This window comes from Rhipicephalus sanguineus, chromosome 2 (genome assembly GCF_013339695.2).
Source record: "Rhipicephalus sanguineus isolate Rsan-2018 chromosome 2, BIME_Rsan_1.4, whole genome shotgun sequence".
Taxonomy (NCBI): Eukaryota; Metazoa; Arthropoda; class Arachnida; order Ixodida; family Ixodidae; genus Rhipicephalus; species Rhipicephalus sanguineus.
Window position 1 is genome coordinate 203,399,794 of NC_051177.1, and position 54,364 is coordinate 203,454,157.

General features: G+C 46.6%; 1 protein-coding gene across 1 annotated transcript; it reads left to right on the top strand.

Annotated features, from left to right (window-relative positions):
• The first annotated feature begins 15,308 nt into the window (after positions 1 to 15,308).
• On the top strand, positions 15,309 to 39,367 carry LOC119384007 (cell death-inducing p53-target protein 1). Its single transcript, XM_049412734.1, has 4 exons — positions 15,309 to 15,439; positions 25,564 to 25,654; positions 30,198 to 30,477; positions 37,802 to 39,367. Exons 2-4 carry the CDS (start codon positions 25,567 to 25,569, stop codon positions 37,908 to 37,910), a joined length of 477 nt encoding a protein of 158 aa, XP_049268691.1. The 5' UTR covers positions 15,309 to 15,439; positions 25,564 to 25,566; the 3' UTR covers positions 37,911 to 39,367.
• Positions 39,368 to 54,364: the final 14,997 nt, after the last annotated feature.

A 54,364-nucleotide genomic window follows, 5' to 3' on the forward strand; every position in this document is an offset into this window, starting at 1 on the left:
TATACAAACTGGCCATTTTTCAGAACAGTGTGCCCCCGTCTTTAAACAGATCTGCTGTTACCTGGCGTGTTTATCGCGAGCAATGCTATTACTTTTTTTCATGCTTGTTCCTCGCCATACCGTCTGGCACTGCTGAAAAATTCCTGGGCTGCATTTTTGACCAGTGGCAGATGGCTGATGGTGGCAAGGGCACAAGAAGACTAATAGCATCACTGTACAGCAACCCCCTGATCATAACCGGCTGCTTTCCCTCTAAGGCTTCTTTCCTTCATGTTAAGCTGCTTTAGACACACAAAAAAAGAGACGCACACCACGAGAGAAGATGACTGGACAGGGTGCCACTCACAGCTGCTTTAATTCCCAGAACCACACACACACATGTGCCATCAATTCGCACCTGCGCAACAAACACCATTTGAACATTAGGGGTAACTACACACCACCTCAATAAACTGTTTCTCATCTTATATAAAACTACTATGTATCATAACACACAAACTTCTTGCTTTTCTATGTAAAAGCTTCCATTAATTATCTTGCTTTTGTGTCTTTGCTTCTGGCAGAATCTTCTCTAGGGTGTTTTTTGTTGCATGCGCGGTTTTAAGATGAACAGATACCAATTCTTCTACAAGAAGTTTTCGTTCCTTCACCTCCATTCTGGTGAGATCCGTCTGGACTACTACTACTACTATTATTCTACCATTGTTGCCTGGCTGATCTCTGTAGAAATCATAGTTGCTTTGACAACCTTATACATATTGGTAGTGAAACTGCCTTGCCTTTTCTCTTATGCATACACCTGTTTTTTGCCTGTGCCCATTTTCTCTTCACTGCTTTTTAGGCTTCTTCTGTTCTTAGAAAAGCATGTTCAATTGTCTCCATATTGCACCTTCTTATGTTGGCTACCTTACTCTTGTTTACTGTTTATCGGTTGGAGGCTTCATGCTTCGTGTTTCTTCAAGTGGCAGTAAACAACCTTGCGGTCCAAAATTTCTGAGGAGAGATAATGCGCACTTGTACGATGTGAACATGTTGCTGCAAGAATTTTGCGAATAAGTGCTGTAATAAGGAAGGCTCTCTACGTGAAAGTGCCCGTTAAACTTTGGACATTGCTATTGCAGATCGCATATATCGATGCAACGAGAATCCCAATATCTTCCTTGTTGTACATCGCTAAAATATCTTTGAACATAGCCATTTCCATCTTGAAGTGGTACATCCTTTGGTCATCTTGCTGTGTTGCTTCTGAAATGCCAATAAAATTACAATGTGGAAAGCTCGCTTTTGTTGTTTACTTGAAGACATCATTTAAAGTGCATATCCTGACTCACTTAAATTTGTATTGACCTAGCACATGTACTGAAACAAGTGCACAAGGTGCCCAAGAAGAATAAGGACCCACAAGATTAGCAACATTTCAGTCTGTAATCAGAACAAGCATTCCAAGACATTCCCCAGGGCTGTGGAATAAAACCATGTTTAGAATAAGAGAGCTGAGCTAGTTGGTAAGTATTCATTCTAAACAGGGCGTGCAAAGACAGGGCCCACTATCGCGGAATGTTAAAGAAGTCCGTTATGCTAGGCCCGAGCATGGTGCAGAAAGCAATGAGAAAAAAACATGTCGTAGTATTCCTTACATTCATTGCATGTCTCACAGGCTAAAGAAAGTGGGAAGTAGATACAGCGTTATGCTGTCTTTACGGCTGCCAAATATCTAGGTAAGATTTGTGCACTGTGCAGAGAAAGAATGAGCGAGTAATAGTAGACAGATGCGGAATAACATTTGTTTCATAAACATGCCAAAAATTCACTGATTGCTGTACAGGTGTGGTTTATAAGGTTCCCTTTAGCTACGGCTGCTTCTACATAGGGCAGACGAGCCGCTGTGTTAACCAGAGATTATTGGAACATAAAATACTGTGAAGCGGAGGCTCACCTTCTAATCTATCTTTACATTGTCGAGAGTGTAAGTCCACGCCAAAATTCGATAAATACGCAGTTTTTTACAGGCATATGAATGAACAAACTCATCTAATAATCGAGCCATGGCATATCGATAATAGTGCGCATGAGCTAACCGTCTATTAACTTGCATAAAGAATAAATCAACTGCCTTAATAGTTATCTTTCACGTATACCCCCACACGTGCTGGATTGATAAGTTCGTCTATTGCATCAGCATGCGCAGATAAGTTTTCATGTCTTCTTTTTTTCCCGCCATTGTGTGCCTTTGCAGTTGATAGTTGGCATTTGTGGTGTCTTGACTTCTTTCTTGTGTCAAAACCATGTTGTGCATCAACCTTGGTAACAGCAGCATGCTAGAACACACAGTGTATGTTAAAGTGTTCCTGAAACACTTTTCCAAGTAATCATATAATAGCTTATCAGTTTATTGCCTCATGAATCTATTGCCGCAAGATTTTTTCAAACCAGTAAAGAATGGGAATGAACGGAGTTACAGATGGCACGGTACTAAAAAGAAGTTAGCCACCTCGAGGTGCAACGACAATAATGACATCTGTGCAGGCTAGATGAGTCTTTCAATGATGTACCAGTATAGGGCACAGGCTGTGATACAACCTAAGTGTCACTGCTGCAGGTAGTGGTACCACTGTGATTGCTTGTTCAGGATAAGTTGTATACTGCTGTAAAGTGGCCAGCTTGTTTTACTGCTTTCATGTTAGCAAGCCTGAAAACATCACTGCAGATCATTGTGTACACCCAAGCACCGCCCAAGCAGTAAAGATTGCATAGGACTGCCAGACACTCCACTCTGATTACTGGAGTAAATTATTTCTGCTGGCAACAATCACCAAGAGGTAACCTAAGTTTGAAGACCTTTATCATATTAGTACATTTTCTAGCAACAGGTCGGTTTCGCCAAAAAAAAAAGCTACTGTAAGGTGCATGAATACTGCAAAGTTTCGATACTGATAAAAGCGACAAGCAAGAAAATCTTAGTCGAAGATCTATAGGATATAAAGCATGACCGCTCAAGATTGCCCGGTATACAAAGATTGTGATAACCACCAGCCACATGTGCCCAAATGCACAGCCATCCAATAAAGTATTGCAACACTTATTTAAATATGCAGATGCCTCAGCTTAATGTGAAAATATAGCCATTTCCTGGTAAGATACAGCTGTATATTTATGCATGTTATAGTGCAGCCACACCATGTACATTTAGAATTCTGCAATGTAGAGTGTGTATACAACCATACAATGTATTGAATTGTACTGTAGCCCCCCTCACCCTAAGCCTCTTACGGGGCCTGTGAGGTATTCTCAAATAAATAAATAAATAATCAGATGCCTTCTAAAGTTGGAAATCGCACATAGAAAAATAAAGTAGTGGAAAGACAGATGTAGAATTTCAATAAATGTAATTTTTCACCTGTTTTGTGTTTACTAAATGTGGGCTGATTCTATGATTTTTTTTTAATGTTGCATGAAGCTTTAAGGATACTCTGCTCATGAAAAAGTTGGTTATAAGAGGTCATGAAACCACCCGTCAGGCTTGGTGAAAAAATGTAGTCTTGGTGAGAAACATAGTCAACGAGAGTTGGAAAGTTGGTAGATCATTAGAAACAACTGGTTGCAGTGTGAACTTGACACAAAAACAAAAGGTACGAACAAGCACCGCGTCTTCTTTTGTCCTTGTGTTGAGTTCGCGCTGCAAGCAGTTGTTTCTTTGCTCAGAAACCACATTCCTGTGGAAAGCAGACACCACTATGAAAAGCTCAGCCAAGCCTTGCAGTCATGCGCAACAAGGAGAGATTAGAAGTGGAGCGTGAAGTTGGCATTTCACAAGCACCCTCTTTCATACAGGGGGCTGTGCTCACTCTCTTCGCAGCTGTCGGCACCTGCTGTTTGACATTGAACAACACATAGCAGGCCAATATCCCACATAAATAAAGAGCGGCATTTGGATAAGATGCATTTCTTGCCGCCAAGGTGCTGCCACACGCTGGCCCTGTGCTCTATAGTAGCCACCACTCATGCACAGGAACAATGAGAACAGAGAGCAATCGTGTTTCATCATGCAGCTCAAGCTCATGACGTGAATGTCTTTCCTTTATGCCATCCCTCCGTGTCAGGGGCGTAGCCAAGGGGCGGGGGGTCAACCCCCCCCCCCCCCGAAATTTTTAGTTTTGCTTGCGTATATATACACGCACACATACAAACGCACGCACGAACATACACAAAGTATGGTGAACCCCCCCGAAAAAAATTTCTGGCTACGCCCCTGCTCCGTGTACCTCCAAGCAAGCTGAGAGAAGAGGGGAAGCACTGAAAGCGTGTGACAAATCCCTGTAACTCTATTCGTTCTTGACGAATTCAGAAATTTTTGCGGCAATCGATGCGTGAGGCCCGATACTGAGGTCATTCGATGATTACTTGGAAATGTGGTTCAGGAGCCCCTCCAAAGAATGAAGTAGTGGAACACTGCAAATTGTAATCGTAACTGCCCGCTTTCTTACAACTGCGCAAGGCTGCTTTACAATCAGAATGATATGTGCTTTGAGCAAGTTTCTAAAGGAAGTGATATCAACCGTTGCAGTCAGTGTTCTTTGAAATCTGTTGCATCTAAAGGTAACCATAGCGATTAAAGTGTGTATGTGTGCATGTATTCACAGTTTTTAATCACAGTTGTACGTGGGCTGTTTGAATCAGGTGGCGTCTTTGTTAGGACAAAACCAAGGGAAACGACAGCTGTAATAATAGTGCAGCTGGTCTACCAGAAATACAGCAACTGGGTGCTTGTGCCAGTCAAAATTTTGCAGGTAGTCAGATTCTAACGCAACAATATCTGGCAATGCAGAATTTACAGCACCACTCCACAGAGCTTGTAATGCAGAGAAGTGGCCATTTCCAGCTTAATTTTCTGCTTTGCCTTGGCTGATGCAGCAAATTATTTTAGCATTCTACGCAAACCAGACAAATGGGACATTTGTCAGCAGCGCCCAAGGTCACAGGGAATACCTAAACTTTGCACAAAGTTCCAATGTGCACTGTCCTATGTGTTGTCTTGCCTATACAAATTGATGGTAGGACTGCATTACACCAAACGTGCTGCAATTGTTATGCCTGTGCCCCGTGCTGCGAAGAAGCACAGGGCTGTGAAGAAGCACACTTGCAGCGAAGTGAGGTACGTAATAAAAATGGTACAATTAGCGCTAGACAGTTGCACTGAGAACCATGTAATGTATTGGACAGATGGTAGCGTCGACCATCTACACGTGAAGTGTATCATGACATATCAAATGGCAGAGGACGACACGGACATGTAGTACAAAACAGTAACTCTATTACATTAAAGCCTCCCTCCAGCAAAATAGCTGCACCGATCAGAAGCTGCAGTAACAGTAACATAATTGCACCAAATCAAGCTTCGGGACTGAGGCTGTAGCGTCACGTAAATAATGAATTGTTGAATGCAGTTCCACCTCGACTACAACCGAGCTCGAGCTAAGCCAGGCCCGTAGCCAGGGGGAGGGCCGGGGGGCCCGGTCCCCCCTCGAAATTTTTGTGATACATGGTGTTTTCCCGAAAATAAATAAGAGAAATAGGCTTTTTTCTCAAATAGTCAAGGCTTTCAGCAAGTGCCCCCCCCCCCCCCCCCCCCCCCGAAAAAAATTCCTGGCTACGGGCCTGAGCTAGGCCGATGCTCACACAGGGTGCAAATTCACAAAGGTAGAGTTCGAAGGCGAACGGCACACAAACACAGCACACCAGGCAGAAGGCCTGGCCCGTTTAACTCATTTGCTCCGTCGCGAGGTAGAAAACACCGCAGGACAGCGAATGCAAAAACTTACTTTGGCGTGGGTTGACACCGGCGTGAAGCGCGCATGGCCTATGGCTGCTGATCAAGCTAGGGACAAGTGGAGCTAGGGGCGTTCTTCTCCTCAGTACCTAGGCCAGTGGCCGTCTTCAGGGAGAAAAAGTGCCTAAAACGAGCGTTTCAGGCTCCACCGAATGGCGGCGCTGCGGTCGCTCCCTGTAGCGGCCACGAAAACAAATGTCGCGTAGTGCAGGAATGGACCTCCATTTTCTCGCCGCCCTCCATCTGCCGCAGAGCGACGTGGCCAATCAGCGACGGAGGAGCGGTTGCCATGACTACGGCGCGCCGCGTCGTCTGCTTTCGGCTTTCCGCGTCGTGTGCGTCTGCCGCAGGACGCTTCGAGCTGCTTGCTTTCTGCTCCGCGTTTTTCACGCTAGAAGTTCGGATGTCGTCCGTGTCGAGGCGAGGCATGGTCCCAGCAGTCAGTAGAGCGTTTTAATCTGTCCGGCATTAAAGAAAGCGTCGCGTAAAACCAAATAAAATGCCCCCAAGCAGGCGCCAGGTCATGTGGCGCCAGCTATGGAGGATTAGAAACAACAAACAGACGCCGAATCTATGTCCTCCGAGCATTCGGAAGCGCCCATCTCGACTCGCTAAGCCTACAGCATTGATTATTTGAGCACGGCTCTCAAAAACGGGGCCGAATCGGCACAAATACTTCGCTGTCGAAGCTTAAGGACATGAATCTAAAGCAAATGGAAACATCAGTTCGGAGCTTACACGTTACAGAGCGCACGGCGGCCACTTGATAGATTCGAAGTGGACGGCAACCGCTTTTGGCAGTGCGGCCATGTTTTCCGGAGGCTCGCCGGTGAAGCTTGCCGTGCAAGCGGGACAGCTCTCGCGCGTGCGGCGACAGCGGACGTTCTGCGGCGCCGTGCCGTTGCGGCGGGCTTGCCGCTATAGCGTGAGTGGGCCCTAAGTGATCGGTCGCGCAATGACCACTTATGTACGACTGCGTAAAAAACTTTTTTTTCAATGCGGCATATTGTTGAACATTGGTTCTTCGCTATTGGTCAAAAATGTTCGGTGTGCCATAAAATCGCCGCCTTGTTACGCGACGTCACAAGTCTGCGAAAACTCGCGGCGTTAAAATGAAGTGTGCACAATGAGCAGCGCATTACTATGCTGAACAATAACAACTTTTCAACACGAAAGTGTTTTATGCCGGGGTCCACCACGGCTTCACAATCACTGACGTATTTCAGTCACGGATATGACGTTGCAAAATATAAAGACTAACAGATGGCAAAAAAAAACTAGAAAAAGTTCCGTCGCCGAACCTACGGCCCCTCGCTCCGCAGCGCGCGGCCCGAAACGATTAGGCCACAGACGGCACGTTGTTCGCCATGCTAACGGCGAGTTATTTATATACACCATTTGCCGGTGGCGGTACTCGGAGATTGGTGGTACATCAGCGTGTTTTCGTTATCACTAGCAAGATAGCGCGAAGGCTCGCCGCGATGAGTACGCGCCTCTACAGGGCGTGGTCGCTCGTGCGTGCTTATCTCTTGATAAGCAGCATGAAGGTCGCTTCAATCACTGCAGCGGCCGCATTTGATTTCTGATTTGATTTCTGCGCATGTGTGTATTCTTCATATATTTGCTGGCGAAGCCGCAAATAAAGTTAGATGAAAGTAGCGCCCGTCCTGTCTATCTCGTCTTGTGAATTGTCTGGTTTTTGCGCACAAAGTTTCCCATGAGCTTGACAATCCACCCCTACTTCAGCTTCGGGTCCTTAGGGCAGTTGTGAAAGCTAACGCCTTTTTCACGAGCGGACGAAGTACACTGAGGCACAGAGCAGTACTTCACCATTGCGCAGCGCTCGCCGCGGAGACAAGCGGCCGCAGTTCTACGAAAAAAAGAGCTGTAGTTCTAAATGAACGTTAAAAGCAGTCCCACGGTTGTTCGAACAGCGTCAATAGCCACCATACGCAAGATAACCAATTGAACTGCTTTTTTGTTGAGATACCACAACGGTGGTTTCAACACGGCGCTGGGCCTACGTAGCAGACGAAAGCGCGGGAATCCCCGCTCTGACGTCATACAGGCGCCGTTCGCAGAGCCGCTATCGGTCGCCCACCAGGCCAATAGCATTCATTCCTTCGCCCTTGGGGCGAAAGAATGCCCAACAAGCGCACAACTACGTCTGCGAAGACACGTTTCACTTTCGTGATATACCGATTCCTATGACAGAGGGATCAGCCATGACTTTTTTTTTTGGAATAGCCGGACAGTGTGCCACAACCTCCTTGGTGTGTCATTTGAAAGGTAATTCAAAAAGGCTGCCCTCAAATCACATTGGCAGCGGCTACCTATAGCAGGGGACGAGATGGATGCATATGCGTATAATAGATACTTTCAGTTGTAGTAAAGAGATGTTGAGCTGTTTGTGCGCGTATAGTGTATACTCTCTGTGAACTCATCCTTGCTAATAATATTAATAATATCTGGGATTTAACGTCCCAAAAAACGATATGATTATGAGAAACGCGGTATGTTGGAGGACTCCGGAAATTTCGACCACCCGGGGTTCTTTAAAGGGACCTACAACTGATTTTTCTCGACCCAGTTTTTTATGCCGCGACAGGAAGATCACCCTTCGTACCGCTTGTAGCTGCAGTGGTTTATCCGAAAAGCACGTAGTTATTTTATAAGCAGTATTTTTCGATCTGAAGGCCTCCAAACATGCATGGAGGCTTGCTCCAGCAACGCTGAGAATTGATAGCGATGCCGCTGGCCCTTGTGAAAACTGTCGTTGTTCTTCTTTCGCAGGAGTTACTGTAACTATGCTTAACCACCTTTAATTTGAGCTTCTCAACCATTTTTCAAAATAGCAAGCTGTTACAATGAGATGTGTGGCTTTATGCACCTTCCCGGTATTTGTACAGCGTTGTGTGCGCCTGCCCCCAAGGTTGCCTGCGCCTGTGTCATGGATGGCTTGTCCCGGCGTCGTTACTCTCTCGATACACAAGCCAAGCCAAATAGTCTAAAACGTAACTGCATATGCACGGCCGCACCGAGTAGCAGCGTGCGTCATTTCTGAGACGAAGTGTAGGTAGCAAAACTTTGTCGCTTCAAAATCTTAGCGACCTGGAAACTGCGTGCACGGTTGCATGAGCACGCTGAAAAGTTTCTCAAGACGCGCTGACGAGCATGGGATCATTACGTCACGCGAAGGCAGCGCCACTTTAATGCATACTACTAACGCAGGCCTATATGTACATTATTAGGGAGTAGTACCTTTTAATATAAAGAAACGAACAATATTTCAATACTAACAAAAAAATCGTCGACCGCGTACAGCAATCAACGGTCACGTGGCCGTCTTCATCGGATCATTCATGTTTTCGCCGCCAGAGGCGCCACAGGTCATTTTTCGCGACTTTCAATTAAGAAATAAAAATATAAATCCATCTCTCACGAAAAAAAAAAAAACAGGGTTGGTTTGAGTCAGTGCAACGGACAATCTTTACATCAGTGGCGTCAACTCATTTCATATTCTGGGCAGTTGTCGGTCCCTTTAACGTGCACCTAAATCTAACTACACGGGCCTCAAACATTTTCGCCTCCATTGAAAATGCAGCCGCCGCGATTCGATCCCGCGACCTTCGGGTCAGTAGTCGAGCGCCATAGCCACTAGACCACAGTGGCGGGGCAACTCATCCTTGCTGAGAGAAAGGGAAAGAGAGAAATTAGCATTTTTAGGAACAGACTCAAGCCTTTGCAGGTGGGCAGTCTTCTTAGTCCAGAAAACCATGGACGCTGATTATGTCCCTGGTCAGGTAGATCAAGTTACGGGGCCAACTTGAAAGCCGGGCTTCCGAATGTGCTCGAGTCAACTACCTTATTTATCGCCTTGTTAAGGCGCGTTTACACTAGAACGACACGACACTGATTTCGGTCTGCCGACTGTCGCCGGGAGTGTCTGTTGTCGTGCCGTCGTTCTATTTACACTGAAACGACGCCAACAATCGGGCGATCGTCTCTTGTCACACAGAAGGCGCGCACAGCGACACCGACTAAACTTGCGCGCTAAAGTTGAAAACGGGGCAACACCTGCAGCTCATTTCGGCCGTCCTCCCTCCTCTACCATTGTCCCTCTCGGGGTAGCGGCGCGGCCCCCGCCACCCCTTCCGGCGTCGGGGACGGGGGTGCGGACAGACAAAGGGAAGCAAAGAAAAGACGTCGGAGGGGTGCGCGAGATGCCCATTGTCAAATGCCCGAGTATGTCGAGGGGGATCTCCCCCAAGATCTACCCCTTCGACGTTCGTAGCAACCACATGGGAAAATTTTCGCTCGGCCACCGATCTCCCGAGGACCTTCCGACGACACGTCGGCCGATACGTTCTGCTGGTGTTTTTGGTTTGCCATCATGTTACACTACCACGACATGCTGTCGTTGTCGGCCTAGTGTGACCAGACGGTTCGGTGACATCGTCGGCGGGCGACTCGTCGGACGACCGTCTGCGTCGGTGTCGTGTCGCTCTAGTGTAAACGCGCCTTTTACAAGCCGCCGCGATCGCTTTAGGCTGCCATATGATAAGCAATATGAAGCAGTTTAATCGGATACTAAAGCGGGAACCTTTTTTAGATCTATTGGCTCGGCACAACTAAAACACTCGACACTTCTGAACACTCATCAACTCACCAGCTTGGATGTGGAGCGGCGGCGATACTACAGTAAAACCTCGGTGATACGAATCTCGTGGGGTTACCAAAAATATTCGTATCATCCGAAATTCGTATCAACAGAAAACATGGCAAATCAGTATGCGACAAAAGGAAGTTGGCATACGCTTTGATTTATGGTACATTCGACTGGTCGTTTTCGAGCGCTCCGCGGGCGCTGAAAAAAGTGTGTAAAATAGCAACTAACCATTGCTACTAACATTATCGGGTCAAAACATGATCAGGAAGGAGAAAGATGACTTGCATACCTGCTTGTTCTAGTTGAAAAGTTTTAAAGCTGTTTAATTCAACAGTTTCAAACACAGTCAGAGCGCTCTCAAACGACCAGTCGAACGTACCATTAGTGATTTTCAGGGCCGCAGCGACGTCATGAACAGCCCTGAATGATTGCCAGTAAAGTTTTTACACGTCAGCGATCATACTTGCACTCGTAAATATACGGTGCATGCGCGCCTGTGTAATTAATGAACCAGATGTGTTGTGCCCCATGACCGCTAGTAGCCCCTTCCTAATCTTACTACGCTTTTCCGCATGACACCAAAGTACTGCGGCGAAAAGAAGCGCTTTGCTAACGATAGATAGAGGCCAAGCTCTTTCGCCAAGACCCTCCGCTTCGTCTCTTGGGGTCTTCGTCCACCTTTAATGGGACTTCATCACGAACCTGCAGCCCAGGTTTCAATCCTGTTTTATTGAACGTCTGATTGCGGGGACATGACATGGCTTGCATCGACGTGGCAGGCACGTGTTAACACAGTACAAAGACGCTGCTGCCTCGAGCACAGGAGCACGAGTCAACGCGTCGGAAAAAAAAAAAAAAAAGCGCGACGTCAACGTCATCTGTAACCTAAACGCGAAGGCGCCTAAAGGCCTCCAAGATTCCCGCGCACTATCTCGGAGGCAACGATGCACCGTTCATGGTCGCGCAGCGCGCATGCCCGCGCCCGCGCGTGACTGCTGGGTCTTCCGCGACAGCGCGGGCAGCACCTGTTCGTACCTGTGCGCCAGGGGCGCAGCCAAGGGGGGGGGTTGGGGGGGTTCAAACCCCCCCCGAAATTTTTCAGTTTTGCTTGCGTATATATACACGCACACATACAAACGCACGCACGAACATACATAAAGTATGGTTGAACCCCCCCCCCCCCCGAAAAAAATTTCTGGCTACGCCCCTGCTGTGCGCTAGCGTACGTTCGTATCAAACGTCGCAGGGTGCAAATCGGTTCGCAACAACCGTACTCCAATACATTGCAGGATAATGGGCCTTGGCCGGGACCACAGAAAAATTGGTATCACCCCGAAATGCGAACGAGCCGTGATCGTATCACCGAGGTTTTACTGTATTCGTTTTCAAAGAAAGAAACTAAATTCCCTGAAACAAGAAGAGCGTTTGATCGGTCCATAAAACATTTGCTGGTTCCTGCCCGTATTTGCGTCGCCGATTACATAAATCTCAGGCCAGGTAGGAAAAAGAAAATCATGACAGATTGATCTAATGTTATAGAGTCCCTGCTGAGCGGTAGCTTCCTCTGTAATGCTGGAGTGCAAAGCGCGAAAGCGTCGCATGGCAGCCCGCACCTCAGAGAGTCATATAGTGCGTGGTCGTGAGACAGGGATGACAATCTTCACAGCAGAATCGTAGGACAAGTTTTATTATATAATTACGTGATTGCTGCGTTCAAGTAAAACTTTGCCTCACTTGTTAGTTTCCCGGCCTACAGCTGACAATGACCACTGTCAAAAGTGGGAGGGGAGGGGGAGGCTCTGCCCCCCCCCCAACTTTTCCCAGAGGGAGGGGCTGGCGCCCCCCTTGACCCCCCGGTAGATACGCCGATGCACACATGCGCACGTTCAGTTTGCTTGCTAGAACTTGTTGCTGTGCTTGCTGCGTGAATCTGTGTCTACAGTGACCAACCTCGCCGAAGCCCCCTCGCTGAAGCGCCAGTCGAACACGATCATCACCTACTACCCAAAAAAGATTTCGTGTTCATATTCAAGCGACGCAGCAACAACACCGTAATGCCCGATTACGGCCATAGAGGAACCGGTGACTCAGCAGATATCGTCGTCTCATGCGTCTATTGACCAGTCGATTTGTACTAAGGATGGTTCAGTCGCCTAACCTATATGCGCCCGAGTGACCTAGCTGGGTATCGAGTCCACGCTGGAAAGTCATTAAGTGTGACTATATAATGCAGTTTATCCGTGAGCTGAGAATTTTGCTGTACGTGTGCTGCATTGAACTGTACGTACTGTTTATAATCAATATATTATGTAGTATATAAGCAGTATTTACGGTGCGCTTTAAAATTTATAGTTTGGCGAGACTCCAAGGAAGCATAGAAAATTATCAGCTGCAGAGTTTTTTAAGAGCTAAAGTTGTCATGCATGCGGTCTTGTTCGTACGGAATTTTCTTATTACAGTGATAGTGCAAATACACGGGACACAAGAAACGCACACGAAAACACACACACGACGCTGGGTGTCTTCGTGTGCCTTTCTTGCGTCCCGTTTGTATGCGCTACCATAGTAAGAAAAATCTTAACATCATTGCGCGACCGCCAGCCAGCCGACATCGCAGAACCCTTGCCACCACGTGAAACTGCGAAATTACCAAAAATAAGCACCTGCCAGACAACTTCATTGGTAACTATGTTACGCGTTGGTTTATTCAATTTGGAGTTTATTTTTCTACGTGTACTGCTCCACTGAACGGATTTTTGGCCTTGTCAAGTTCTTTCAAGACCTTTCTGTAAAACGATGAATAATAATCATCATCATAATTATTATTATTATTAATATTATTATTATTATTTGGTATTTTATTTTTGTCGCATTACTCCAGCTGAAGCAAGGAAATGGCATATTATGCGATTTGCTTGCCCCCCCCCCCCCCCCGCACACACATACACTCATAGGCGTGCGCACCGGGGGGGCAGGGGGGGCGCAAAATCTGCCCCATACAATGACTTGGTAGGGTGGGGGGGGGGGGCGCTGCGATGAACCTTTGCCCCCCCATAATGGGGAACCCTGCGCACGCCTATGCACACACTCCTGCAGTCTTGTCAGAATTTCAACCCCCCCCCCCCCGAGAGAAATCCTGGGTGCGCTAATGGTGATGTGTGCTTCGTCATTGTTTTCACAGTGAGGTGGTTGCACTCTGCTTTTATTGTAATAGCAGCTGCTCACGTGCGCAGCGCACGAGTTAGGCGATGTTGAAGGGTTTGTGCATATTTTTGTTTTCTTTTCTTGAAATAAGCCTTCTTTGTTATACTTCTCCATCTTCGGGATTTCGTGCTAAAAAATGAATGTCCTTTTATCCGTAACCTGCTCCAAATTTCAATTTTTGTGCTCCAAAAACAGCATTTTGCTGCTCCGAAAATTGCTCCAAATCATGTTTCGGCTGTTGCACCCCTACCTGAGCCGAAAAGAAAATAGTGACTTTAAATTGGGGAGCATTGACGCAGTTAAATATCGATGATAATGTAATGCAGAGAGGATGGTGCAGGGATTGGCTGTGGTAGCCCATTTGTGTGCGCCTGTGGTAGTCGCCTGCTGAGTGAACGGTCGCGGGTGCGATTCCGCATTGATCGCCGCCCTCTGGATCCGCCACCGACACGGAGTTCTCTCGAGAACATAGGATCATGGCCATGCCATCAGTGCCGCAAACAATCGGCCACCGAGAAGCGCCGCGCGGTTTTCTCGTGAAAGTAGAAAATTCATTCTCGCCCAAAGTTACAAAAATTGCACATGAAATCGGAGATTACATTAAATTAAAATCGAGATTATTGCGGCGTGTTCAAAATTTCGCGCGCTGCCGACAATAAATATTGTGCTCTTTGGAGACTGAGCACTGGCAAATATTTTTCAATGGATGAATGCATATTAACTGCCCCATTTTAAAAATACATGAACTTTGAGAAAGCCTGCAGCCACGGAGGAAGAAACATTTAGGAGGTGCAGCTCCGCTACTTGAGGCAACGTCACATTCACATTACCTACAACTACACATTCACATTACCGGAGAGCACATTCCTCCGTGCCGGAGAGCCACTTTATGCTGGCGGCGTCTAGCGGCACGCAAGGGAAATGCCGCTGTTTCGGTTTCCAAGAAATCCGTCCAAGCGCGTTGCTCAGCGCGTTCAGCGGCGTTTGTTTCTTGCTCAACCTTTTCCCTGCAAGACTTGCGGCCGCTTTTGCAGGTTTCAACAAAATACCTGCGTCCTATATTAGGCTAGTAAATGCCGAAGAAGAGCAGCAGCGTTATTAAAACCACGGCCGCTACATAAAAGAAAGGTTACTGAGAAGGCAATCCACAAAGAAAATTTGAATGCCTGCTGAAGCTAACACCGCTGTCGTCTGCTCACGAACACTGCTAAAGAGAACGCGCGCGCCTGGCCAGTAGCGCTTATTTTTCTTTTTTTTTTGGCGGTTGCGGCTTCGCGCCTCAAGGCGCCGCCAATTGAAGTGCCTCCGTCAACGCATTTTCGTATTTTTTGTGACGTTATCTGGACGCCCGCCGACGCCCGTTCTAATAAGAGTTTCGCCAGCCAGTTTGGGAGTATAACGCAGCAGCAGCAAGCACAGGACCGGGTTGATAATATATATATATATATATATATATATATATATATATATATATATATATATATATATATATATATATATATATGTCTTCCTCCGTGCCTGCAGCGCATCGAAGCGTTGCTAGCGTTGCGTTATGGCGCTCTGACTAGCGCTGTCCTCTGGCGGACAGTGGCGGTTGCCAACGTGCAGCTGTGCAGTCCTTGCTCGGGTGTTGGGCAATGAATGGCAACGATAGGTGCGCGTGCAAGAGTTAGCGAGTGCTTGGTATTCGTGCGTGAACCTTTCGGGAAGCAGCCTGAAAGCTCCACTACAATATCCCGGTAAGATTTGCATTGACCGTGCCTTACTTCGCTTTATCTCGAGGTTTTTTGCACGCTAATTGGGCCGCTCGAAAGCCTCCCTGTTGCAACGTAGAGTTGCGCTCCGTCATTCCGAAACCTGAGTCGAAGGTTCCGGGACGGTTGAAATACTTCCTCGACGGGCCTATGACGAGTGAAACAGGATTTGACGCCTGGCGCGTATTACACGGAGTCTTCGGCTGGCGTAAAAGCCGTGCAGATTTTCGAGAAAAACGGCGGTTGTGTGACGGACAGTCGCGTGTGTTCTGAGTTGACCACTTTTCGTTGTTGTTTTGTTGCGGTGACACCGGTAGTTCGCTCGCTTTCAGCCGAATCGCGCGACTTACAGTGTGCGTCAACACGTGGCCCACTTTTGCCTTTCCGTTTCGATGAACAGGCTACTGACCTGCTGGCTGTCAGATTTTCGTGTCGCTCGCAGTGCACCGCCACGATGACTCATAGTCTGTTTGACCTGACGTGTGTTTACGTCTCCGCGCCGCTCATCGGCCCAAACAGGTTTCGCCGCTCAGCTTAACCGCGATAGATCGACCTTCGAGGAGTGGGGCGCTAGTACGCGAGTGGATATAGACGGAGGTCTCGCGTAGAACCCATTATCAGAGCTTCGCGGCTCCGAAGAAACGCGGCTATGGCGCTAGGGAGTGGCGTCTGCTGCGATTGCTTAGCGGAAGTCCAATCTCCGAGCTGACGTAGGCGTCCGGGAAGCCGATAAAATACGGCCTGTGAGCCACGTTGCCTACGTTGCACCTATCTCGAACGCAGCAGCCGGTTAACCAACTGCACAGGGCTCAGCCAAACCGACTCGTTCTTCCACTAGCGCTTTTGTTTATAGAGCGGTACAGCAGTATGCGTGTTAAGCGTCCGTGTGCTTCAGGAAGCGCAAGCGCACTTTACGCCCCAACGTCTACCGCAATTTTGCACCTCCTGCTGTTTTGCGCGCCCCTCGGCGCGTTATGTGTGGGCGACGTTTAACAATGATGCAAGGGCGAACAGCCCGCACTGATCAGCCGCCCAGACGTTCTTAACGCCAGCTGTTGCGGCGACATTATTCGCCGTGCCTTACCCTCTGCACACCTGTGACTCTTGGCTTGTGCTTCTTTGTTTCGATTCTTCTGCAACCCTTTTCATTGATGACAGCGTGAGGAAGGGTACTGAAATAGTAAAAGGCAAACCACTGTCACCTGCTACACATGTTAGCACAGCACACAATGTTTGCCACAAACTAAGGAGCAAGGAGTCATGTCCTTTTACCTTGGTGTATCCATGAGTCATCTTAAATGCCACGCTGAATCGGGATTCACCACATTGGGGATCACCATGGCACAGCAGAGAAGGGTCTGATGGAATTGAGAAAGGAAGCGTTTTTTTAAAACATGGCAAACAGCAGATAATGGCGATTAATCAGTCTAGTTCATGATCTGGCCGAGCACTTGTGGTGGTGTTTTATGTGCTACCATCGTGAGAAGGATTCGTTCGCTAGCACCCTGAATAACTTGCTTGGTTGCCATCGAAAAATAGGCCAAATGTCAGTATTGCCTCACTTCTATGATATACATATAAAGCATGTTAAGCGTACTGCCAGGGTAGAAATATGTCTACCATTCAAACAGGAGATATGTTCCTCCTTCGATGCTTCAACACTGTGTGTCTGGCAAAAAATGGCATTATGTAGCTGCCATACGTGTCGATTCAGTAGAAATCATTCAGTTAATTTTAAGGAACATGCGAGATCGCATGCAACTGAACATTGACTGTGATATGTGACAGTTAAAAGTTGCACTGCATTTATACCTTTGCTCCTGATGAAATGTTGCACAAGTCTTGTCAAAAATGATTCACCGTATGGCAGCATAATCATCTCAATTTTTATTCATGTTTATTCACTTTCTTAACATGCATGTGAACATGACTAGTGATGTTAATTGCGTGTGGCGCTCCCACAACTTATGAAACTCCCAAGGGGACCTCCTGGTATATTATGTGCAAATTACAGTGTGAAACAAGAAGAATTCGTTCATAAACGATATTACAGAATAGCTAGGAAAAGCAACAACACAAAAACAAAGGTGAAACAAGGGCGTTTATGGAAGAATGTTAATGAATAAAGAGAAACAGCAATGATATAAAAAGACAAAAACACCAGAATTGTAAAGTAGTGCTGCTGTTTCCATAGCTTATATTGATTTGTAAACACATGGGCATTGTCCTTGCCTGGGCCATACAAATAAGGTGACCGTTAAGTTCTAAATGTGGTAATTTTGACTGATATCAGGAACAATAACAGCAGCACTACGCACAACAAAAACAGTTTCAGCCGAGCTAATGAGTGTTCTGTTCTGCTAATTTAATGTCATTGTGGTCATGCTCAAACCTCGCTTTTTATGGAGACATGGCATGCTTATGGAAACGCATTCCTTCCGTGGCAGCGCAAAGCGTAAACTGTTCTAGCGTTGACCCGCTTACTCTGCACAAGAGCTTTGCACTGATGCTCGCACAGGCAGATATTATCCTGTTCTTCGTATCATTGACGTCAGTGGGCGGTGTTGCGTGAACTCATATGTTAACATAGGCCACAAAAAAAAGTAACTGGGGGAAAGGTCAGGGTATCTTGGCAGCCAAAGTATCGCTCCTGCATGGCCAACCTGCTGTTGTGAAAATTGACTGTTAACCAGCTCTTCACAGGGTTGGAGAAACGTGCTCCATCATGCTGGAACCATACCTGGTGCTGCTCATTCAGGGAAAGATTGGAGAGAAAGTGATCGAAAACAGCACTTTTACCATTTCCTGCATGTACCTCTTTCTGTTGTTGTCCAAAAAATAGGGGGGGGGGGGAGAGGAAGGGGGGTGTCCAGTGGCCCTGTCCTCAACCATTCCACACCATATTTATACTATGGCAAACTTTGTCTATGGTGGATATTCTCGTGAACAGCAGTGGACGTTGTGAACATTCGCAGTGCCATTTTAGTAAAACTGAGCCTCATATGTCCAATTTACTCTTTGTGGGAAGTCCTTTTCTTCATCGATGTTGAGCGGGTTTCAATGGCAAAGTTCATAGCATTCTTTCATAGCACGTTTGCAACTGTTCCAAAGCTTCGTCTGCACTCACTGGCAATCTTTCAGATTCTGAGATCTCGCATTGGCATTACTTGCATGGAAAATTTGAAGTCTTCATTGATGATTGTCTTCCTGGACTGTCTCTGACGATAGACTGAAGCCGTTGCATGAAAGTGCCAAAACATGTTTATCAAGGCTGGCTTAGTTGGAAGTGGACGGTGTAGGTAGCAAGCTGCATGCAGTCGCATCGCTAATGATGCGTTGCCATTCGTTTCAGCCATCGCAAGTTGTTTTTTCGGGGAGGGGGAGCGGGGATGGTAGAACACCTTGTCCCTGTAGCAGCAGTACCTGTGTCAGCACAACGGGTCTTAATGTGTTTTATTTTATTATCCTTGCTTCCAGAGGTTCCACTGTGGCACAAGCAGATGGCAGTGAAGCTAAAGCATTGATGAGATAATGTCCTAGTGCGATCTCAAAGCGTACAAAAGCCCGGCGATAAATTTTTGGTGATCACCTTTAACAGGATGGTGCATGCTCCGTCCGCCACCCCGCGCTGTACCACTTGGATTTTGCCAGCTGAGCGTGAAAGAGGAACAGTTATCATGTTTGCCTTTTGACACCAACTCATTTTCAAGCTAAACACTGCACACAACAGCCGCATCCCATCAGGGAGGAGCTTTGCACTGATCCTTGCTTTCTTATACACGTGATCGTGTGAAGGACACTTAAAATGTGCAGTTGGATATCTCAGAGTACGGGCATGCTAGAATTCTGCCAAGTGGAATTGTTTAAAGACAATACTGGCTCAAGCTTTCAGCGGGCAGTAAAACTTCATTATTCCATTTTAGTCAATTGGACGGCTGACAGCAATAATTGTCATCTAACTTTGTGTCCCCCTGGCAACATAACTTATTTGCAGAGGGGGCCTTCATGTACCTCTCAGCACCTAATTTAATACAACCATAAAACTTCACTTTGACTACCCTGTATATTGCTTCAACCTATGAAGCCCCATATGGCCACAGGTAAGTCGAGAATAAGAATCCGAATGTCCTGACCCCCCCCCCCCTCTCGCATAATTTTTTTTGTATCTTGTATCTGCCCTTGCATGTGGGCCAAGTAAGTTGTGTTGTGGCTATTTATGCCAGCATGCCACAAAAATGTACCATATTGTTTTGTTAAATATGTTATTGACACCTTAAAAAGGCATTGCCTCAGGATCAGCTGAAGCTGATACAGCTTATGGCGCAGAACAGCAGATGCTTGCATTCCTGTGCACATTTCTTCTTTTTGTTTGTTTTTCTTTAGCTACTGTTGTATCCCGAGAACAAAGGAAGCATAGAATTTACAAAACAGGAAATTGTGATAGCTCAATTTTTTTTTCATATTGTTCAGTGTTGAGTGAAACTGGGTACACATTACAGGAAGTTATACAATAGACATAAACTTATCGCCAGAGATGGGCAAAACTTACTCCTAAAAATTATTAAATGATGTTACTAATTGCCTTGCTCATTTTTAAAAGTTACATTACAAATTGAAGCTGGCCAATAGCAATGACATTAAATTACAATTACTTTTGAAAAGTAATGAAATTACTCTAACCGAAGATTGTCATTTATGCACTAACTCATTGACACTTCATTCACAGCACATATAGACTGAAATCTCAGAAATCTTTGTTGAACTTCCCATGCTTGGGGTTTACCTCTCAGATTAACTTGTACGTATTTGTTAGTTTACTTTCTTGGTCAGCTTTTGCGCCATAAAGAGAAGCAGACATTTCATATTTTGTGAAAAGTAATTAGGAACGAGTAATTGTATTGAAGTCACACGCTTGAAGTAATTCATTACATTGCTGAATTACCAGCCTGCAAAAGCAGGAATGGAACACCTGCACCATTTGAGCTGTACTGTGCCACAGCACCCGAATTTAGCCGCATGGTGCGACAGCCATCAAGCCCTATGCCCCAAAACGTGGCTGAAATATCGTGTTTTTGGTTTCATCGAAACTGTTATAGTTTCGGTTTCATCAAGGCTGTGATCGGCTGTGGAGGTTGGCTCAACAAGTACTACGTGCCATGGCATAAAAGAAAAAAAGGATGGAGGTTTCACATGTGTTGGGACCAAGCGGTGTCTTTTTTTTTTCGTGTGTGCACCAAAGTGTCTTTTGTATGAAAAAAATATAGACTTTACTGCGCGGAATGGTCTTTTGTGTCCACTATTGCAGAGTACCACAATAACAAAATGCCAGAATTGTTTTGCAGTTCTGGAGCAGTTTAACCTAGAAGAAAGCTTCCAGGATATGAGCATCTTTTTCCAGGCATTGTACTACCTAGCACAACTGTGGCCATTGCAAGACTAACTATATAAAACGGAATGAAAAGGACAACACGAACGTGTGTACAGCCGCCCATCTTTTAACCTGAATGTGCGAGCATTGACCACCGAGCCGATAAGTGCCGTATGACGGAGTGCAGCGGGGAAATGAACGAGAATATGTGCATGCACACAGTGAACAGTCTGGTGCAGCTTTCATCTGCCAGGCTGTTATGTGAAACGGACTTAACCCCACCGGGTTTTTTTGTCCTCGCTTTCTTGTCCTGTTTTTTGTTTGTACTGACAGATATCTTTCTTTGCCTTGGGAAAGTGCTGTGTGAACCACAGGAAAAAGAAAAAAAAATGCTGATACGCACGCAGTATAATCATGGGATGGGATGCATGACCAGGATTTGGGGACATACGCACGTACCGCCATCTCTCGTCGGGGACTGCGGTGGCCTGCGGTAACTGAATGGGAAATAAGCGAAGAAAATCATATCTGACGAAAAAAGTTCGCTATCGTAAACAACTCCCGGTTCTGTACAGTAGAGACTTATTTAAACATTCTGTTAAAATTAGTGTCACCCTATAAACCGCGTGGCTTCCCAGAGTGTTTGAAATTTTACAATGGGCCCCCAATGTGTTTCTAATGGGCAGTGTTCAATTGTCTTGGGAAGCCACATGCTTTGTAGTGCGATACTGCAATTTTACCAAAACGTTCCAGCAGATCTCTACTCCATAGAACCCCAAGTCGTTTTTGATAGCTTGCGTTTTTCAAGAGATGATTTTTTTTCGTCCATTTCCAATTCAGTTATGGCAGGACGCCGTTGCTACCGCCGATAGATGGCGCCACGCACAAATGTCCCCAAATCCTGGGAATGGGTACCATCCATCTCACGCGCGACCACATGGCCTTTTTCTTTATAACTTGATGGCAGCGTTCAGAAAAGAAAAAAGGATGACACTAATGGTGGTTAAAAAAAAGCAGGGATGGTGTCCGGTTCCGAGAACAGCCTAGCAAAGACAGGTGCAAAAAAATGGGCGGCTGTACATAGCTAAATAAGGCTATTGCACAGTTTAACTTATTGTTTGCCAAATGCAGCATTGGACAAATGTTGCTTCACAAGCGCTGTGAAAAGGGTCTATATCTGCTCTGAACATTCTCTGTGACTGCTCCGAACTTGCTCCAAAAGGCCTTTCTGGCTGCTACAAGCTTGCTCCAAAATTGTCTTTCTGGATGCTCCAATCCTGCTACAAAAGGCACTTTTGCCTGCTCCCAAACCCATGTACCCTGTTCCACCCCTGCAAAAGTGATCCATTGCACTACTCATTGCAGCAGAAATTACTAGTTTAATTACTGTAATTTCATTACTGCCAAGTCAGCAGAGAGCCCTCCATCCTTCTCTACAGTCTTCCTTTGTGTCATATGCGTATTTGTATCCATGTTTAGTACTTAGTGTTACACAAGATGAGAGGAGGGATGCCTGGTTCGATCCTGGTCACGGTGGTCGCATTTCGATGGAGGCAAGATGCTAGAGGCCCGTGTACTTAGCTTTAGGTGCATGTTAAAAAGCCCATAGTGGTCGGAATTTTCGAAGCCCTCTACTACGGCGTGCCTCATAATCCTCTCGTAGTTTTGGCAGGTAAAACCCCAGAAATTATTATTATTATTAGTAAGGATGCCTAGATTTGAGAACTACAGCATCTACTGGATGGCTACAAAGTAGCTATATAGCCACTGCTCCAAAGGTCACCTAGCTTCTTGCAGTGTTGATTTCAAAACCATAAAACAAATCTTGGAAAGTAGGAAGTGCCACCAGATTCAGTGTTATGAAACGGTGCGCCACAGGATCAGACGAGAGCACTGAATGACACACAAACACAACTGCTGACTCTCAGCAAAAGTTTATTCAGATGTGCAAGACATATGCGTACCTGCACATGGTTGCACAAAACTAAAACAAAAGAAAAAACATTTACCTGTTAAAATACAAAAATTGTTTGTGCTGCAGTGTGACAGATGAAAAGCTGATGCATGGATCTTTTTTATGGTGTATACACCGTGCCTCAACTCTCTCCCGAGTTGTCTGGTCATGTTGTTTGGCAGTGATGCTAGTTTGGCTGAACTGAGGTGCACGTCCACACTTCTTGCATTGCGTTACCAATGCAGTAGAACATTGCCACGTCTACATGCCTCATGCTTTCTTGACCGTACACCCGTGCCCCTTCTGGTCTGGCCTATACAGACAGATCCTCATGATAACAGAAGAATGACGTACCGACTCGCCCAGTTGTCAGTCCTACCACCACATTCACAGTTTAAAGGGGCATTGCAGTAAATTTAGTTGGCAACATGTGAGCCAAATTTTACTGCACTACACGCGGCAGGTAATTCACAGTTTTGTGTTAAAGACAGCCGAAAATTTCTCGCTCCCTCCTTGGCAAACTACGTAGCAGGTGGGAGCACGTGGGCACTATGGGTACCTACCGGCTAAATCTGTGTACGGTGAACCAGTTTACAATCTCAAAGGCCATGTCATGTAGGTACAGCCACCCATTTTTTAAAACCTGAACGCACGAGCGTTGACCGCTGAGATGATAAGTGCCGTCTAGCAGAGCGCAGCGGCGAAATGAACGAGAATACACCTGTGCGCACAGTGAGCAGTCCTGTGCAGCTTTCTTCTGCTAGGCTGTTCTGGGAACCGGACACCGACCCCACTTCTTTCAAGCACCGTTGTCGTCACCCTTTTTTTCTTTCTGAATGCTGCTGTCAAGTGATAAAGAAAAGGTCAAGTAATTACGCTGAGATGGATGGGGTGTGATGTACATCTGCTGATTATGCTATGTGCTTATCAGCTTTTTTTTTTCTTTTTCCTGCGTTTCACGCAGCACTTCCCCGAGGCAAAAAAGATATCTGCCACTACAAGCCAAAGACGGGACAAAATAAAGCAAGGACAGAAAAGCAGGGGGGGCCGGGTCTGTTTCACATAACAGCTTGACAGACGAAAGCTGCACCGGACTGTTCACTATGTGCATGCTTGTATTCTCACTTATTTCACCGCTGTGCTCCATCATAAGGCACTTATCGACTCGGTGGTCGATGCTCGTGCGTTCAGGTTAAAAAAAAATGGGCGGCTGTACATCTCAAATGACATGCAGGTACTGTGGGCCCCTTGGGGTGCTGCTATGTGCCTGCACTCTGAGCATCTGAACAACACGTAGTGGCCAATGTGGTCAAAAGAAAAAAAGAAGAAAGACTGCTCAAAGTCTTATTGCAATTTTTGAGACTCGCATTGTCCCTCTTGCCATCTCCTTTTCCTTTGTAGCCTCCAGTGCACTTGTAGCGACGAAAGGAGATAACACGCATTTTGTACAATAAATCCGCTTACTCTTGATGGGTTTGAAAAATCTTTGTCGAAGATTTTTCACTCAATAGATGATTTTCTGTGCTGACTGTCCTATTGCTAATGCAATAAAAGACAAGCTATAAATGTTAGTAATAACACTTGGGATTTTATGTGCCAAAACCTTGCTATGGATTATAAGGTAGGCCATAGTGGAGGGCTCTAGAAATTTTGACCGTCTGGGGTTTCTTTAATGTGCACCTAAACCTAACTACACGGGCCTAGCATTCTCGCCTCGATCGAAAATGCAACGAAGCTGTGAATGTTGTTGATGATCTAAACCTAAAGCTTCCTCTTAATGCCATTAAGACTGTTATGTTTATGTCACAATATATGTCTGGCAATAACCGTTAACTAAATCATTGAGGGGGCCCTGCAACACTTTTTAGCATAGTCAGAAAACACTGCCAATCAGTGGTCAAGGCTCCTGTGGACTCCATGCAACTGGGAATTTACAATTGCTTTCTTCAAAAGGCAGCTAGAAATTGCTCGCTCTTCTCTTGGCAAATTATATCACTGACATGCCTGACTACATCAACGGAGGGAAGGACACAGCCCTTGGCTGATTTGAGTATTCCTGTGGCTGCTATGGGGTGCCGCCACACTTGCTAGAATCCGCCTATTTTCATTTTCCTGTGCTGCCTTCTGCCGTTTTGGTAGGGTTTCGGTAGAGGCCGGCACAACTGGTGTTGCCAGAACGAAATCCTCCCAGATCAAGAGGCGTTACGCGATTTTTCCACTAGGCTGCATGCACTGTGGCATCGTGAAAAAATCTGATTGCGTAGTAGCAAGGCTAGCGTGCGTGAGCACCCCAAGAGTGAGTTGACGCATTCAGAGAGACAAAAAAAAAAGATAACATGCTCATAGTCATGATGCACGCTGACATAGCTTCTGGCCCCTTTGTCATCACACCCTGTCCAGCTTTCAGCGTGCTCATAGGGAGGGACTAAAGCAGAGAAAATCTCTAACTCTGCTCGCACTAGATGGATTTGGAAAATTATTGTGGCAATGGATTTGTGAGGCAGTAAAGTCCAAAAGGGCGGTTATTCAGTTATTGCTTAGAAAAGTGTTGCAGGGCCCTAAGCAGTATCATATACACATGGAGCTGCATGCTGGGCGTGCTCCAGGCAAACTCTCAAGTACTTGCTAAGCAACCTCCCTCCCTTTAAGCAGTATGCTAGTCTAATTTCGCATGCTCCTGAGTCCTGACTTTTATTTGACGAAAGTTGCCTTACATGACTGGCCAGCGGTGTTTTCCGTAGCAGCGTCTTGACGTCTCATGGCTTTGTTGTGTGCCGTGCAATGCAGGCAATGGCAGGAGAGCCAATGAAAGTGCCACCCCCTGGCTATGCTGAGCCGCCACCATCTTACCAGGCCTCCATGCAAGGCTTCCAACCCAGTGAGTAATCACTGCACACTGCTGGTGCCTCCTTTGCCATTCATCTTTACTCGCGTGTGTACAGGAGCACAGACTTTCCTGGGCTAGTCTTGAAGCAATTATTGAGACCTCAGCACTGAAGTGATGCAGACAAGAGATGACTAGGACAGGCGCTCATCTTTGACATTGTTCTTGTCTGCATTATTTCAGCACTAGTTTCAATAACTTGTCATGTTTGTCTACGTATCTTCATTTGATTTTTAATTTCTCACAAACAAAGTGCACATGCACAAATGAAGTGAAATGTGAAAATTACAATGTCAAACACTTGAAACAAGTACTGACTTAAGACTTAAAGACCAAACATGTGGATTCATTATTAAAACCTGAAGTGCGACAGAAACACGAAAGATAAAAACTAAGTGAACACACTGCACTAATCATTCAGGGGGCAATCTCGCACTGCTACTTATTTCAATGCCTATGATTCCCTCTTCCCTCCCTTGTTGAGAAGTTGAAAAGGGGAGGGGAATGGGTCTCCTTTTTAACACGAAAGTGTTTTATGCCGGGGTCCACCACTGCTCCACTGACGTATTTCCGTCACGGATATGACGTACAATATGCACTAACAGATAGCAAAGAAAAAAATCTAGAAGAAAAAGTTCCGTTCCCGGGAGTTGAACCTACGACCCCTCGCTCCGCAGCGCGCGGCACCAAACCACTTGGCCACAGAACATACGCTCTTCACGTTACTAACGGCGAGCTATTTATATACACCATTTACCGTTGGTGGTACTCTGAGCTCAGTGGCTTCTGTGTCTTCTTGTTATCACGAGCGAGATGGCGTGAAGAGCACAGGGCGTGCTTTAAAGTCGTCGCCCCTCACGTTGTGATGCAAGCATGCCTCTACACAGGGTGTCTCTCGTGCGTGTGCGCTTATCTCGCGATGGGGGCAGTTAGTGCGTCTTATGCTTTTATTGCAAATTTCCGTTGGCGTTACAGAGAGCACGAAGGTCACTTCGCTCACTGCAGCGGCTGCGTTTCCGAAAGGAGCGCGCTGCTCACACACAAAGTGACGGTTGTGATTAGCTCGCGCTCGACCTGTGTATGTCATTTTCCTGCGTTTTTTCTGCTTTAAAGCGCACTGCAAGTTTTGAGCTGCTTGCCGTTCTTCGCGTAACATTACAATTTGTTGCTATAGCATTCGTTCCTTCGCGCTTGTGGCGAAACAATGCACCATAAATGCTCAACTACCCCTGGGAACACGTTTCACTTTCGTGTTGTACCATTTCCTATGAAGGGGGAACCAGCCATGTTTTTTCTATAACTGGGGCATCTAGATTTACATATAAACATAGGGAAATATTGAAACTAGATGTGGTCAAACATATTGCGAAAGAAAAGTGATGTACTGATCTTAAACCGTACAAAGCTCTTTAGGCAATATTTGTAGCTCTTTTTTTTTTAATGAAACTGATGTTCTTTAGTGTAGCCAGTACAGCTTGGTGACTATAGACAAGTTTATTCAACTATGAGAGACAAAAGAATATTTGTGTTTAGAGATGAAGGCCTTCATTTGCAAGTTTTTGATTAAAAACAAGCTCTCACATTGTTTCAACCTTTGCGCTTTCACACGGCCAGTTCTGAAGTCGGGATATCCACCTTCAATAAAGTCATAAAATGAATGGGAGACAATGTGCTGAAACTTGATGAGGACCACACGAAGTCAACAGACAGTTAGGCATAAATCATTCTACATTAAATGTAAAATTATGCATGAGGCTAAGTTTTCTAATACTCTTCTTGACATAGGAAGAGGAAAGTTGAAGTGAGAGAAGAGGCAATTACTTTCCAAAGTGAGCCAAGCCTACAATTTATTTGTTACCTATGTGGCATTATATCAATGAAGCTATGGCGGCACATGACATCTTATCCACTTTTTGTGTTGAAGCTGTTTAGTGGAGTTCCACAACCATTTTTTGTGCAACAGTGCAGACTGGCATGTGATGGCAATTTCACTTGCGAATGCACCGTAATGTGTGTCATGTGTCAGTCCTAAATTTAGCTTGGCAGCTATGCACAGGCATCAGTTACGGAAGAGGCGAACATTCCCTTGTCCCTCCTGAAATCGCCCTTTCTCGGCTGCATACCTCGGCAGCCCTATTCAGCAGCTTCATTTTGTTCTAGACATGTATTATACAGCTGGAATGAACCTTGCATAAACCTTGCATTTTGTTTCTAACACTGACATTTTTTTTGTGTGTGTGTGTAATGGACAGTTAGCCCGGGACAGATGTGGTCAAATGGGCAAGCTGTGCAATGAACTGGAATGTCTGCTGTCTTACTTGTGCAAAGTGATCTGTAATAATAATAACAAAAAAGAGCCATTTAGAAAGGTGATGTTTCAAATGCAGCGTAGTAACATAAGAGGTCTGAAATTCTGAATCATTCCATTTCTTTTTTTTTTTTAGTTCGGATGGGGCTCACATATCTTATTTAGACATTGAGCGTTCACATAAGAATAGCTGGATGGCAAAATCCTGACTCTCGCAAAGGATTGTGGGCTGCGGCGGCAGTCTGCAGCAACTTCCGGTTCAAGAGTCCGCGCCGCTGTACGGGCACTGTTACATATGCCATCACTTTCTCCGTGTTCCTCGAAAATTACTGCATAACATCTTGAAAAGCCACGCAGCTTAGTTGAATGAAAAATGCAATCACTACTGGACAAAATAAAAGGTGGGAATGGTCCTTCCTTCATTCAAGTGGTGTGGAACTCGCACATGCTTGTTGTTCGGCAGCAGAGTGTGTTTTCGCGCATGTTTTGGGCTATATAAAGGTTCGCTCAGGGGTGAGACAGCTGCACATATTGTGCATTTTCGATAAGGTTCCGTTTTTCTGCGCCAAGCTGCTCCGAAATGCGTAAAAATGGCAAAAATTGCACTGAACTGCTCCAAAACAGCCTCAAAAGCAAGAATTTTGATGCCCACATTAACTTCAGTGAGGGAAAAAGGCTGCGTTGATATTATGATTTTCCAAGCAGTGCTAGGAATACAAAGAAAATAAGACATTTGCAGAACACATAGACACACCCAAACATGTTTTTTCTGTGCACCTTTGTAATGAAGGCTACCATGGTGCCGCCATAATCTCCTCTGCACCATTGTAAATATGCATGACCCGCAAAAATGTGCTGCCATGCCTGAGCGTGCTGCTTCTACTAGCTAGGCCGTGTGTTCTGGTGCTCCTGTCGCTTAGAAAAAACTACCGAGTGGCATGCGTAGCGGGGTTGACCCTCAGGTTCTTTGTTGTGCGTAGCGTGTTCTTCCAGTCGCTGCGGTTTTCGTGTCGACGCTGCTGCGTGTGGTCACCCATGCGCGTTTACCGTGGGCGAGTGCCAGCATTGCACTTCCTGATGTCATGAGATATCAGTCCAGTGTAAGACTTGTACTTCTTTTTTCATGGATCGAACTGGTAAAGTATTTATTTACTTCAATTGTGTCACAAAGATACTACTTCTGGTCTGATATGGTGAATGAAGATAGTAAAATACATTTTACTTCAAAAGTGATTAACTCTAGCAGCTTTCTGTTTTTTATTTTAAGACTGAATCTTTCTTTGCCTGCAAGTTCGTTCTCTTGTCCCCTCGTACGCCCTGTTTGAAGGCATGTGAAATTCTGCACACTCCACATACATTTTTCTTTCAAGTTCAACTCTTAAGGTTTCGTCACATCACGTTTGTAAGTCTCTGAACAGACGCCATATCTATTACGTCACTCGTCATTTTAAAAGCGACGTCGATGGTTTTATGTCCTAGTCGATGCCAATAACTGAGGGGCCATTTTGTTTCATTGGCCGGCCTTTTCCGTGCTGAGTATATTCCAAAAATTTGACATAAAGTAGGCAATGACAATGCAGTACATGCAATGCAAGTGCACTAAATCGGCGCATTTGATGGCAGAGCACCTGTACTGATGTCAGAATCTCTTAAACTATTTTGGAACGTATGTTGATTTGGCCCCATATGCGCTCATATGTGTGTGATTCTGAGGTAGCCGTCATTTGTGCTCGAAAATACATAATCAAGCATATTCGGTAAAATATTACTGCATGTTTTAAAGCATAACCGTATATGTATGATGGCTGCTGCGCTCAAGACCCCCCTCTCACGGGTCCCCGTGTTTCATTCGCATAGACCGTCTATTTCTACTTCCCGCTTCATTCAGTGAAATGCGAAATATCTCCTATCGATTCACAAATGAAAGCAAGAACACGATCGCCGCGCAACCGGTAACAAGCGCGTTGCAGAAGTGCAGAAGTATAATTCATTCTTACTGATAAAGAATTATGTAGGCCCTCGCAGGTGTTGTCAAAATCTATGATGTCACAATGAGATCGTTTGAAAGTTTCAAGGTCGTGGCACCACCCATCTTTTTTGCTTGCTTGTGTTCTTGTTGCAAGAATAGTGCTCTTGGTAGCGTGAAAGGGTAAATTGCTAATATGGAAGCAGCAACTTTTCTCTCGCGTGTAAATTGTGAGATTTCACACTGTGCTGACGAATGCGCAGCCCCCGGCTTTCCTCCACCGGGCACGCAGCCCCCGCCGCCGCCAGGATTCGCAGCGTCAGCTCCTCCCCCGGGCGGTGCTCCTCCTGGCGGCCCAGCGCCCTATGCAGCGTGGCTCCCACAGGGCACGGCTGTGCCCACCGTGGTGGTCAACGTGGCCGAATGGGGGCCTTACCCAGTGCAGCTGACGTGCCCCAACTGCGGCGCACAGGTGCTGACAGCCACATCGACGCGTCCAGGCCTTCTCACCTGGCTGCTGTCAGGCGCATGTGTCCTTTTTGGGTGAGTGTATACTCCACACTGCTCTCGTCCCCCACCTAGGTTAGGTATGGTAAAAGCTCATTAATTTTAATTTCACAGCGATGCCTGCTGAGTTTGAACTACATGAAGTTCAAACTAACGAAAGTGATAACAGTTTTGTTTGATTACAATAGGAGTAGAAGCACCGCTGGAACCATTGAAAAAAATAAATCACATGATTGTTTTCCGATTTTATTTCTCTAAGAGCGATCACAATCACTGTTTGAGCCTTTAGGTAATGAACCTGTTAAGTAAATTCCTGTGATAGGTGCGCAACATGAAAGGATACCGTATATACTTGCGTAAGGGCCGCACTTTTTTTTTTTCGAAATTTTTGCTTGGTGTGGCACTTACACGAATCAGGCCGATGACAGCTAACCAAAGGTCTGTACTGGTTCTGCGACAGTAGCAGAGTGTAAGAGAGTCGCAAATGACATTCCAGGAATGTTTTTGTTACGATTCCATTTCGTTATCGCTGTCCTCGTTCTCGGAAGAGCTCGCCTCGTACGACGTACGGCGGGAGTTTTCTGCCATCTGCCGTGATGCACAGCATCGCAGTGCATCTTTGACGTTCTGTGCCGGTCGTGCGCACAGACACACTTTTCGCACCTTTTAAATCCACTGTGGTGCTTTCTGGTGCATCAAACCACACAGGAGTCTGGTCCGCATTCCCAATTTGGGAGAGGTGGTACTCATGCTCCCTCCTGAGACCGTTTACAAAGCGATGGAACTTAATCACATGGCTTTCGTACTCACTTGGAAGCCTTTGACAAAGCGTTGTTCGGCGGTGGATGGAGAGCTGGTTAGGGTTCATAAACCGCGTAGCCCACCCCCGACTTGCCTTGAATTGTGCCTGGGGTATTTCCATGTGGCGAGCGATGGCCAGGGCTTTCACGCGGATCATGTCAGTTGAGATGGCGTAGCTGTCCCTTCGAGTGTCGATGACATATTTGACAAGTTCGCCTTCGAGTTCCGGGTACTTGCACTTCTTTCCGCGAAATGCCTTTCGGCTCCTGTTGGTAGCGGCGAGGGCATCTTTCTGTTTCATCCAGTAAAGCACGCGCTTCTCATCGACGTCAAATTTGCGTCCAGCTTCTCGCTTGCCGTGCTCCTTGGCATATTCAATCACTTGCAGTTTAAAGGCTGCAGTGAAAGATCTCAAGTGCCGGCCCATCGTCCCTCACCTGCGATGGCTCAAACAGGGCTCACTACTACAGACAAAGTGACACCGACAACACCGATCTGAAGAAACACTGCCAAGCTACCCACACAATGCCAACAATGCGCCACACAAAGCAATAATGGCCCCGTCGAGGAGGAGGGAGGAGGAAACAACTTTATTGAGTAGTAGGGAAGGGGGAAAGGGAGCCAGGACATGGGGGGATGCTAGGTCGGGGCCCAAGGGGCCGCGGCTGTCGCCGTCCATTCCGCCAGCCTGGACTGAGTGGCCTGCTCTGGACATCGCAACGTTTTTTCCCACTCTTCGGGTGAGGGGGGCAGTTGCAGGAGCTCTTTAGGGGGCGGGTGGCGGTCGCATCCCCATAGAATGTGGTCCTGTCCCGCCTGAGCTAGGCCGCAATACGTACACGACGAGATGCTGTCATCCCTCAGGATGGCCGCCAGTCTCCTGGGGCTGAGCACACTGCGCGTTTGAACTCTGCGCAAGGCCACGGCCTGGTGTCTTTCTAGGCCTCCACATGGAGGAGGATAGATTTGTCGCTCCTCTCTTTGTTGACGGAGGCGATCTCCATAACTTGTTGATGCCTCTTCAGGGTTTGCCGGATGAAGCTGCACCTCTGCCCGGTTTGTATTTGCGCGGGCTGCGAGGTGGGCAGCTTCGTTGCTGGGGTTTCCCTCATGGCTGGGGACCCAGAGAAGCCTAATGCTCACCGCTGGCTCTTGGAGTTTTCTTGCCGCGGTTTCGCTCACTTGTCCTGACTTAAAGCTTCTAATCGCTGACATGGAGTCAGACACGATGAAGAGTGTCCCTTCGATAGCCGTTGCCATGGCGATGGCGGCCTCCTCCGCCTCCAGGACAGACGTAGCTGTGATTTCCTCGGTACTCAGGATTCTTCCCGTTCCGTCCACAGCAGCTATCGCGTATTTGTCGTGTCCTATAGGGGAGGCGTCCACATACGCGGCCGGTTTGTCTGCCAGAGTCTTCCATAGGGACTCAGCGCGCGTGCGTCGGCGTTCTTTGTTGTGCTCTCCCATGTTCTTTGGCAGCGGTTGAATTATCAGTTTGTTCCTTATCGCTTTTACTATTTTCACTCTCTTTGTGGTCCCTGTGAGGGGCGGAAGATTCATCAGTTGCAAGATGTAGTGCCCTTGTTGCGTGCATGACAGCCTCCACCATTGCGCAGCTCGTTGCGCTTCAATGATTTCGCTGACGGTGTTTTGGAGGCCTAATTGCATCATTCTTTCATTGCTCGCCCATGTAGGGAGTCCGCGGAAGCGGAAAAGCTGGCAGCGCCATCTAGCTGCAATTTAACTAACTACACTTTTCTGGCGGGACTTTTTGAATTTTGTTTTCGAAATTCCCCCTCCACGAGTACATACTGTATCTGCCATCCAGTCAGGTCCACACATTCGAAAAGAAAAAGGCTTCACGGTATCGTAGTCCTAATGCCTACGCTTCTTTTTACTCATCGTATCTTGTCAAAAATATAGTATATTGCGGATGCTAAGTCGACGTTTTTTTTCATAAAATGACCTTCCATAGTTCGGGGTTAAACCTATAATCTACGTCGATAAGTCGACGTTTTTTTTTGTTTTTTTTTTTTTCATAAAATGACCTTCCATTGTTCGGGGGTCGACCTATAATCGGAGTCAACCTATACGCGGAATCTTAATGTCGACTTATCTCTGGGGTCCGACGAAAGGTCATCGTCCTCGGATTTCCTGCTATTCGACGCATCGATAACATCAGCCGCAGAGGCAGCGGAGTCGCGGCAACAGCTATCTCCCAATGCGCACGCGCCGCTTCCGGACCCGGACGTTTTTGCATTCTGTCACGACGATCGCGAAACTATAGCAAAACCACGCGAGGCGAAGCTACGGAGTGCGTTTAAAAATCACTGCCACGCGGTATTAATGCGAACTGCTTGGGAAACACGGTCTCGAAAGCAGCATTTCAAACCTTTGATAGAGGGCGAACGATGGTCTATGAATAAAGAGGAATTTACCTTGCGATGTGCCCTGCAGTTTTGTTTTCATACAACAGAAACGATTCGTTGACAAACCATCGGCGTCCGTGTGGGGTGGCAACACTTCGCGGGAAACTAAACAACATGACCACTCACATGCGCCCACAAGCATCTTCGCGTCTTTTTGCACTCACGCCTGTTCGCCATTTCTGCATTTCGCTTCGCTTGCGAGCAGTGGTGTGCGTGATTTGCGACGCTGCCAAACGGACGCCAAAATGCCACCGCTACGCCGGCAACAGTACAGCGCTGCTTTCAAGACGCAAGCGGTCCTCTACGCAGAGTCGGAAAGCACTGTTGAAGCAGGGCGCAAATTTGATGTGTCGGAAAAGTGCGTGAGGGAATGGAGAAAAGAAAGGACCAAGATCTTCGCGTGCGCTGCTACACACCGTTCCTTTCGCGGACCGAAGTCTGGACGGTACCCTGTCGTTGAGGAGGCGGTTGGAGATTGGGTTCACGACCACCAGCACCCGTTGCGACGGCGAGCAGCAGCAGTGGCTCACACGATGGCAATGACTGTGACTGCGTCCTTCTCTCAAGCGACGACGAGTCGTAAGCAATGTTTCACGGGCAAATAAATGTTTCTTTGCATCACTCCCTCTTCTGAACAACTTATTGGTGAGCTATGGCCGCAGCATGAGGCTGTGTTCGGAGTCAACTTTTTTTTTCCCCTAGAAAGGGTTGCAAGTTGGGGGGGGAGTCGACTTATAATCGGCAATATACGGTACTCGTGCCATATGGCAGGGGCTTTTTATTTCGATTTAATGCAAGGTGGCCGAGGTGGTCATTCACAAGCGAAGTGAAAGGCACTTCAATTTCTCCCTGCATGCTAGCGTCAAACTGACTTACTATCATAGTGTGAGACTGCACTTGGAAACATCGCCAACCACGGGAAGACCATGCAATGCGCATATCTTGCTGTCGCCACTCATAGGTGCCTGTTTCGTGCAAGTTCATAGAACACGCCCACGACTGTTTATCACTTGGCTGCGATGAATAAAACTGCGATTTTATTTATGCGGCAAATGCAGCATTTGTCACAGTTAGTCATCGGTGTCTGTGTGTGGAGCTTTTGGGCAAGCTTGCAAGTTTACGCGTGCCGCAAGCCGTTGGCACATGATTCAATGTTCTACGCACGCTCTAGCTCTGCAAGATGAATGGCAGTGCAGCTTGTGGCGTAGCATTGAGTCTTTGTAGCAGAGCTATTCATGCAGTTGTGACAGGTAATGGTAATTAAAGTTACAGTAACAAGCTTTACCCATCAACAGGCCACAACTGCAGTTTTGCATGTTCGTCACTTGGCAACACATTTCGACCACTTGCAGTCTTCTCTTTTTCACAAAGGCAGCCGAGATGTTGTCTTGATGCAGGCTCAGAGCAAATTATGCAGCCTCACAGGTTTCGGCATTTATATCGTATCGCTAAGTTGTTTCTCACAGTCACTCGACTGTTGTGACTGAAGACATGAAAGAAATGCGAGAGAGTTGCCAAAAGTAGGATGTGAACATGTAAACATGCAGGTTTCCTTGTGTGCTGCAGTGAACTATTGATGCACATGCAACCATCCTGTTTGAAAAATGAATGCACATGTACAAGGCAGCCATGACGTGTAATTTAATACAGAACACAGCATTTGAAATTTGAGGTTGCTGTCGCTGTGGTGTCATAATTATTAATCAGAGGGTGATAATGAATTTACTACTGATGCTGACTGAGGTAGGGGGTTGGGGTGGGTAAGGTGGCAAATTGGGCTAGTTGGAACGTACTTGCCATGTTCAGCGCAAAAAAAGGAACACGAAAACACAAGGAAGTGCACGACACAAGCGCTGTCTAACAACTGAAATTTTAATGGAAGAAACATGTCATATATAAGCACAAAACAAACAAACAAAAAAGACAGAAAACAAAAAACCCCGAAAACCAAACAGAAAAAAAGTTTTTCTGTTTGGTTTTTGGGGTTTTTTGTTTTCTGTTCTTTTTTTGTTTGTTTTTTTGTGCTTATATATGACACGTTTCTTCCATTAAAATTTCAGTTGTTAGACAGTGCTTGTGTCGTGCACTTCCTTGTGTTTTCGTGTTCCTTTTTTTGCACTGAACATGGCGAGGGTTGGGGTGGGGATTGACACAGAATGATGAGATGTTAATTACGATAATTTATTTTTTGGCAGCTTTTGGCAAGATATTTGTCCTTGCAATATTTTCTTATCTCCTAAACGAGGAAGTAGAACAGTTCAAGTATATCTGTGTAATCAAAACTATTTTTTATCACTGTATACAGTGTCTGTGACATTGTTTCGTGTCAGAGCATATTATAATATGCTGTGACACGAAACAATGTTAATATGAACATAAAAATTTGGCAACTCAAGAAATAGTCATTCAAAAAGTCGCTGTGGCTTTTTTAATGGTTATTTCCTCACGTTACTGATCAGGAGCTTTGGAAGTACTTGACGCTGTTTGTTTTACTTTCTTGAAGTCATAGTTCTTGTCTTACTTTATTGAAGTCCTATTTTTATAGTTGATGCCAGCAGCATTCGTTTCAGCCGTGAACCGTGCGGCTGGCCGACTTCTGTGGGAAGTTGGAGTGCTTGCAGATAACATATCCACAAACAGGGTGGCCATATGAGCTGAAGTCGAGGCACTGCCAAAAAATAATAATCCGTGAAAAAAGAAAAAAAATTGTGCACTGAGAACCTTAAAGATTTGCAAGCTAGAATTATTATGACAGCTATCATGAACATTACCTCAAGTAAAACTTGAGCAAATGCACACATTATGAAGGCACTGCATGAACAGTACATTGCCCTTTTATTTTTCCATCATTCTATAATGGAGCCCTCACTTTTATTCGGAGTCCTCGCTGCCGTCGTCTCAACATTTGTTGTTGGGGCCGGCAGTGTCATCGCTGGGGGCATTGTCACAGTCCCACATAAATTTGTCAGTTCTTACGATAGAAAAAAATTGTGCAACGTTGCATGGGGCATTTTAGTCAGTCCCAATCAGCACAGAGCGTTTTTTTGAGCACCTTCCATACCATAACTTATTAATCTAGTGGCACTGCGACCGGTGTACACATCGGCTGTCACACCTGGCAAGCGATAACTTTTGGCGATTTTCATCTAATTATCGCCGGATGCATTGGCGTCACCAAGGAGAAACCATTTACGTCCTGCTGTATTAGCATGGTTGGCACAGTGCGAGACCGCCTTGCCCCTTCGACAGCTAAATGCTTCACAGCGGTTGTGTCAAACAAAGAACGAGCCCTCAGAATTCCCTTCCTTCCTTCATTCCTTGCGAGGGTCTCGTTCCGGCAGACTTGATGCCTCCAGGTATAATGCGAGGGCCTATTGGTCAGCTGTCCGCTCGTTAAAGATTCACGTGCTACGTGACGCCATTTGGCAAAAAGAGTGTTCCACCCTCGCCGTCACGGCTACGAGCGGCGCTGACTAACACTCCCAGGTTTCATGCACATAAATACCTATAAAGCGGTCGAGGGCACGACCGCCGCCGTAGCTCAATTGGTCAGAACATCGGGCGCGTAATCCAAATGTTGCAGGTTCAGTCCCTCCCGGCGGCAAGTTGTCTTCTCGTCCACTTTACTTTCTTAACAGCTTCATCACAATTACTACAATACACTTGAAGCAGTACAATTAACGTCCCCTATACCTTCCTTGGCTCCATTGTATGTTGGTTTTCATTAAGGTTGTATCAAAGAAAGAAACGAGCCCTCAAAATTCCCTTCCTTCATTGACAGCCCTGTGCAAGAAACACCGATCTTGAAGGCCTTTTCTTTTGCTAACTGCGTGTACCAAAATCTATTTGTAAATTACGTTATAGGTACCGTATCCGAATAGCAGATAGTTGAATGCAGATTTTGAAGGCCATGCATTTGCTTGCAGGAGCCTGAAATACTTCATGGGTGTCGTGCTCCCAAGTTCAGGGTGCGGTAATTATGCGAGGGAGAAAGAAAATCAAATTTTGATGACAGTATTCAGGGATGCGATCATTATGCAGTGAAATACGGTACATGATCCGTACGTTTCATGGCACGCTTCCTGAAATAGTGCTGAAACTGACTCGCATTTGTCTCTGTGCATGTGCAGCTGTTGGCTGGGTTGCTGCCTGATTCCCTGCTGCATTCCCGAGTGCCAGGATGTGGATCACCACTGTCCGAGTTGCAAGCGGCACCTGTGCACCTACCGCAGGCTCTGAGACAGGCCCTGATGGGACGCTCTACAGCAGTCTGGAAACCATGGGGACCACCAATAAGCCCGGCAGCTTCCCTCGGGCATTTGCGCACGCCAAACGTGTCGCTGCTGCCTTGGGAGCCTTCCGTACGAACCCGTGCTCACCCCTCTGCCCGTGACAGCACCAAACAGTAGCCGCTAGAACCTTGCGCCTGAGAGCGACATTTTTCATCAATTTCCGTTTCAATGGAACTTCCCCTCTCGACTGTGCACGTGGCAAGATGCCTTCCCTTTGGCAATATTTGTGGTGCAATATGAGCCTTTATTTTTTTCACGTACTGGACAAGTGAATAAATAAGAAACTGAAGTATTGATTTTTGAAAATATATAGAGTCTGTAGATGTGTAAATAGACGTTCCTTCCAGCTGCTCATGTGATGCGCAGTGTAGTTGAAATGTGGGATTGTGAACAGCTGCAGGAATGTTCTTGGCATGGATTTTTTGCTGCCATGGGATGTGTGGACTCGTAGCCTACAATCTACGTTCCTCAAAGAAGGGAGGAGGGTGAGGGAGTGGCACCTATGAATGCAGAATGCCTGCTTGAAGAATAAGACCTGGAGCCATGTCTGTAGGTTCTAGTAGAACTCGTTGTTGGGCTAGTTGGTGCGTTGCATCAAGGAATTATACCAGCCGAAAACAGACGAACACAGGAAAGGGTGAAGGATACAGGAAGGTAGTCTAGCCGCTTTCCCGTCTCCTTCACCCTTTCCTGTGTTCGTCTGTTTTCGGCCGGTATAATTCCTTGATCCATGTCTGTAGGACTCAGTCCGTTTTCAAGGAGATGTTTTTCTCTTCGCGCGGCTCGAACTTCTCACTGCAACGACCTGCTTCATTGTGATGCAGAATGAACATGACTCAGTTCCAGCAGGAAGTTCATGTTGCTTCCAACCTGCTGTATTCGAGTTGCTCAGCGCAGATAGCACCGACTCGTGCCGGCATCAAATTTTATTCTCTTTGCATGATGTATGGCACGTCAGCATTCGCCGAGCAGAAAGCTCCATTGCCCGTCAATTGACAGTTTGTAAGTATTGGCTCCTGCAAAACAGTGAAGAACGACATGGCTGACTAGCAGCTATGACAGAAGTGCAAAAGGAATGGTTCACATTGTCAGGTTCATAGCGAGGAATCTTGTTTTACAATGCAACTACTAATTTTGTGACACCCAAAGTAATCAACCTCGCAGAACTTCGTTGGTGGCACGCTCGCAATGTGGAATGTGTATTGCAATGATGTGGCTACGCCTTAAATTTGTTGCACACAATCTATCCTACCATCTTTTTTTCTTTTTCTCGTTTTTACAGTATTGTGTAATCACACAATTCTCAACTTTCCTGAATTGCTACTGCACTTGTATGTATGTTTTAGGCAGAGACAGTGATTTCGGTACTGTATGTTTCAATAAAGCAAAATTATTCTCGATTCACACCCGTACTCCTCACTGCTGCAAACACAGTGTGTGTGCCTTTGCTGTAGAAGTTGCCAAGTAGGTATATCAGATATTCACCTTTTTATTAACTCTACAAGTGAGTGTGAAAACATGTTTCAGGTTGTTATGAATACAAATACGTGTTGGTCAAAACTTAAAACTTTTAGGTAGTATGTATGTAAAATGTCATAACAAAGCTGCAGCTGACACAAAAGTACCTTGGTTGTAGGCAATATATTTCTTGTAAGCAGATGCACTGTCATGGGCAGAAAAAGTTTGCCATGGTTGAACCTGGTTAAACCAAGTTTCTCGAGCTCTATAAAGCACATAAAAATTGTGCATATTCCAGAATATTTATTTTGAGCCACATGCACACAGAGACATTAGCATATATATTTAACAAATAATCCCCATGGTGCTTCTGCTGAGTTGCCTAGTCAAGATTTCCAAGAAGGGCAGAAGTCCAGGGGAAGATAAAAGCTTGAAGACAAAAAATTCCAGCAACACGGCTGTTTGGCCTACTTGGGATTGAATGTTTAATCCATTGAGGGTCGAATTTTTTCGCGAAATCCAGTCCAAAAATGTGTAATTTTTTTATTGCTGAAATAAGTTCTTCAGACTATTATATTTAAGGAAAAAATTGCCAAATTTGTTTTCGTGACCGTAAACTGACAAAAAATCATTTTTGTTGTTACATACACATGGTTTATTCGTAGTAAAATCAGGCAAAATCCTAAAAAAAAAAGTTTTTTTCTGACGAGTCTGAACTCGTCAGAAAATCCTAATCTGACAAACCGAAATCCAATGAATCAGATTCTGATTCGGCACTCGGGGAATAGTGCGCATCGGAAGAATCTCATCTCGACTCGCCGGCAGCAGAGCAACCGGCGAGCGCTTCCATACGTAAGCGAACTGCGTCAGTGAGCGCACGGAAGAAAACTCTTATGGTTGTGCGGCCGTACGGAATGAAAAAGCTACAGTAATCCTTCGTCTTATCGCCAACAAGGCGCAGTAAATTTTTCGGAGACGCCAAAACAGGAAACGCGATCACGGCGGCGTCGTTTGCGTAATTTAGCGCCGCACGGAAACAGATGTAATCGCCCCGCGGGGAGCAATAAACGAGAGAGTAACAAGCGGTCACCCTTTGAGAGATTAGAAACCAAACAGCCATCAGCTTTGCGGGCGCAAGAAGCGAAAACCACCCAAAGGACGAAACCGAAACCAGCCAGACCGCGTGCGCGCGTTCTGATGCGCAACTGGAGCCGCCGCGCCGCTTTGGAAAGCAAAAAAAAAAAGAAGAAAAGACGGAGAGACATCAGTGCATTCAAAAAAAAAAAAATTCCACGTATCCCCGAAGCGTGGCAGCACATGCAAAGCAAGAGAAATGAACGAAAAAGGCGCGCACTTTAAACCAGTTGCACCGTGAAGGCGCTCGGATGGGCAAGCGTTAGCCGGCGCGCCGTTTTGGGGAGCAAGAAAAAGAATATGTAGACGTCCAGGGCGTTGGTTGCGCGATGATATTGCGTGTTCACAAGTAAAGAAAGACAAAGGCACGTCTACAATAAGAACTCGTATATTTAAGCAAAAGCGCTGCGAGGTGAACGAGGCAGCAGCGATTTGATGGGGGCGAAATGCAAGAACACCCGTGTATGTACTTATCATTAGGTGCACGTTGGAGAACTCGAGGTGGTCGAAATTGATCCGGTGCCACTACGGCGTGCCTCGTAATCATATCGTGGTTTTGGCACGTAATACCAAGGAATATAAATGAAATAAATGTACCGTATGTGTCAACCTCGAATAAAAGACCGAAATTTTTATTCCTTTCATGGGAACAACCGTGATCTAAGTCTGGTCTAGCAGACGAAACGTTAATGAAAATATACAGTGCCAATCTATATCTATCCGCCTCGTGCGCTGCTGCTTTCAGTGGTACTGGTGGCGCCACCAACGGCGGACGGTGGCGATAGGTGGATCTGCGCGGCTCAGAGAAGCCGTGGGTAAAGCGCCTGTTACTCTCCGTTTTTCTATTCATGTTTCATTCTGGTTTGATATTTGTACTGCCGACGCTGCTCCACTAGACAACCATGCCGTCTGTTACGTCCATTGTTCTATATTATTTGTTTTAAAATGGCAGGCCCGTTTTTTTATGCGTGCGCGCGATGCACTGCGTACGTTTCTTACGTGCATGTGTCCAAGTTGTTTGCGTGATCTGTTAACACAGATGAAATAAAAATTGTTGCAGTACAAAACAGCATTCTTGTTTTATTGAACACCCCAAACAGTACAACAATGACTATTACGGCTGTATGCCTGCTTAAGAAACGCACAAAAGACACGCGATTTTATCTTCGCCCAACACTCGTAGCACTCAACTAGGCCAAGAAAACCAAAATCTAACTTGCTGAACGTTTTAACAGCCGTCACACAGCTGCATAATAATGCGTGAAAGTACTGTAGCAAATGACCAACAAACATTCACACAGCGTTTTTTTTTTTTGTTCACAGACCGTATTAACATATGAGGAAGTTCTGTCATTGCAATCACATATTTCGGAATATCTAATCACTTTCACCATTGAAGCCACAATCCTCTAACACATGCGCTTTAAATTGAGCATGGCATTACTGAGACTTATATAGGAAATGCGCACGCGTGGCATTACTCAGATTTATACAGGAAATGCGCACGCGTGCAATGTATCTCGTATGCTAGATTCTCCTTTGGTACGTGCAGCTCAAAATAAAATGCGATTCTAGAAGTAATGTTCGTGGAGTAGCGAGCATATAGCAGAACAACTACTTACAGCTTCACTTACCTTTGCAAAAACGGTATTCCAATTGCAATTCAATATTAACCGACGCAACACCGATAACAACACACTTGTTGCACACAGGCGTACCAGGTTGACACGCGAGGCCAAGCGCGGTATTTTAAGTGTAGCACAATCGTGCGCGTACAGTACGCTAGAATATTCTGGCACAATGTCGTCAAGCTTGCAGTCACTTCAGCGGTTCCCACGATGTAGCACCAGTTGACGTCCTCGCGTCATCAAACTTCTACGACGCCGAGAACTACGCACACAGCTGACTTGGAAAAACGCGGTCTTGCAGGAGGCCATCTTGTCCCGCAACCAACGGACAAAAGTACACAACTGAGGCGTCTGAAACATTGCCGTTGATGAGATGGCAGCTGAACGAAATCAGGGCTCGTCGTCCGACGTGTGGCCACCGCCTTAACACAATATTAACGTTGCGACGTTCAAGGAAGACGCGACGAAAGCGACGACGAGCCCAGCCGGTCTTGTCGGGTACGCTACAGCACAGTGCACCACGCGCACTCTCACGGCCACCGAAAGAAATAAAAGAAAGTGGAGAGAGGAGTTAGCTTGGAGCAGGGCCGTACCCAGGAATTTTTTTCGGGGGGGGTTTGCGTGTAGAAGGGCTGCCATTTTTTAAGATTTATACTGGCTTATTTTTGTGAATAAATCAAGTACATCGCTTACTTGTAATAATTCGATGGTACTTTTCAATTATTTGTACCCAAATAAAGAAATTGGTATGTCAACCTCAAATTCTGGTTAAAGCAAGAAATAAGTTTGGACAATAGCACCACCAAAGCCGGGGACACCGCGACCAACGGCTCCTGATGAAGTAACACAATGTAACCACGGTACAAAAACGGTATGTATGTGTTACAAGCTGCCACTATAGCGTCGCCAGCGCGAAGTCGGCGACGGGAATGGCAGCAGGTTAGGTCGTTCCGTACGTAAGCAGAGACAGTGAAGAGATCAGAGACGTGTGTGGGGAAAAACAAAACTCTAGTGATATTGCAGCACGAGGAATCTAGTACAACACTTAATACCAACTAACAAAATACATATAAAATCAATAAATCAGCTTACAAGAGAGAAGTATTACAAACTACACAAAACTAACCAACAATAAAACTACAGATGAGAAAGTCCGAAGGTATAAACAGGTGAAGGGATACCTGTGATGACCGGCAGCGTTGAGTCCACGACGATCGGATGCAAGAAGTCAGAGAGAGTTCTGGCACAACTGCGATGTCGGCGGTGTTGCAGAGTGCTTGAAGCCGATCTCGGGCAGGTTGAACTTACTCGAGATTCAAGTACCGATGCCTACGTTACAGACGTTAATTTCGCGTCACAACTAGACGAATGGCTAAGTTTAGGTGGCCAGCCGATACGGAGCCACAACCACTTAAGGGATACTTCTTGATCTCCTTCTACACCATGTTGGTCAGCAACTAGACTGCTTAGCAAGGCGAAATCCTGCGCTTAAATCGACCTCCGTGTCCCCTCATTCTCGTCCTGGGGGAAAAGAGACCTCCACATGGGTCCAATCATGCACGTTTCATTGTTAGAAACTCCACCCTAAAAATATATTGACCGCGTCCCTTTTTAATTAGGAGAGAGTCCTCAACTGAGCGAGAGTGACAACCTGTTGGGGTTCTCTCATACGGCTTGTCCACAAGCAGTTTTGCCCGTGGGAATGGTCAGTTTCCTTGGTTTCAGCCGGTGCGTCTTGCAGTCTACAGCTGGTTCGGGGTGCATCGCGGCCTTTGACGACCCTGCCGACGCCGCCGTAGGTACAAAGGATCAAACATCGGCGACTAACGTTTGAAGAAGAACACCCCATTCAGTACTTCCCTGCACTAAAGACCAGTCTTTTCATGAGCGAACGGTTCCACCGGTCAGCGGGGGAGTGCGGCGCCCGTTAATTTGCCGTTACGCCGGGTCGCAAAAATGGCAGTCCGTGACAGTATGTATGCAAGCAAACAAACAAGTCGCCCGACATTCCGATCTTCTTGTTACCGTTCGCACATTCTGCTTGCTGGATAGTTTCCTCGTAATTGCGAAAGAATAGAAGGGTTGAAGCTTGGGCTAGCTGGGTTTAGCTTTTAATCGACTCTTGAAACATAGAGGGAAGTTTAAACGAGGAAGTTTTTCCTTCTCGGCAACTTGCAAAATTCTGTGAGGACTTGTTCTGGGGTCACTTGAAGTTCTCGATGGATGCTGAGCAGTGCTAGTCCGGTCAATCTGTCGTTGTTCATATGATTTCGAAGGTAGCTCTTCAGCCTTCTCAGTGTGGAAAAAGTCCGTTCCGGGGTCGACGTCGACACGGGTAAAGTCGCCAGGATAGAAAGTAGGCTGTGGATGTTCGGAAAAAAGTCGCGGTTGCACATCTCTAAGGCCTGTAAAGCACAAGCTGGGCGATTCTTTTCTTCGATCTGGCAGCATTTGTTCACCCACAGTGTGAACTCTGCTTCGATGACATTAGCGGAAGGAATGTCGCCAAGGTAAAACTGCACTGCATCATCAATATCAGAAAGGCTAGCCGATGCGCAGAATTTCGGCAGCAGCATGTTAAGGCCAACCACGACCTTCTTATGGGCATCGAACCGGTCTCTTAATTGATTTTCGAAGTCAGCCAGCAAAGGCAAATACACATTCCTCCGGTAGTACTCTTCGGGAGTAGCAGAAGGTACGTTGCTTCTTTGCATCTGCCTTCCAGTGATGCGTGGTAGGGCCATCTCAACATTTGTGATCTTCAGCAAAGAGAGCGACTTCAGAAAAATCTTATTAAATTCCGTTTCCGCACTAGCCCTTTTTGTGGAAAGAACGTCTATAACATTCTTTACGTGATCGCACGCTTGAGCCAAGTCACAGTCAATTTTTTGAAGAAACTTGCAAAGTGGCAGTGTCAAAGAGAAGAGGTCGCTACAGATCTGAAGCGAAACGACAAACTCGGGCTTCGTAATGGCATTGAGCAGTTGAGAAGCTTTTGATGAAGTATCAGATGACGTGGCCTCTTCTTCCAAATATTCGAGGAATTGTACAATAGGCACGTACAGTTCAAGGAAACGCTGAAGTGCATCGTGACTCTCTACCCACCTTGTTTGGCAAAAGGAGAGAACTGATTTTCTTTTTTCTTGTGTTAAATCTTCTACTTTGTCTCGCAGTTGGTTCGTCCTCTGTGGCGAAGCTCTCACAAACGTACAGGTTGAGGATACAGTTCCCAAACAGTTGCGGATGCTGGGGAGTTTGCATGCGTGAAGCAGAGCAAGGTTCAACGAGTGGGCGCTACAATGCACGTACAACGCTTTGGGCGCTGTTTGACGAATGAAGGCTTGAACACCGTTAAGGTGGCCGCTCATTGATGCCGCGCCGTCGTATCCTTGCCCGCAAAGTAGGTTCAGGTCAAAGCCATGACCTCTAAGGCTGTTCAGGATTGTGCTCGCCAGCGCCTTGCCAGTGAGATCGTACACGGGAACGAAATCTACAAAATCTTCTTTAAGTATGGGCACTCCCGACGTGTCGTGTCCAACGTACCTTACACATAGGGAAATGTGGGCGGTGCGAGATATATCAGTGGCCTCGTCAGCTAGAACTGAAAAACACGAACCTGAGTTGACGTTTTCAACTATCTTTCTTTGTATGATTTTACCACAGAGGGTGATCAACTCATTTTGAATTTTTGGGCTCGTGTACAGCGCATTCGCCGGAGATGTTTCCATGTGAGCTCTCAAGGCGGCATCTCCACATTTTGCTCTCATCCTAAGCAGTGCGCGGAAATTTCCATCATTTTTCAATGGCAGCACTTCAGACATATTTATCGGACCAGAGTCGTCTGTGCCGCGAAGCGGTACTTCTTGCCTGCCACAGAAAAGGATTGTTTCTATTATTGGCAGCAAGTTCTTGCGGTTTTCTTCCGCCTGCTTTTTAAGACCGTGGTCAAGTTGTGTTAAGATGTCATGCTGTGAGCGGGACCGGACTGCTAAAAAGTTCTCCGATAGCGTTGTTGACATGGCGTGATAACTGCTGGATGCGTGGCTCTTAAAGGCGTCCATGGCTTTCTTGTAATTGGTGAACTCCTTAGTTACAAAACAGCCCAAGCGCTGGTGCTCCCCTTTTCCTGCACACTCGCTTGCGAAGACTACGCAATATTTGCATAATGCTCCTTGAAGCTTCTCTGAATAAACAAGCCATGGTAACGATCTACCCAGTGAGGTTGGAACTTCAGATTCCTTTTCCCTGTGGCTGGATAATCATAGTTAGCCGGAGGGGTCCACGGATTGAGCAGCAGCTTCTCCGTCGTCTCTGGATCATTTACATTATTGCTTTTCGAGACAAACAGTCCCAAGTCCAAAATATTCGCACTCGTCGCACAGAGGGGAGGCGAACCAGAATGTGTAGGTGCCATGCCACTCACCTTCCTTGGGCATTGCCCAGTGGTAAAGGCGTCACTTTGCCCAGCGTTGACTGTAGAACAAAGGTCACTTGGAGTTGCACTGCGGCCACCATCATTTTCCGGCGGCGCATGGGTGTCCTGCTTGTGTTCGTTCTCAGGTGATTCACATAAACCGGTGCATTCTCCTGAGTCGCTACAGAAGTTCCGACGCGCTTGGCTTTCCACCAGTGCTGAGGAGGGCGAAGTTTTATCCTTCGAAGGAGGCGGTTCTTCTCCGTCCGCTTCATCGGTTCGAACTTTCTTGAAGTAAGACGCAAGACTCCTTTGCTTCGTTGTTGCAGAGTGTCTTTTCATTTTGCTGCCGCAATCCTGTGCACGCACACAGAAGTGGCCAGTGGCTCCAAAAAGACGTTTGCGACTGCTTCGACTGCCTGGCGTGAACGGCGGGCGATGTTTTCTTCCTCTCTTATCCACTTTACAGTGGCTAGAATGTAGAAGTGTGATGAACGCGCCGGCTCCCGCGTGGCGCATGTGTTTTCTGAACGCCGCTACAGCTGGTGTGCATGCAGGACCATTATTGTACTCCCGCTGCAGCAAACTGGATTAACGCTACTTAAAGACCTTTTCACAGAAGACTCCATGGGCACTCCATACTCCCCTTAATATACGTGAACCCCCCAAGAATGCACTGCCGAGACATTTGCACTCCCGTGGTACAGTCCAGAAAGCAGGTGTTGCTCCGTTCCTGTGAAAAAGTCACCTTTTCACAGACGGCTCCCTGGGCGCCTGCATAATTCTCTCTGGGCTGCGCTAATTAAATAGCCGTGACCCCCCAAAAATGCACTTTGTAGGCTGTGACGTCAGCCTCTGTACTCCCGCGCGCAGCCCAGCTTGGCGGCGTTTTTTCTCTCCTGTGAAAGTTGACCGCTGGTGCCGGATTGTGTGCCGGCTGTATCCTCGCTTTGTGTGCTTTGTAGGGAGGCGCATATACCTTGTGTGTACAGAAGAGGTAGATTTCCTTGCGTGTGGTTAAGGTTGTTCGAAGTTGCTCGGATATGCCAGTCTTTCAGTAGATGTCATCTTCGATGATTCGTTTCGGTGGCGAAGACTACAGTTTGAGAAAAGTTTACCCTGCAGCCTGCGTCCTCGGAATGCGCCGCTGAGTTTTTCCGCTTAGGGGTTTCGTTCCCTGGCAAATTTGCGCACGTCGTGTTGGTGTTGCCGTTGCTGTCGAACTGTTTACTTTCACAGAAGGAGACGCGCTTTTCGTAGAAACCCAAAGCCGACACGTGCGGTCCGCACAGACGGATAACTTCTCCAGCGGCAATGCACAAGGAAAGCATCTGGAATCAATAAAGGAGCTGCTACGGGGTGAAAGACGAAAAAGAAAAGACTCGAAGGAACGCGAGGGCGAAGTGCAAAGCTGTACAAATAGGGCAGGTGCGCGTGCGGGGGAGGGAGCGCTGAGGTGTTCTGGTAGGTTTGAAGAAAGGAAGAAGAGGGAAGCAATGCCAGGAAAGTTGCAGTGTAACTTTGGCAGCTGGGGGTCGCTGTGAAGGCGTGTAAATATTTTAGTATCACCCGAAAAGTTAAAGCATCAAAAAATTTCGGGGGGGGGGTCAGAACCCCCTCAACCCCCCCCTAGTTACGGGCCTGGCTTGGAGCATGGCCAGTCGGTGGAAGCAAGAGGACGTGTTGCCACGGCCGGGCTAGACCGCACGCGCGCTTCTTTTCTTACGGCCTTCTCACCCGTCGCGAAAGCAATGGGAGAGTTTCTCAGTATGTTTCGCCGCCCGGCGGCGGTAGGGGCGCTGCGACCCTGACCGTGCATCTCCTGCGCCGCGCACACGGCACAAGAGTGTTGCTCGATGTGAAACCGCGGAATCGGGGTTCTCGACGGAGAAAGGGGAGGGGGATTATTCAAGAAGTCGGGGGTAGAGGGAGGATCGTCTCCTTTAACAAAAAAAAACTAATGTTATCTGACGGCTCGCCGCATAATGTATGCATGTGCTCGTGGATAATACAAGCTTAAACTCAGTAAAACTGCGGAAGAATCGGCTAACGAGGCATAATGCAGTAGGGTAGCGAATTGGGCGAGTTGGAAAATGCTCATGATGGTTAGCGCAAACGCAACACGGACGAAAAGAAGAAAAAACGACGACACAAGCGCTATCTAACAACTGAATGTTTATTGGAAAAATCACAAATATATATGTATAAGAAAGAGAAAAAACAACAAACCCGCACATGTGCCAAAGATAATTGACAGATAAAAACGTGTATGCTAACAAAACTACGTCCTTTCCAGGAAAGACACTTCCTCATCAATCAAAGCGATAGAAGGGCAGCTCACGCAGTTCTCTTTCTTAGACATATATATTTGTGATTTTTCCAATAAACATTCAGTTGTTACATATCGCTTGTGTCGTCGTTTTTTCTTCTTTTCGTCCGTGTTGCGTTTGCGCTAACCATCATGAGGCATAATGCCTCATGATGGAGGCGTGAAGGACTGGCAACGATCAGAGAGATATATAAACAACGCTGCACCTGTCCTGCAAGCAGAGAGCACCAAATACCTTTGGCCCTTGGTCTCGTTGGACAATGAGGCCGCAATTAAGAGGTCGCCTTCCCTTTGCTAGCTATTTTCTATTTCTTTATTTTTCCAAATACATTTGGAGTGGTTTTCAGAGCTAAAAGCTGCGGTCTGCAGCTTGACAGCTCTTTGAAACACGTACGTGAGTTGTATCTCTAAGGGTTGAAAATAACTGCGTATAGGGGGAAAGAAAGTAAAAAAAAACACAAGAGAGGACTCTTGCTGCTGAATAACCCCTTCGGACGGCACGCCACGAGAGTGGTACCTGGCGTTAACACCACCTGGAAACATTAATTCCGGGGACCCCGAGCTCTTTTGCGTTCCTTTTGTTAGCGTCAGGATGGCTGGGCCGTAAAATAAGACACGTAGAAAACGCAACGCACGACACACAGTTAAAAGGTAAAAAGAAGTTTACATTTAATTATCAATAACTTGGTTACAACGCAAAACTCATAACACAAAGTCGCATACGCATATTCGCTCAAATCGCACTGCTAACAACGCACAACCGCTCTAATCGCACCGCTAAAACGCACAACCGCTCAAATCGCTCGCACTTTTCAGACTCTCCTCGTCTCTTATTATTATTATACTGACCTCGGATTTCACTCTTGCGCATCGCTGCTGACGACCAACAACAGGCAGCATCAGCTGTACAAGCTACTGCGAGCACAAGACAGGAACGAACTACACAACCCGAAGCCTGAGTTTCTATAACTCTTTTGGTCAAGATAGTGGTCTCTTTCGATAAGGCTTCTGAACACCTGCCACGCAGAATGTACTAGAAGTTTTGGAAACAGCAGTCCAGCCCTACTTGCAACGCGCTCCCATCTTAAGCTGTCCTGAAGGCGTTGACGAGAGCCACTCCCGACGATCCGCAGATCTCATAGCCGAAAAACTCCTAAGAATTCTCCTCGTCAATCACTTAAACCAACTGACTGACGCAAACGACAAGCCTTCCACCTACGCACACAAGCCGACTAGGAAGCATTTTGGGTTGTGAACGAGACATTTGTGAAGTCCGGCAAAATTTTCACTTGAAAGCGTTCAACTATTTGCGAGTGCTTACGAGCAATAAATATTTATTTCCAGACCTCAGAACGTCTACACGTTTGATGGAGGAGAGCTGTACTTTCGGCTCTTGCATTTATACGTTTTTCGATAAGCTTAAGCTCGATACACATTCCGCATATAAGAAGTCAGAATAAACCATTTGTGCGTCTTCAACGATTAGGCAACTTGTTTTTCAACGCGCGGTGAATGAAGAAGCGCGCCCGAACCGGCGTTGCGCGCGCTGCACGGAGCGGCGGAGGAGGGTCAGGGTCGCAGCGCCCCCCTCAGAGCAGCGGCGAGAGGCATGTACTACACCCGATGCGAAGGCCGTAAGAAGCGAGCGCGCGCGTGCGGTCTAGCCCGGCCGTGGTGTTGCGTCGTCGGTGTGGCGTATTGTCGAGAGATGGCGCTAGTTTGTTTTTGCGCAACGAAATCGCAAACTTGATTCAAAATGCATGGGATCCTATAGACGTCAGACTCTGCCCAGGCAGCGCTGCGAAAAACACCGCCACCAGCGCCATCATCGTAGCCCTGGCACTAACTGGGTAGTGCAAGGAGAGCCGCCCGCAAGCGAATGTGCATAGGCCGCAATATAACCCTCCTCTTTCGTTGGTGCCGAGGCGCGGTTTCCTGAAAATCAAGGACCTGGAAAGCGTCTTCCGCCAATCCACGCTTCAGAAACAAAGGAAGCTGATCAAAGCGAACTGCGAGTACAATGCAAAATAAGTTTTAGTTATTCCCGCGCGCTGCAACTCGCAAGTACAAGCGAGCATCACACGACACCGAGTTCGAGGCAAGCCCTCCGACATACGTTCTCTAGAGCCTAAATGCATTAAAATCGGGTGTATACGTATGCCACAGCGATAAAGTACCTACATACACGATCAATTTACTTACGATGCATCTTACGATCAGTGGTACAAAACTCGGTTCATCAGGGGCGAATGGCTCCGGCGATTTTCGCCTTTTCAGTTGCATTCTCCCTTAATTCATCTCTCGCTTCCTGTGCATTGGAGTGTTTTATTACGCGTTCTCAAATGGTATCTTGATGGTCGTCTTCCGTTAGTATGTACTGCAAATGGGGATACGTGCGTGTCCACTTTCGCGGGGTAACCAAAGGCAAAACCGTGGCCTCCGAGATAGCTACGGCAACCGCGGAGGACACGGGCGAAACAAACCTGAAGGGGGTCACGACCAACATTCTGCGATTTACTTGTATGACGCACGTGGTGTTACCTAGCTAGAACCAGAACTCTGAGCCTTCAAAACGTACGTACGTCCGCGATGCTGTGTTGTGACGACCAACTCGTCGCGGTGTGCGTATCACGCGTCTCCAGTCTGCCTCTAGCTGCTTACTTCGTGTTACACGACAAGCACCGCGGTCAGAGCCTCTGCTGAGCTTCATAGTCAAGGTTACCACGGTTTTGCATCAGGGCTACGCAAAACAACAGCAGAGCCACACATTCATGCCACCGGCTGTGGAGAACGCGGGTACTTCGCTTACCCAACACGCTCGCAACAGCCGTATCCAGCGCTCTCGCCTTTCTTCTTCGTACGACAACTATGGAAATCGGTAAAACTGAACGTTGTTATTCAGTCTTTTACGTCCGTGGCAATTCACAACGCAACAGTGCGTCTTTTGCGGAGTTTCTTCGTAGCGTGCGGAGGGCTCTCGTCTGCTGCTGTTTTCGCCGTCGTTCAGGCGAGTGATCCAGCAAGCACTTCACGACGGTTCGGTGGCGCGTCCGACTAGCGGAGAGCAATTCACAGCTCTCGTTCTGAGAGCTAAATGCGCAAACACACGCGATATTAAGCTCAATCGTTGTTTCGCACTCGCTAGTTGCACCTGGTCCCATAGCAAACTGTACGAGAGAGTCGGTCTATGCACTACTCAATACTTCTCCGACAGGTGGCGCCACACAAAGAAATCCGGGAAGCGATCGAGATGCGACGTCAGGCATCACGGGAGCACAGACAGGCAAAAAAGGAGAAGCGGCCACAGGACGAAGTCAACCAAATATGGGAAATATATTTAGAGCAAAAATCCATTGTGCAGAAATTAGTCGAGGCAAAAATTAAAGGTGAAAGTGAACGCTGGATGACAGAGATTCGCGAAAAGAAGAAGGCCGCGCCTAGGATTTTTTGGAGCCACCTAAAAGCGCTGGGTAGGAAGTCTGTCACAATGCAACAACATATGGTAGATGAAGGAGGAATAATTGGAAGGATATGAAGCGCTAGGTTACATCCGAAAGACAACAGCCGATTCGTTTAAAAAGGTCCCCCAGGGGATTCCCCCGGTGAGTAAAAGTACGCAAAGGGGTGCAACCGACGAAGATGTACTACTAGAGAATTTCAATTGGAAGAAGGCCGAAGGAAAATTCCTAAGCGCACTACTCCGGGCTTAGATGGGGTTCCCGTCAGCCTCATTAACGAACTCGGACATAACACTAAAGAAGCACTGCTGAAAGCCGTAGAAAAGTGCTTACAGGAGAGGGAAATACCAGACAGTTGGAGAAAAAGTAGAATGAACTTAATCTATAAAGGCAAGGGAGAAAAGGATAACATTCGCTCGTATAGACCGCTAACAATTACATCGGTGCTATACAGGTTGGCGATGCAGCAGTAAAATTAAAAATAGAAGCGTGGGTAGAACAAAATGATATTTTGGGAGAACTTCAGAATGGATTTCGAATCGACAGGCGGTTAGACGATAATCTGTTTGTTCTTACACAGTGTATAGAAATATCTAAAATAGAAAACAGGCCCTTATACGTAGCTTATCTAGATATCACCGGGGCGTATGACAACGTTAATCAGGAAATTTTGTGGGATATATTGAAGGAAGTGGGCATAGGTGACGACTGTGTACAGCTTTTGAGGGAAATATACCGAGGAATACAGTTTGTATAGAATGGGAAGGAAATAAGTAGCAAGGACAGCGTTGAAATTAGCAAGGGGCTGAGACCGGGATGCCCCTTGTCCCCGCTGTTATTCATGCTGTACATGGCGAGGATGGAAAAAAGCGCTAGAAGGTAGCAACATGGATTTAATTTGTCACACAAACAGGTCGGAGCGATTGGTTGAGCAGAAGCTTCCAGGTCTCTTTTATGCTGATGATATTGTCTTATTTGCGGACAGTCAAGATGATATACAGCGACTGACAGATATATGCGGAAGGGAGTGTGAGGCTCTAGGACTAGGATTTAGTGCAACAAAATGTGGATTGATGGTATTCAATGATCACGGAGACCATACAGTATTAATACAGGGCCAAAAAATACCGAGGGTAAGCGAGTACAAGTACCTCGGAGTATGGGTAAATGAGGGAGATAGATATATGGAGGTACAAGAGAAAGCATCGGTAGCAAAGGGAAAGAGGAATGCTGCAATTATGAAGCACAGAGCTTTATGGGGATACAATAGGTACGAGGTGCTTCGAGGGCTGTGGAAGGGTGTGATGGTTCCGGGGCTTACATTTGGGAACTCAGTGGTGTGCATGAAGTCAGAGGTGCAATCAGGAATGGATGTAAATCAAAGGACGGTGGGCCGCCTCGCGTTGGGCGCTCACGGGAAGACGACAAATGAGGCGGTAAGGGTGATATGGATGGACAGGCTTTGAAGTGAGGGAAGCGCAGAGCAAAATGAGATTCGAAGAGAGGCTGAGGAAATGAAGGAGAGTAGATGGGCAGAGAAGGTTTTCAGGTATTTGTATAGAAAAAGCGTTGACACGCAGTGGAGAAAAAGAACTAGGAGGCTCACCAGTAAATATACGGCTGGCAGTGCGGGCGATATGACAACAAGGAGCATTAAGCGGAAGGTCAGAGAGGCGGAGAGGACTTATTGGATGACAGCGATGGAAAAGAAGCCGGCTCTGAGAAACTACCGAAAAGGAAAAAAACGAAATAAGGAGGGAAAGGTTTTATGATAATTCAAGGGGAAGCGCTTACTGTTTGAAGCAAGGTCGGGCTGCCTTAGAACGCGTAGTTATAAGCGAGATTTAGTAACGAAGAAGAACAATGTACATGCTGCGGGGGAACTAAGGAAACGATGTGAACATGTACTGATTGAATGTGGCGATATTCACCCAGGTATACGTGTGGGCACGAGCTACATGAAGCCTTGGTTTTAGGGAC

What these genes read in the sequence shown, in the direction of transcription:
- LOC119384007 (XM_049412734.1), top strand. Translation starts at nt 25,567, where the DNA reads ATGGCAGGAGAGCCAATGAAAGTGCCACCCCCTGGCTATGCTGAGCCG. An exon ending in CATGCAAGGCTTCCAACCCA is followed by an intron (nt 25,655 to 30,197) that starts GTGAGTAATCAC and finishes ACGAATGCGCAG; the next exon opens with CCCCCGGCTTTCCTCCACCG. An exon ending in GGCGCATGTGTCCTTTTTGG is followed by an intron (nt 30,478 to 37,801) that starts GTGAGTGTATAC and finishes GTGCATGTGCAG; the next exon opens with CTGTTGGCTGGGTTGCTGCC.